The 72089-nt window shown below is 36.9% G+C and overlaps 2 protein-coding genes and 1 pseudogene across 3 annotated transcripts; all 3 read left to right on the forward strand.

Moving 5' to 3' along the window:
- The first annotated feature begins 21472 nt into the window (after positions 1–21472).
- On the forward strand, positions 21473–22742 carry LOC145134715 (pentatricopeptide repeat-containing protein At3g42630-like; annotated as a pseudogene).
- A 1121-nt stretch (positions 22743–23863) lies between these two features.
- LOC145129328 (alpha/beta-Hydrolases superfamily protein) lies at positions 23864–27453 on the forward strand. Of its 2 annotated transcripts, XM_079064026.1 has the most exons (12): positions 23864–23945; positions 24076–24331; positions 24903–24994; positions 25127–25245; positions 25378–25513; positions 25626–25677; positions 25800–25900; positions 25990–26172; positions 26262–26419; positions 26575–26629; positions 26735–26788; positions 26878–27453. In XM_079064026.1, the coding sequence occupies exons 2-12, from the start codon at positions 24091–24093 to the stop codon at positions 27280–27282; spliced, it is 1596 nt and encodes a 531-aa protein (XP_078920152.1). In that variant the 5' UTR covers positions 23864–23945; positions 24076–24090; the 3' UTR covers positions 27283–27453. The 2 variants fall into 2 exon arrangements, with proteins under 2 accessions (XP_078920152.1, XP_078920151.1); XM_079064025.1 differs by having other exon boundaries at positions 23898–24331.
- A 1630-nt stretch (positions 27454–29083) lies between these two features.
- Positions 29084–33868, forward strand: LOC145129330 (calcium and calcium/calmodulin-dependent serine/threonine-protein kinase DMI-3-like). The gene is made up of 7 exons (XM_079064028.1): positions 29084–29896; positions 30187–30241; positions 30350–30460; positions 31190–31422; positions 32105–32312; positions 33080–33139; positions 33473–33868. The coding sequence occupies exons 1-7, from the start codon at positions 29181–29183 to the stop codon at positions 33647–33649; spliced, it is 1560 nt and encodes a 519-aa protein (XP_078920154.1). The 5' UTR covers positions 29084–29180; the 3' UTR covers positions 33650–33868.
- The last annotated feature ends 38221 nt before the right edge of the window (positions 33869–72089 follow it).

Consider the following 72089-nt stretch of genomic DNA (forward strand, 5'->3'; position numbering starts at 1 on the left):
GGAAGCACTAGCACGCCCGTAACCTGTAGGTGTTAATGAACTTGGGTGTTTATTCGCTGTACTCCATCCCCCTCATGGTTGCCTTTAGGACATGTATAGCTGAGGAAACCCCTTAGCAGTAGTGTCCATCCCGATCATATTCTTTAGGCTAGGTCCCTTGTGAAAAGTGTTTAGGGACGTAAAGTGAGGATAACGGGAACGGGTAATCAGGGTTATTGTTGATTGGTGAACTTAATAAGTTTATTATTACTGTGGGTTGAAAACCCTATATGCTCACCAGGCTCCCAAGCCTGACCCACTCAGTTTTTTTATGATTACAGGTAGTGGACCCCGAGCATAGTCGGAGGATGACGTGAGATTTTTGGATTATAGGCCAGTAGTTGTAAATAACTATAGTAAGGCTTATAATGTCTTGTTTATGCTTTTGATCTGTAACGGAACATGACATCCCGAGCTTTTGATATATATGGAAAATATATATACCTTTTCAATGAAGGGTTTTGATAAACTTTTATCATATGTTGTTTGGGGACCAATTCCGCAACATCTTTTGAAAAGATTTCTCTGATTTTATTTTAAAAAACATAAATTAAATCGGTCTTTTCTGGCCGAGAAAGTATGGGATGTCACAGTTGGTATCAGAGCATTAGTTTAAGCGAACTAAGAAATATCCTACAATTTCTAGACTTAAACTTAGAATGCTAAGTGATGATTGTGAGATGAGTGTCTACCATATTTTAGACACGAGCACTAGTTTATTTTAGGAAAGATGCCTAAAATGCCCTTATGTGCTAAATGCTATGTGTTTGCCATGTGTGCCATTATTTGTTCGGATCTATGGTCTATTGCCGACCGGATCTGGAAACCTTATGTGTGTAGGATTCTAAGCGTATGATTACGAGATTAGAACTAACATGTAAACGTTCGGAGTGATAAGGGAATTGAAATGTCTAACAAGGATAAAGACCTAAATTCGCCTTATTCGGTATATAGATTGTAATGGCAAGAACTCGTAGTGGAGTTGCAAATGCAAACGGAAACAGGGATCAACAGCCTCAACCTCAATTAGTTGAGTAAGTACCTGTTGTAGGAGCTGCACCTGAGCCAATGACGATGGTTGGGGTACAAGCAATGATACAGACGATGCTGGATCGCCAAATAGAGGAGACGAGGCGATTACTACAACAGAATAGGGAAGAAACTACGATGCCTGTTGAACAGCCCGTACTGAATGAAGGGCAATCAATAGAAGGGAACTATAGTGGGACTCTTGGTCAAGCCAACCCACCGATAGTTAGACAAAACAACCAGGATGGAGGAGCTGATGGACGCGGGTGAAAATATAAAGATTTCATGGCATCTAAACCACCATGTCTATCTGGGTGTCCGACACCGGTAGAAGTCATGAACTGGATCTCCAAAATGGAGACGATGTTTGAAAGCTGTGAGTGCAGCAACAAACAAAGGACCGCACTTGCAATTCCTCTGTTAAAGTCTGGTGTGTTGAGCTGGTGGAAATTACTAGCTGATTCGATGCCTAAGGGAGAAGCTAGTAAGATGTCTTGGGAAGACTTTGTGCTACAACTGAAATTGCAGTACTGCTCTGAGCAGGACCTTCTGGAAATTAATAATGAGTTCCAGAATTTAAAGAAGGGAAATATGAGCGTTACTGAATACGCTGCTAGTTTTACTGAAAAGATGAAGCTTGTTCCTTACCTAGTTCCAACTGAACTCTCTAAGGTCAACAAGTTTGCCCTCGGATTACCAGCGGACTTTGGTCCGATGGTTAAGCAAGCAACCACTTTGAAAGCCGCCATCTGGGCTGCTAAGAATGTGGAGGTTCAGATCAAGGAGAAAGGTCTGGAGAGGGCAGAAGTTGGTGAAAAGAGAAAATTTGAAGGAACTTCAGGTTCCAACAAGAGAAGCAAATTTTCTAAGTCTAAGAAGTTTGGAGGAGGAGGAAGTGAAGTGAAATGGTGTGAGAAGTGCAAGAAAAAGCACTCTGGGAAATGTAGCGAGGAGGTGACTTGCTACAAATGTGGAAAGACTGGGCATTATGCCAACGTGTGTCCATCCGACAAGAGGGTATGTTTTGAGTGCCATGAAGAAGGGCATGTTTTTAAAGACTGTCCAAAGAGGAAGGATGCAGCAAAGCCCAATCTACCACCAAAGCCAAAGGCGAGAGCCTTTCAGATGACCCTTGAAGCTGCAAAAGAAGAAGTCGATGTCGCTTCAGGTACCTTTCTCGTAAATGAATTGCCTGCCCAAATTTTGTTTGATTCTAGAGCCAATTACTCCTTTATATCGCATGAATTTGGTAGAAAACTAGCTTTGCCTGTTGATAGACTAGTTAATGCCTTATTAGTCGAAATTGCTAGTGGCAAGTATGTACCTGTTAGCCATCGTATGAAAAACATCATCATTGACTTGGATGGGAATAAGTTCCACGAGGAATTATTGCCTATCGAGTTAAATGGTTTCGACATAGTTTTAGGAATGGATTGGCTTAGCGCCAATGATGCCGAGATACTGTGTAGGCAGAAAATAGTAAAAGTAAACCCGCCAGGGAAAGAGTCGTTTATGGTGTACGGAGACAAACGCAGAGTAAACTCAGGAATCATTTCCCTAATGAAAGCCAGAAAGTGTTTGGCCAAGGGGTGTACATCATATTTAGCGTTCGTGATCGATGCTAAGAAGGAAAAGAAGGAGGTGCAGGATATTGCGGTGGTGTGTGATTATCCGGAAGTCTTTCCCGAAGATCTTCCCGGATTGCCCCCTGATCGACAAGTTGAGTTTCGTATCGACTTGTTACCAGGAACGACGCCGATAGCAAAAGCACCGTATCGATTAGCGCCAACCGAAATGAAAGAACTTATGACACAACTTCAGGAGTTACTGGACAAAGGTTTCATTCGACCTAGTTCATCACCCTGGGGAACCCCTGTGTTGTTTGTAAAGAAGAAAGACGGGAGCATGAGAATGTGCATCGATTACAGAGAGCTGAATAAAGAGACAATAAAGAACAAGTATCCGTTGCCGAGGATCGATGACCTGTTCGACCAGTTGCAAGGTGAGGGAGCAGGATATCGAAAAGGCTGTGTTCAGAACAAGATATGGACACTATCAATTTTTGGTTATGTCGTTCGGATTAACCAATGCCCCAGCAGCTTTCATGGATTTGATGAACAGGGTTTGTAAACCATACCTTGATAAATTCGTGATAGTATTCATAGACGATATCTTGATCTATTCGAAAAGCAAGCAGGAGCACAAAAAGCATCTGCGTGAAGTGCTAGAAGTTCTGAAAAAGGAGAAGCTGTATGCAAAGTTCTCCAAATGTGAATTTTGGATTCAAAAAGTCCAATTTTTAGGTCATGTGGTTAACCAAAAAGGAATAATGGTTGACCCAGCAAAGATTGAAGCTGTGATGAAGTGGGAACAACCAAAAAGTCCTACTGAGATTAGAAGCTTTTTAGGATTAGCCGGATATTATCGCCGATTTATCCAAGGCTTTTCTTCGATCGCTACTCCATTAACAGCTTTGACCCACAAAGGAGCTACTTATGCTTGGAATGAAAAGCATAAGGAAGCCTTTGAAAAGTTAAAGAAGAGACTGTGTGAAGCACCGATTCTTTCGTTACCTGAAGGAGTTGATGACTTCGCAGTCTATAGTGATGCCTCTGGAGTTGGGTTAGGATGTGTTCTGACCCAAAGGGATAAAGTGATAGCATATGCATCGAGGCAGTTGAAAGAGCATGAAAAGAACTACCCCACTCATGATCTGGAGTTGGCAGCGGTAGTGTTCGCCTTAAAGATATGGAGGCATTATCTTTATGGTACTAAGTGTAAACTTTTCACTGATCATAAGAGTCTTCAATATCTCTTTAGTCAGAAGGAATTAAACATGAGACAGCGGCGCTGGCTGGAACTACTCAAGGACTACGATTGTGAGATACTTTACCACCCTGGTAAAGCAAATGTTGTTGCTGATGCTCTCAGTCGGAAGGTAAATCTTGAAAAGAGAAGGCCAAGAGCGTTGAGAATTGTAGTTGTCTCGACAATTGTGGAAAGTATAAAGAAAGCTCAGGAGGAAGCTTTAGAGAAAATTGACCGGAAGGAGGAACGTTTGGGCAAAACGTTGGTGTTTGATACAAACGGTCAAGGATTGAAGGTATTCAAAGATAGGATTTGGGTACCTAAGACGGGAGGAGTAAGAGGTCTTCTGATGGAAGAAGCTCACAAAACCATGTACTCGATTCATCCCGGCAGTACGAAAATGTATAGGGATCTAAAACCCTATTACTGGTGGCCGACGATGAAGCTCGATGTTGCTAAGTATGTGGCCGAGTGTGTAACATGTGCTAGGGTTAAGGCACAACATCAAAAACCGTATGGGAGTTTAGAACCTTTACCTGTACCCATGGGTAAATGGGAAGATATCACTATGGATTTTATGACTAAACTGCCAAGAACAAGGAACGGTCACGACATGATTTGGGTGGTCGTTGATCGCTTCACTAAGAGTGTGCATTTCATAGCCGCTAATGAGAAATGGTCTATGGATAAACTTGCGAATTCTTACGTGAAGGAAATTGTGAGGCTACACGGCGTTCCGTTAACGATTGTATCCGATCGTGACAGCCGTTTTACCTCAAGGTTTTGGAGAAGTCTACAAGAGGAATTGGGTACCAAGTTGTGTTTGAGTACAGCTTACCATCCGCAAACCGATGGTCAGAGCGAACGAACGATTCAAACATTGGAGGATATGCTGAGAGCATGTACCCTAGAATTCCAAGGTAACTGGGATGAACACTTACCTCTAGTAGAATTTTCCTATAATAATAGTTTCCACTCGAGCATCAAGATGGAACCTTATCACGCTTTGTATGGGGAGAAGTGTCGAACGCCATCATGCTGGTTGGAAGCTGGGGAAAAGCAGTTTATGGGACCTGAAATAGTCCATCAGACTGCTGAAAAGTTGAAAGTGATAAGAGAAAGGATGTTAGCTGCTCAAGATCGACAAAAGAGTTATGCTGACAAGAAAAGACAACCGATATCCTTCGATGTTGAAGATTCGGTTTTACTTAAAGTCTCGCTGTGGAAGGGACTTATAAGATTTGGTAAGAGGGGAAAGTTGAGTCCAAGGTTTATTGGACCATTTAAAGTTCTTCAGAGGATCGGGAATCAAGCTTACAAGCTAGAATTACCGGAAGAACTGGAGGGTATTCATAACACATTTCATGTGTGCTATTTGAGAAAGTTCACGGGAGATGTGCCCGACATAATTCCCATTTCTGAGTTAAGGGTGGATGAAAACAAGAGGTTGATCGAAGAACCTGAGGCAATCGTTGACCGTAAGACTAAGAAGCTGAGACGCAAGATGGTCGATTTAGTGCTTGTGCGTTGGAAACATACGAATGGGTCAAATCTCACTTGGGAAACTGAGAGTGACATGATGAGTCGCTACCCGCATTTGTTTGCTGATATGTGATTCCGAGGACGGAATCATCCTAAGGGGGAGAAAATTGTAATGCCCGTGTTTCTAGGCTAGGCATTTATATTGACATTATAGTCTAGGTTAACCTTTGTAACTCATTTTGAAGAAATGAAAAGGAATTATGTGAATATTATGTGAATTATGTGTTTTATGCTTAATTATTAGGGCTTAATTAATTAAGAATAAAAATGAGCGTCAAAATTTAAATTTTAGATAAAGCCGATATCTATTAAGAAACTTGTAGTGGGCGTGACAAGGATTACGGATATATAAAGAGTGCCGAAATCCGAGTTATAACGAAGAAGTTATGACCTGGCGAAGTTTCGCGACAAACCGGCACGGGGCCGAATGTCGTAAAAAGTGAGTTTTTGATAAACTACTTTTTGGCCTTAGTGATCTAAATGAAACTTGTAGTATTCGTTAAACCGAGAGTAGGTATAAAAAGAACGCCCAAATCTGACTTCGTATGAGGAAGTTATGATTTTTCGAAGTTTCAGCTTAGCAGTAGACAGCTAAAAACTCGAATTTTAGATCGAGTGATTTTTAGCCGACACGACCTAAACGAGAATCGAAGGTCTTGTCATTAGTAGCACAACGGTAAAAAGTCTGACGAAAACGGACGTCGGATGAAGAAGTTATGATTTTTTTAACGGATTTCCTATCCCGGTCTGTTAAAAATAATAATATAAAAATTAAAGTCAAAATTAGCCGACGAAGTCTAAACGGAAGTTGTAGAGCGTAATTCTCAATAAAACTCCCGGAATACGCCCCGGAATACGCCACGAAGAGCCCCTGAAGCCCGGAAAATTTATCTTTTCGGTTTCGAAGCCCGACCCTCGCAGAGCCCGGTTTTCAATAAAACTCCCGGTTTTATTAGAAACGAACGTTTTAGGAAACAAATTGCTGCCCGATTATCATCAAAACAAGTAAGTGTATAGTCACTTTCATTTTACACATAGATATGAAGTATTTACCTTATAATACGTGCTATGTGCGAATATATTAATTGTTTATTTGAGGTGACTATTGAGTTGATGTCTTATACGAGTTTTAAACTGTATAAGTATTTTTATCTACAAATATGTTGGGTAGAACATGGGTAGATAGTGATATGTGATAAAATAAAAGTGATGAGAGGCCTCGTTGTGATTTGTGATTCAGTCATCTAGCGGAGTTTGGATGACGACCACGGACTTTTTAGACAGTCCAGTGGGAAGCACTAGCAGGCCTGCAACATGTAGGTGTTAATGAACTTGGGTGTTTATTCGCTGTACTCCATCCCCCTCATGGTTGCCTTTAGGACATGTATGGCTGAGGAAACCCCTTAGCAGTAGTGTCCATCCCGATCATATTCTTTAGGCTAGGTCCCTTGTGAAAAGTGTTTAGGGACGTAAAGTGAGGATAACGGGAACGGGTAATCAGGGTTATTGTTGATTGGTGAACTTAATAAGTTTATTATTACTGTGGGTTGAAAACCCTATATGCTCACCAGGCTCCCAAGCCTGACCCACTCAGTTTTTTTATGACTACAGGTAGTGGACCCTGAGCATAGTCGGAGGATGACGTGAGATTTTTGGATTATAGGCCAGTAGTTGTAAATAACTGTAGTAAGGCTTATAATGTCTTGTTTAGGCTTTTGATCTGTATCGGAACATGACATCCCGAGGTTTTGATAAATATGGAAAATATATATACCTTCTCAATAAAGGGTTTTGATAAACTTTTATCATATGTTGTTTGGGGACCAATTCCACAACATCTTTTGAAAAGATTTCTCTGATTTTATTTTAAAAAGCATAAATTAAATCGGTCTTTTCTGGCCGAGAAAGTAGGGGATGTCACAGGTATCCTCTCTCCTGTTATCTCTTGAAGTACTAACTTTAAAACACTCAGACTGACTCCAAAATGCTTAACAGTTAGCAGAAACAGTTTTGACTTCCATTGAAGTGAATGGTTGTACAGAATAGAAATTTCGGGTTGTCACAAGGTATCCGAGTTTGTGACGGATAGCAGAGGGCTCATGACCTTTCGTGGTCGGATTTGGGTGCCGTATACGGGCGGGGAACGTAGCACTCTGATGGAGGAGGCACATAGATCTAGATTCTCGATCCATCCCGGGGCCACTAAGATGTATTTGGACCTGAAGAGAGACTACTGGTGGCCCTGTATGAAGAGGGATGTTGCATGGGTAGTAGAGAGGTGCTTGACCTGTCGCCGGGTTAAGGCCGAGCACCAGCGTCCGCATGGCAAGTTGCAGCCACTAGAGGTTCCCCAGTGGAAGTGGGAACAGATTTCTATGGATTTTATCACCAAATTGCCGAGGACCGCTAGGGGTGTTGATGCAATCTGGGTAATCGTGGACCGATTGACGAAGAGCACTCACTTCCTAGCTATCAGTGAGAGCTCTTCTGCAGAGAGGCTGGCAGAGATGTATGTGAGAGAGGTGGTGTCGCGGCATGGAGTGCCAATCTCGATTGTGTCAGACCGAGATGTACGTTTTACTTCCAGGTTTTGGAAGAAGTTTCATGAGGAGTTGGGTACGAGATTGCACTTCAGTACTGCTTATCACCCACAGACGGACGGGCAGAGTGAGCGGACGATATAGACACTCGAGGACATGCTTCGAGCATGTGTTATGGACTTCGGTGGAAGTTGGGATACATATCTACCCTTGGCTGAGTTTTCCTACAACAACAGCCACCATTTGAGCATTGGTATGCCTCCCTTCGAGCTTTTATACAGGAGGAGGTGTCGAACCCCCATCTGTTGGGGAGAGGTAGGGCAACGAGTAATGGGTAGCATTGAAATAGTGCTTAAGACGACTGAGCAGATACAGCAGGTCAGACAGAGGTTACTGACAGCCCAGAGCCGTCAGAAGAGTTATGCGGATAGGCGGCGATCCGAGCTTAAGTTCCAGGTTGGAGATTTCGTACTCCTGAAGGTATCTCCATGGAAAGGAGTGATCCGATTCAGGAAGAGGGGCAAGCTGGGGCCCCGATACATTGGTCCATTTAGGGTGATCGCGAGGGTGGGTAAAGTAGCATACCGTCTGGAGCTACCCGAGGAGCTGAGACAGATCCATGATACCTTCTACGTATCCCAGTTGAGGAAGTGTATAGCCGATGAGACGGCGGTTGTGCCCCTAGAGGATATTCAGGTGGACGCGAGTCTGAATAACATTGAGAGGCCGATCACGATCTTGGATCGGAAGATCAAGGTTCTGAGGAACAAAGAGGTGCCCCTGGTTCAGGTACAGTGGCAACATCGGAGAGGGTCCGAGTTGACTAGGGAGTCGGAGACGGAGATGTGGGAGCAGCATCTAGAGTTGTTTGTAGAGCAAGACTTTGAGGGCGAAGTCTGATTCTAGTGGGGGAGAATTGTAACATTCGGATTTCCAGGTATCATAAATTGAGTATTTATTTTGAATCAAGGAGAGGGACTCGACGAGTTGACACCTAGACTCGTCGAGTAGGATCGCGACTGCTGACTATGATTAATGAACGGACTCGACGAGTCGGTGAGTGGACTCGACGAGTCCGTGCTGTGGACAGAAACCCTAAATCTTTGGGCCTGAGCCCTATATAAGGGACCTTATGGCCTTCATTGCGGCCACTTACACCCCTTGAGAAACCCTAAGAGACCAGAGAGCATAGAGAGTGAGGGAAAGAGCTAATTGCACCACCTTTAGTGCATTTTTGCAAGAAGAAGAGAGGGGATTCAAGCTAGGCTAATTGAGGAGCTCAGAACTACCATCATTTCATCAAGGGCTTCTGGTTGAGGTATGGATCCATGACCATTTTCGTGCATAAAGTAGATTTATGGAATCTAGGGTTTCATTACCCTTCCTTTAGTTGAAATATGGAGCTTGTGAAGTCCCCTTTGAGAAATAGACTTTAGATCTGGACCTTGAGAGGTCCAGAGTGTCCCAATAACCAAGCTTTATGTTGTTACATGAGGATAATGAGCTTAGGACTCCATTTTTAGGGCTATTTCTTCAAATGGAGCTATATGTGTGATGCATGAACGTAAAGTTCATACCTTTACGTGACTTTTGGGTGTTAGAAGGTCAGATCTATAGGTTAGAGAAACAGATCTGACCTCAGAAGGTCGTTTGAGCATTCTCATGGAAGGAACTCGCCGAGTCCATGAGAGGACTCGACGAGTCGGATCGTGTTGCACCACGATTCGTGATCAGTGGTAACACGTTGAGAGAAAGGTTAACTCGGCAAGTCGAGTGAGGCCTTAGGAGGTTCAGAGGACACGCATGGACTCGCCGAGTGACCCGAGTGCACTCGACGAGTCTGGTCAAAGTTTGACCGTTGACTGGGGTTGACTTCTAGGGTTTGGTCAACATTTGGACATTGGACCATTGGAGGGGTAAAATGGTCTTTCCCCTTCTGAGAGAATATAGGAAGGGACTAGTCTAGCCTTTGAGAGCCGTATTAATTAGAGATAATTACTTTGTGTGATTAGGCGGAGGCTAGATCAGTGATTCGAGTTCGAGACTTTCCGAGATTACCCTAGGTGAGTCTTCTCACTATACATTACCTAGTGTGGTAACTATGTGCAGACCGGAGGGTCTTATGTGTTATGTGTATGCTTGAGTTTATGTGCATTGTGATATATGTATGCTATGTGTTATATAGACCGGACCGGAGGGTCCAACGATTTAGACCGAACCAGAGGGTCCAACGATTTAGACCAGACCGGAGGGTCCAACGAGCTACGGAACTGGAGGGTCCCGCTGAGACACATTGACCAGAGGGTCATACCGAGTTATAGCCTCGAGTGGCTTATGTGTTGTATGTGGTATTTTGGGGAACTCACTAAGCATTTATGCTTACCGTGTTATGTGTTATGTGTTTCAGGTACCAGCGAGGATTGCGGGAAGGCGTCGGCATGATTTGTACACACTGGCAGAGGATTATGTTTTGAGATTCTGGGATATGTTATTGTGATGACATTGATACATGGGATTTTTGAGAATATTATATGAGCTTTATTATGTTTGAAAAATGAAAAATTGTTTTGAAAATTTATGTTGTTACATCAGACCCTTTTGAAATACCCACACACATCCATAATCCAATCTTCAAAGTCAGACTTACATTAACCAAATTACCTTCTCAACCCAATCGTATTTGCCACGATCTCCTCTCAACCGAAATATCCACATCAATCCATAATCCAACTTTTGATATCAGCACATATCAACATAATTACAAATATTGTTTAATAATATGCAAAATAAATCAAATTCTATTAGATCTAAAAGGGTGAACTCCATGATTTTAGATCATCTCTTCTAATCCCAAAATTCTCTAGATCTAGATCCAATAACCCATAAACAGTTGCAAAAGAGTTCCATACTATATGTTTTGACGAACGATTGAAGAGACAAATTTGAAAAACTGAAAGTATGATTTTCTGCATAGTTTAAACACTTTTCAAGTTCAAAAATGATGTTTTTTTGCAAAAACAAAACAAATTAAGAATTATTATATAAGAAACTATGTAGAAGCCTCATCAATTTTTGTCATCTATGGTGGATGAATTTGTCATATAAGCATTGAAAAAAGCATTTTTTTTTCTTTGTCAAACATTTCATCGAACAATTGGGGGTGTGTAGCTCATCTTCTTCCCCTGTTAGCCTGTTTTGAAGTACCAAATATGCACAATCAAATAAACTTGAAATTGGGTGCATGTTTAGGACCATTTGAAACCGAATAATATCCAGTCAAATAAACTTTAACGACTTTAGGTATGTAGCAGGGGCAATAAGAACAAGATGAGCATGTATAGGGCCATGGAATTAGAGAGGTGATGAACCTGTTATTTTTTCTTGCCTTACCGTGCTTGCCATTTTTGTGTTTTGGAGGTGCTATTGGTATTTCGAACCTGTTGAAGTCCTTGATTAATTGAATTATGAGCGAACTCATTATAAGGACCGACAATACCAACAAAAGACAAAAAAAAACATCCTATTCGGTGAATCAATCAAGAAGTGGTGAAGGAATCAGATATCTCATGAGGATTTCACCATGTGTAACTCTAAGCAAGGCTTTCATGGTCGGATTCTCACTTTCAATTTTTTTTGTTTTTGTATTTGTTCCTCGATAATCTTGCTTGGAAGCCATCTAGAATCGTTTTTCAGATAGGTGGACGATTATGGTGTCAGATGATCGGTGGAATGGTGGCGGTGTTGGAAAGAGGGTAAAGGGAATGGTAGAGGCAGTCATAGGCGACCCCTTCTCAAAAGGGACATGTCATCGTAGTTGATAAGATTGATGAATTGGCATCTTATTAAGTGATATGGCAAAATTAAACCTACCGATTAAGAAGGGGTTCACCGAGCGACCCCTTCACTTTTCTCAAAATGAGTTTTTAAGCCCTAAAAACATGAATTCGTACCCTTAGAATGCAAAAAAATAACATAAGTGACCTTTTAAACCAAAACATGCTAGTTTGTTGGGCCACATTGACATTTTCCCATTTATATAAAGTGATTCATATATTCAAACAACTAGTTATATATATATATATATATATATATATATATATATATATATATATATATATATTCTTTTATTTAAAACTACCTTTTTATATAGGGAGAATTTCATATATATCCTTACAAACTTTAAATATTACGTCAATATCCTTATAAAATTTAATATTACATATACGTCCCCTTAAAACTATAGAATTCACGTCTATATCCAAATTCATTTATTAATTAGGATTAAACCAATTTAATATTTAAAAACTTATTTAAAACTCAATATCTCATATAATACTGCTAAAATATCCCTCCAAATTAAATATTAGAATGAAACCAATTTATTAACGATTAAACGAATTAAATTAGGATTGTCTTTTGTGTCGTTTCTTCTTCTTTTAGGTGTCACAACTAGCCTTTTTGGCTAGGAAATTCCGTCCTCAAGTAAGAAAGTACTATTGTGAGACTTTTGCTAACACTCCTGAGTGTTCAATATGAGTTTCCTAAGGAGTCATATAGTGTTAGAATGCAAATCTCTCCAAGTATAGTGAATCTCTCTCTAATCTCTCCAAGAATAGTGAATCTCTCCCAAATATCTCCAAGAATAGTGAACTTCTTCCAAATCTCTCCAAGAATAGTGAATATCTCCCAAATCTCTCTCATATGCGAAATCTCTCCAAGTATGTGAAATATCTCCCAAATCTCTCCAAGAATATGGAATCCTCTTGGACCTGAAGCTCTCGTCCGAAATCCTCTTGGACCTGAACCTCTCGTCCGGAACCCTCTTGGACCTGAACCTCTCGTCCGGAATCCTCTTGGACCTGAACCTCTCGTCCGGAACCCTCTTGGACCTGAAGCTCTCGTCCAGAATCCTCTTGGACCTGAAGCTCTCGTCCGAAATCCTCTTGGACCTGAACCTCTCGTCTGGAATCCTCTTGGACCTGAACCTCTCGTCCGGAACCCTCTTGGACATGAACCTCTCGTCTGGAATCCTCTTGGACCTGAACCTCTCGTCCGGAATCCTCTTGGACCTGAAACTCTCGTCCGGAACCCTCTTGGACCTAAACCTCTCGTCTGGAATCCTCTTGGACCTGAACCTCTCGTCCTGAATCCTCTTGGACCTGAACCTCTCGTCCGGAACCCTCTTGGACCTGAACCTCTCGTCCGGAACCCTCTTGGACCTGAACCTCTCGTCCGGAACCCTCCTGGTCGTAAACCTCTTGTCCGAAATGCCTTCTAAGGAGCCAAGAGGAGTCACCACCTCGGAACCCTCCCTCTTGCTTCGGACCTCGCATGCTCCGGAGGGTCTTGATTAAGGTGTGCTTCGGAAGACTGCTGGCCGGACCGGACTTCGCCTGCTGACTCCAGAATTGAAGAGAGCATTTCGGAATTCCGAAATTAGCTCCGGAACTTCACTTTATGACCTTGGAAATTCACTCTTGCTCCGGAAATTAGAATGGGACTTCGGAATTCGCTTCTTGACTCCGGATTTTTGTCATTTTCAGACTTTTTCATCATTTTAAGGCATTTTGACGTCGGGAATACCTCTAAACTCATATTTTTCATATCTTAGACCCTTTAAACCCCTATTTTATGCAAAAATTAATTATTTTTAAACATATTTATATAAAATAATATCCAAGATTTTTAAAGGGTTTTCTAAGAAGATAAGGAGTATGACTTTGTGATGTGATGCAAATCCTCCATTTTCCCGTGCAAATCCCAGTTAAACACACATTATCCTTAGAAAATAAGCTTTACCCACCAGCCCTCCAAGCAAATGTCAAGTCATTCCTTATCCCTCCATCTAGAATACGTGAACTCTTTCTTCCCCCTTATTCCACTTCTCACTTTCACCTCCAGCAAGCTCCTGAGAAGTGCTCTCAACTCCTTCAAGCTCCAAGTTCTTACCTTCAAGGAAATTTTCCAGAATTCTTTGGTAAGTGTTCATCTTCTTTGAATAGTGATTTTCCACATCATTCCTAAGATTTCACTATATTTACATATAAAATTATTCATAGGATTTCCTAAAGTTCAAAGAACCTTTCAAGTGTTGGAACTTGAAAGCTCCTTACACCTCTTCAAATCTCCAGCAAACTAAACCAAGATGAGTTCATACCCCACCTTTTTCAATATTTTAATGTTTTTGGGGGGAGAGTACAAGTCAAATCTTTCCTAAATACTTGAATAACTTCATATATAAGTATGTTTGGATATGTGTGTGAAATATTATTAAACTATTATTTTAGTAATATTCCCAGGAACGTAAGATTTCTCAATTTCATAAAGAACAGAGGATACTTTGTGCAAAAGAGCCTCCCAACTATTGGGTGTGTCCAACTTAACCCCTTTATCTATGCTCTCATGTCTAGAGATATAAGTTATAAAAATGGATCTTGATAAGTGGACACCATTTCTAGTAATTTTCGAAAAAGGAAACTTTGTGACTATTTTGCAAACTGTCAGGGAGTATTTTGTAAATATTCAATATAAAAGTTTGCGTCAAGAAAATATCAAATAGAGCCTTTATGACAGAAATATTTGTATGTCATAAGCTGCTGTTATAGAACCTCCAAGAACATAAGTAATGTTCTATGTGTCATAAAACAGAAAATGCGTGTCATAACCCTAGGGAGAGGCCGACCTACCATTAGGTTGGAAAAACTCATAAGCACCACTGACTACGAGTAAGCCAAACAAACTCATCCTCAAGGATCGATACTCCCTATCTCGAATCGGAAGTTCGCTCGACTACCAGCAAAGAACTGGCAGAGGCCGACCTACCATTAGGTTGGAAAAACCCTAGGGAGAAAACTTCCAAGATAATCTAGGACTCATAAGGTCAACTACATCACCCAAACTCAACCTTGGTGACCATGATACCAACTCCTAAGGCCCAGAAAACTCTACTCTTAGGACACCAGGATCCCGAATCCCTAGAAGACCATTCAAAAGGTCTCGCCAAGAAAGGGTCGATAACTCATAGTCTCCGATTAACCAAAGGACCCAGGTAAGGACATTTCCCCTTTCATGTGCTCAGCACTCATAAGTGTCAGACCACCGAAACTCTAGAAATTCCACCTGTCAAAGTCAAGGTAAACACAAACCCACATCCCGAAGAGAAGCATGTGCAGTGGACATTGACAAAGTTTGGAATGCCCACTTGCTTCTAATCGAGTATTCATATAACAACAACTACCACTCGATCATAGGAGTTGCACCCCTCGAAGCCCTGTGTAGCCAGAGGTGCAGATCATATTCTATTAGGCTGAGATGGGAGATACCCAGCCAACAAGATGACAAACGCCCAATAGTACACTCACTAGACCCGAGATTATTCGAGAAACCACGGAAAGGATAGTCCAAACCCAAACACCACCCCAAACATCGTATAAGTCAACAAGAGAGCTATGCAGATAGCATATTAAAGCCTTGGAATCTCAAGTAAGGGATCAAGGTATTCTTAAAGATCTTTCTTCAGGGAAGGATGACTCGATTTGAAAGGTAAGGTAAACTAACTCCCCGATGCACCAGACCATTCGAGATCCTCGCACGAATCGGCCCGGTAACCTACAAACTCCAACTACCCTCCAAGTTTAGTAACGCACACCCTGTATTCCATGTATCGAACCTAGAAAGTGTCTATCGGACAACCCTCCCAGTCCCACTAGACAAGGCTAAGGTGAACTAGAACCTCCTAATCATTGATCAGCCTATCAAGACAAATGAACGGGAAGGTTAAGTTCACAAAACAAAGTCGCATCCCGATTGTGAAGGTTCGAGAGAACCCTAGGCGTGAACCGGTATTCACTTGGGAACGTAAGGACCAAATAACTCAAAAGCACCCTTACCTATTTTCGCATTCATAACCCTACCCTTCGAAAGAATTTCGGGACGAAATTCCCTCTAACGGGGGGATGATGTCACAACTAGCCTTTTTGGCTAGGAAATTCCGTCCTCGAGTAAGCAAGTACTATTATGAGACTTTTGCTAACACTCCTGAGTGTTCAATATGAGTTTCCTAAGGAGCCATATAGTGTTAGAATGCAAATCTCTCCAAGTATAGTGGACCTCTCTCTAATCTCTCCAAGAATAGTGAATCTCTCCCAAATCTCTCCAAGAATAGTGAATCTCTTCCAAATCTCTCCAAGAATAGTGAATCTCTCCCAAATCTCTCCCATATGCGAAATCTCTCCAAGTATGTGAAATCTCTCCCAAATCTCTCCAGGAATATGGAATCCTCTTGGACCTGAAGCTCTCGTCCGGAACCCTCTTGGACCTGAACCTCTCGTCCGGAATCCTCTTGGACCTGAAACTCTCGTCCGGAAGCCTCTTGGACCTGAACCTCTCGTCCGGAAGCCTCTTGGACCTGAAACTCTCGTCCGGAATCCTCTTGGACCTGAACCTCTCGTCCGGAATCCTCTTGGACCTGAACCTCTCGTCCCGAATCCTCTTGGACCTGAACCTCTCATACGGAACCCTCTTGGACCTGAACCTCTCGTCCGAAATCCTCTTGGACCTGAACCTCTCGTCCCGAATCCTCTTGGACCTGAACCTCTCGTCCGAAATCCTCTTGGACCTGAACCTCTCGTCCGGAACCCTCTTGGACCTGAACCTCTCGTCCTGAATCCTCTTGGACCTGAACCTCTCGTCCGGAACCCTCTTGGACCTGAACCTCTCGTCCGGAACCCTCCTGGTCCTAAACCTCTTGTCCGAAATGCCTTCTAAGGAGCCAATAGGAGTCACCACTTTGGAACCCTCCCTTCTTGCTTCGGACCACGCATGCTCCGGAGGGTCTTGCTTAAGGCGTGCTTCGGAAGACTGCTGGTCGGAACGGACTTCCCTTGCTGACTCCGGAATTGAAGTGAGCACTTCGGAATTCCGAAATTAGCTCCGGAACATCACTTTATGACCTCAGAAATTCACTCTTGCTCCCAAAATTAGAATGGGACTTCAGAATTCGCTTCTTGACTCCGGATTTTTGTCATTTTCAGACTTTTTCATCATTTTAAGGCATTTTGACGTCGGGAATACCTCTAAACTCATATTTTCATATCTTAGACCCTTTAAACCCCTATTTTATGCCAAAATCAATTATTTTTAAACATATTTATATAAAATAATATCCAAGATTTTTAAAGGGTTTTCTAAGAAGATAAGGAGTTTGACTTTGTGATGTGATGCAAATCCTCCATTTTCCCATGCAAATCCCAGTTAAACACACATTATCCTTAGAAAATAAGCTTTACCCACCAGCCCTCCAAGCAAATGTCAAGTCACTCCTTATCCCTCCATCTAGAATATGTAAACTCTTTCTTCCCCCTTATTCCACTTCTCACTTTCACCTCCAACAAGCTCCTGAGAAGTGCTCTCAACTCCTTCAAGCTCCAAGTTCTTACCTTCAAGGAAATTTTCCAGAATTCTTTGGTAAGTGTTCATCTTCTTTGAATAGTGATTTTCCACATCATTCCTAAGATTTCACTATATTTACATATAAAATTATTGATAGGATTTCCTAAAGTTCAAAGAACCTTTCAAGTGTTGGAACTTGAAAGCTCCTTACACCTCTTCAAATCTCCAGCAAACTAAACCAAGATGAGTTCATACCCCACCTTTTTTAATATTTTAATGTTTTTGGGGGAGAGTACAAGTCAAATCTTTCCTAAATACTTGAATAACTTCATATATAAGTATGTTTGGATATGTGTGTGAAATATTATTAAACTATTATTTTAGTAATATTCCCAGGAACGTAAGATTTCTCAATTTCATAAAGAACAGAGGATACTTTGTGCAAAAGAGCCTCCCAACTATTGGGTGTGTCCAACTTAACCCCTTTATCTATGCTCTCATGTCTAGAGATATAAGTTATAAAAAGGGATCTTGATAAGTGGACACCATTTCTAGTAATTTTCGAAAAAGGAAACTTTGTGACTATTTTGCAAACTGTCAGGGAGTATTTTGTAAATATTCAATATAAAAGTTTGCGTCAAGAAAATATCAAATAGAGCCTTTATGACAGAAATATTTGTATGTCATAAGCTGCTGTCATAGAACCTCCAAGAACATAAGTAATGTTCTATGTGTCATAAAATAGAAAATGCGTGTCATAACCGGCAGTTATAAATTTATATAAATTATAACTTGACACTTTTTCTCTTGACTAAAATGACTTATTTTTCAATAAACGAAAAGGAACGAACACGAGCACCTAGTTAACGAGCACAATCAACGATATGGAACGAGAACGATATTCTTATTCAACAAGTACGAATTTCATTATTTATCTAACAAATAATGGATCTCTAACGATTGCTCAAAAGGTTGTTAATATTCTAGTCAGACAAATCTCAAAAGTACCTAAATATAAAAATATTAGTGTACGTCTAAGTCCTGTAAGGAGTTATAGCCAGAGTCTCTTGGAGGGAGAGCGGGAATTTGTGTATAGATCTATACGGGGTTGACACCCCGCACCTTCGCTGTTCGCTACAACTATACAGGCCAGTCTAGGGTGACAAATGTCTTTTCCAAACCGAGGGCGCCTGAGAAACGCCAAAACAGGAACTTCGTCAGATTAGTATGGTTATAACGGCTCACTAGAATATGTTATGTCATCTAGAAATTTATGTAAGGAAAAACCTCATAAATAAATCTTTGGCACGTTGTGTTGACCGTCCTATACATGATAAGTGATGGTCCGCATTTGTTGCGTTGACTGTCCTTTTTCATCACGTAGAATGTCTACAATTGCCATGCTGATTCTTTCTCCTAACAAGTATAGAGTCGTAATACTGCTATTTTTTTACAAATTAAAAAGCGTAGGACTCTATGGAAAACGTTTGTAAACGATTTTGAAAACGATAAATTAACCCACACAGATACATAGTTGGAACTAGAACTTACGAATATTTTATAGTAGAATATATAGGATTTTTTGGAGAAAACGATTTTCTACAATTTCGATAACGATAAACTAGACCTTACGAATATTTTATAGCAGAAAATATAGGATTTTCTGGAGAAAACGATTTTCTACGATTTCGATAACGATAAACTAGAACGCACACTCAATTTTACTCGATAAGAGGAACAAGATTTTCAACCATATTCTCTTTTTGGAAATAAGGGATTTTTCTGGAAACGGTTGACTATTAGTATTCAAAAGAACTATTCTCGTACACAACTCGCTTTTACAAATCACACTACTTTTCAAAATCACTCCTTATAAGGATGTATAAAAGTAATGACATGCACACATATATCCACAATTTTCAAGGCAAGACTTCAAACGATTTCATAGAAATTATCGGATTTTCTGAAAGTACATTGAGAACGATTCTAAACAAGTGTGAACGATTTTATACAAAAATGCTTATGAACTCACCAACTTTTTAGTTGACGCTTTTCAAAACGACTTGTATTCTCAGGGATCTAGTAAGCAGGTAACAAGGGACGCGGATGCAAGACTTTTAGCTGTAGCTTGGATTTTTCTGCTTATGTCTCTTTTGTGTAATTCGAAGAACAAATACAATATGTAAACAATGTAAGTTTGTTATCTCAATGTATGATGTTTGGATTGCTCTGTTTCATTTATATTCAATTGTTATGATACTGCACAATGAAGTCATCCGCCTCCGGACGTTTCCGCCGTCTGATCCGGGGGTGTGACATTAGGTTCCTAAATTCAAAGTATAATAATACAAGACAAGCTTGTATGGACACAGATAGAACATATGGGGTTCGAATGATTGTGAAAATATGAAGTATATTACTATATTATGTACCAGTTTTACCTTTAACGCATCCATTTCCTTTCCAGTTTTTGGAAAACTCATTTTGGAATTTGAGTCAATTGTTGAAGAAGAACACATGGTTATCGATTTGAAGCACAAGACTTTAGATGTATGGAAAAAATTATAGAATCCATACAACAAAATTAATCAATCCATACAACCTTTATTGGAAAACCCATTTCTAATCAAGTGATTTATCATATTCTCTATTGTTTCCTATTCTATTTATCTCAACTCAAGCTTTTCATTTATTATCATATTTAGAATTCCAAAACCTAAACCTAAAAGGAGAAAAACAACCGATGAGATTCTAATTAAATTGGTTCAGCGTTAATTTTTTATTTAGGAAGGACAGTTTAGTAATATCATATAATATTTTCTATTTTAGATCAGTTTTTAAGTATTAAATTTGTTTAATCCTAATTAAAATATAAATTTGGATATAGACGTGAATTCTATAGTTTTAAGAGGACGTATATGTAATATCAAAATTTATAAGGATATTCACATAATATTTAAAGTTTGTAAGGACATATATGAAATTCTCCCTTGTATAGGAAATAAACTCTAACTAGTTTATTAAGATATAAATATAACTTATAAATAATCACACTTTATGATATGTTTCATAAGTTGTTATTTCTGCAATAAATATTATTTCTACAAATAATAAATTCCCAATTAGTAAAATATTATTTCCATGAAATAATAATTTTTCAATTAAATACAAGTATTGATATATTTATTAATAATCAAATTATACTAATAAATAATCAATTGACGGTAACTTTCTATATGGTGTGACCCTATAAGATCATATATTATTAACTATATCATTCTATAATGACTCTTAGGCATACAAGATCTTTCATGTATGAGGCTTCGAAATCGTATCTCATATTTCGGTGTATTGATTGGTAACCTAATCTTTTGGCGAATTCAAGTGTTATGATTCGACAGATTTTCACAGTACTCAATGGCTAAAAATGGCCTCAAAGATTGATTCAATCCATTTGGAAAACAGTTTGAGAAACCAAAAGTGCTTGTTTGAAAGTAGGTATTTTCAGGACCCCTTGTGATGAACAACACATTAATGCATTGCCTCCTGAGAGTCACATTGCAAGAGTTGTTTTTTTGCCCCAAAAATTGTCCAACCTCACAAAATGGCTTTTGTTGTTCATCTTGCAAGTATAAACCAATAAAACATAAAATTTATTGTTTTGAATATTATGATTGGATTTGAAATTCTTTAATTATGATTTTTAGGTACTGATGATCATAGTTTTGAGCAAAGGTTGCGACTTGGTGGGCCAATTTTGAAGGAAAACATAACAACAATGGTTCTTGAGAGGTATAACCTCTTATAGCAATCAATGTAGATATTATTTGAGATTTCTATTTGCTTATGATCGATGGTGTATGTTAAGAGGATTTGGGCAACCATGTGGTGGTGGTAATGGTGGTTGAATTACGTGTGTGTGTGTGTGTGAGAGAGAGAGAGAGAGAATGACTTGAGAGGGTGAGATTTTTTTGTTCTTTAATTATAAAAATAAAAGAAATAAAAAAAGAATTGCTTAAGGGGTATATTAGTCATTTTAGGTAGGGTGTGGACCAAAACCACAAAAAATGCTAACTTAAAAGTCGAAATGAAATTTTGTTTCAGGTTTTATCCTTTTTTCAGGTATGGAAGCTATCTCGGTTCTTTCTGTAACTCATCCTATTGAAGCCAAATTAACTCGTTTGAGGACATTCTGCAGCCACAAGAACTCACATGGTAGAAGTTCAACTCAAAAGGTAAACCATTTTCTCGTTACAACTGATGTAGTACACTAGTATGCGTGGTTGATTGGTGTAACACTTCTTACTTTTCCTTATATTTTTATGCAGGATAATCATAAAAACTATGCTTCTATTATTCCATGTTTAAACAGAAAGGGAACACATGTCGATAAATTGCAATCTGAAGGTTTTGCTCCCGACAATTCTACCATGACAACTTTGATGTTATACAATGCAAATAACGGATTTTTCACCCAGGCAGATTCCATATGGAATGAAATTATAAACAGTTCTTATAATCTTGATATTCAAACAATTTTTGGCCTAATTGATACCTACATTGAAGGGGGGCTTTTTGATGAAGTAATCCAAATTATACATCAAATTAGTCTCAGGCATCCTCAATTACAACACTAAGTTTATGAACACACTATATCTTGTTTTGGTAAGATAGGAGAGCTTGAACTAATGGAGAATACATTAAAAGATATGGTCTCAAAGGGATTTCTTGTTGATTCTGCTATGGGCACACTATATCATGTATTATAGTTGTTTTGGTTCAATACCCATGATGGAAAATGCTTACAAACGTCTGGGATTAGGGCAATTTCTCTTTGCTTATATAAGGGACAAAAAGTTTCATAGTTTGGGAAACTTTTTAAGGGATGTGGGTCTTGGTAGGAGAAATGCAGGAAATCTTATTTGGAACTTATTGTTATTGTCATATGCTGCAAATTTTAAAATGAAGAGTTTGCAAAGAGAGTTTTTAAATATGTTGGAAGCTGGATTTGAACCTGATTTGACCACTTTTAATATTCGAGTTGTGGCTTTCTCAAAGATGTCTTTGTTTTGGGATTTGCATTTGAGCCTTGAACATATGAAACATAATGGAATTTTCTCGGATCTTGTGACTTATGGTTGTGTTGTTGATGCATATTTGGATAGGAGATTAGGGAAAAATTTGGACTTTGCTTTGAGGAAAATGAATGTGAATGATTCGGGTGTTGTGTTAACTGATAATATTGTGTTTGAGGTGTTGGGGAAATGTGATTTTTACTCTAGTTTGGAGCCACTTTTGGAGTTTAATAGAGGGAAGAAGAGGTGGAGTTATAAGGAATTGATTACACCTTATGTTAAGAAAAAATATCAGAGTAATCAAATCTTTTGGAATTAATAATTCCGATGCATGATGATGATTGAAAAAGGATCTCGTAGGGGTTAAATGACGATAATACCCCTTGTATATTCTGGTATATTTGCTCTAGGTCCCATAATAGCAATGTACTTACATTTTGTGACACATAATAGCAACTTACTTACATAGGTATTATGAGTAAGAAATAAAGTACATTGCCCATATTGGTAATGAGAGTAAAGTATGTTGATGTTCTTTGCAACATTATTTTTATGTGGAAGATGATATAATAGTTACATATTTCAGAGGACCCATGAATATGATTCCAATCATTGCCTTTACGATGGAGAAAAAGAGGATTTCTTGGATCCAGATGAAGTCTTCACAAGGTACTTAGAGTGGCATATTGCAGCTTACTCCCAATTATAGACTAACCATCAAGAAATCAACATTTAGTGTACTTTTATTTAACTATTATGAATGACATGAATAAATGCCCAAGCAATACAACAAAGTTGTTCACACTTACCTCTTCACTTGTCCTTCTTAGGCATATCAGGTGCACTAGCAACCTAATCAATACGTGAAATGGTCAAAGAGTCCGAAACTTGCTATTTGAACTATGGATGACTTGATATTTTTCATAGGGGTAAAAGTTACACTAACTATTCTCATGAGTTATATCGATGAAATGTATGATATATGTGTAACTAGGGATGTTTCAAAATATTCAAATCCGAAAACCCGATCCTAATGTTTATTCGTTAGAGACATCCGATTAAGACTTAATAACCGGAGATTGGAATGGAGTATCGCTTTGGTTGTTTAAAAATAAAAATTTCAATTGTAAATCTAGATTGTTATAATGTTGTTTATGTTAATATTTTAGTTGAGTTTGCATATACTCGGTTTTAACATATAACTTGTAAATAATAGATATAATATATTTTTTCGGATATCCGATCCGAATCTGAGTTTTTTATATTAATTCAGATTTCGAAATCCACTATCCAGTTTTGAACATGGATTTGTATGATAGTCGAAGAAATAAAAAAAATAAAAAAATAAAAAACCTTATAAAATGGTTTATGGAAACACGTGGAAACGAGTGTTAAGGTTGCGTTATCGGTTGAAGGGTAGTTTCGTCTTTTTGTCTAAATAACAATAATAAAAAAAACGCTCGTTATTATCCGCAGTCTGCTCTACAATCCACACAGCTTTCACGGCATCTTCCTTCAACACGTAAAATACTAACCCTAATTTCACTCAAGTCAAACTCGATCAATCCCCCCTTACGATTAGTAATAATAAAATTTACAATCTTTTTATTTCATTCAACAACCGATTTGATTCTGGTAGTTGTGTTATTCAGAAATTGGAATTTAGGATGGCGGTGTTGTTGGAGGATATAGTTAAAGCAGTGGAGGCATGGTTAAAGATTCTCAAGGAACCAGAACCCTACGTTGATCCGAATCTTGACCCGGTTCTTTTAGTGCCTGGGATTGCTGGTTCTATTCTCAATGCTAAAGACGCTGAAACTGGGAAAGAAGAGAGGGTTTGGGTTCGGATTTGGGAAGCTGATCGTGAATTCCGTGCCAAACTTTGGTGCAAATTCGATCCTGATTCTGGTAAGTGGTTGGAGTTAGATTTACTTCTTTGTTTTTATTACCCGAGAGAAATTTGGGAACACTGATTACCTTCTTCATTCAATTCCATTTTAAGGGTCGTTTGCAGCTTCAAAAATTAGATAATATCCACTCCAATATCAGTTTTGAAATCGATTATGAGTTATCACGAGCAGCTATAGCAATAATTAATAATCAATAGTCAGATAATCAGCGTTGTGTTTGTCTAATTGCCAAATTACTTTATTTGACATACCGAAAGGGACTTTTTTATGCATTACTCAGTTATTTAGATTTGACATATACCGGTTTCTATTTAGTTTTTTTGTCATTCATAAGTCCAAAAATTGTATTTTGCTTAATCAAGTTGTATATAAGTTATCTTTCTAAAGCTAAAAGTGCAACCTCAAGATTTCAAGTACTATAAAACCGTTTTCAGCCTAAAAAGATATCAAAACCCGTCAAATTTTAAGAGTTTAATCTTGCTTTCTAAAGAGTTTTATCTTATGCACTTATGATATTTTATTTGTAAGCTGTTGGGTTGAATGTACTCATTGGCTTTGCTGTGAACCAGGTAAAACCGTTTCTTTGGATCCCAACATCAGCATTGTTGTTCCTGAGGAGAGAGATGGTCTTTATGCAATTGATTGCTTGGATCCTGATATGGTGAGTATAATAGTCAGCATTTTATAGTTCATAGATTATTTAATTTCAAGCTGTGAGATTAGCATTTCAAACCAGTGTACTATGGTGCAGATTTTAGAACTGTATTTCTCATGTAAATTTGTGTTTTGACAGGTCATTGGGCGTGATAATGTATGCTATTTCCATGAAATGATAAATGAAATGACAAGCTGGGGATACCAAGAAGGAAAAACTCTTTTTGGATTTGGATATGATTTCCGACAAACCAACAGGTAAAAAATAATAAAATATTGATTTCACTCAGTGAATATATTTCATCTTGTTTGTCAGAATATTCATCAGTGGATGTTAATTTATATAGTATTTCATGGTAACTTAACTCATCCCCAATGTGCAAATTTCAGACTTAAAGAAACAATGGATCGACTTGCTGCAAAGTTGGAAGCAATTCATACTGCTTCAGGGGGAAAAAAGATAACTGTAATTACTCATTCAATGGGTGGACTTCTTGTCAAATGTTTTATGAACCTCCACAGTGATGTAAGTTAGTTTAGTTTTTCCTCTTTTGTTCTTTTTCAGGTGGCATTTCATTTTATGTTATATAAATGAATAAATGTGAAGTACATTTATATATGATACTTCTTTTTTACAGGTTTGTGAGAAATACATTAAGAGTTGGATAGCAATTGCTGCACCTTTTCAGGGTAAGCAATTCAGACATTTTTTAAATTTGAAAGTTATATTGAAACATATATATCAACATCTTGATTTAATTATCATACATATGTATATGTAATTAACTAATTATGTATATAAATGGTAATAGGTGCACCTGGATATGTGACATCTACCTTATTGAATGGGATGTCATTTGTGGATGGTTGGGAGGCCTACTTTTTTGTATCCAAGTGGAGTTTTCATCAGCTGGTATGTAGTCCATGTCTTTTCATATATACCCCATGGATTCTGTAACAGATTAGATAAAAGTATGCATTTTTGTAATGATATTTTAACAGGTGATTGAATGTCCATCCATATATGAATTAATGGCATGTTTGGATTATGAATGGGAACATGCTCCACTTTTACAAATTTGGAAAGAGATTCAAGATAGTAATGGAAACTCTACTGCTATATTGGAGTCATTCACTCCAGTTGAAGCAGTTTCCATCTTCACTCAGGCTCTTTCCTTCAATGAGGTGAACTTCTATTTAGCCCGATGATTTATTTAATTATTTATATTTTTTTTAAAAAACAAATACAATTATTGTTTATTATTACATTACAGCTGAGCATTGGTGGAATAGATATTCCTCTTCCATTCAACAAAGAAATATTGCAATGGGCTAATAAGACACGAGAGATCTTGTCTTCAACTAAACTTCCACCAAATGTTAAATTCTATAATGTTTATGGCACTGGTAGAGACACTCCTCAATCCGTATGGTATAAGTCAACTCTCTTTCTTCATAATCATATTGTTGTCATTAAGACATAATTTTTATATATATATATATATATATATATATATATATTTTTAAATCATGTATAATATAATATACTATTGAGTTCAAGCTAATAAAGTTTGTTGCTGTGTGCAGCTATGGAAGCGTAGACTCACCCATCTCCGACCTACAGGAATTACCACTATGCAGTGTAATGATCATTTACTGATTCCTTTGGGTTTTTCCATGTATAATTACTATTTTACCCTTGTACATTACATTTTAATAATTTGTAAGTTTTACTGTTTGTGTACAGGCCACTTATGTGAATGTGGAGGGTGATGGGACAGTGCCTCTAGAATCTGCAAAGGTAACTCAAAAAGTCTTTTTTGCCCCTTTTTTGGTGGCATACTCAGGGAAATGGATGATAAGGGCAAATTTGTAATTTTGTTAAAACAGGCTGATGGGCTGGATGCGGAAGCTAGGGTTGGTATCCCGGGTGAACACCGAGGAATCCTATGTGACAAACACCTGTTCCGGATAGTCAAACACTGGTTGAGAGCTGACCATGATCCTTTCTACAATCCTGTAAATGACTATGTGATCCTGCCAACTTTGTTTGAGGTTGAAAGGCACCATGACAATGGCAAGGGTGTAGATGTAATTTCACTCAAAGAAGAATGGGAGCTTGTGTCGAAAGAAGACCAAGAAGAAAACAAGAATGATATTCAACCGATGATTGGGTCGATTTCCGCTTCCTGTGAAGGAGATGAGGCGCGTGCAACTTTGATTGTTCATCCTCAAAGCAATGGGAAACAACATATTGAACTTAATGCCATGAGTGTTACTGCTGGTGGTGCATAAGTTTGGGCCAGGCCCAGTCCGGTCCATCATGGACCGGACTTTCTGGGCCCGGTCCAATCGTTGTGGACTTGTTGTTTCTGGTGGTTGATGAATCTATGATTCTGTTATGTATATATTTAAGTGCTTGTAATGAGTTTAAATGTGAATAAAGATGAAAGTGAAGTTGGTTTATATTATGTGTATTTATAATTCTTGTTAACTAATGTTTCTTTTATGTAAATAGTCTTGGCCCAAGTGTAATGTATTCTATGTATATTATAATTACGTATATTGTAGTATATGTGATATTTGTGATATCTATGAAGTCTCAATCAGTGTATTATTATGAGATGAAATGAAGGCAATATATATATATATATATATATATATATATATATATATATATATATATATTTTCAGGTCGACAAAAATAAAAATTAGCTTATAAACCAACTTTTTAGAAAGCTATATTAATGAATTTTTTAATTTTTTTAGAAGTCTTCCAAATATACTCTTTATTAAATATATATAATAAAACTTGACTTTCACATTTTATATGTTTTTAAGGCATTTTACATATTTCAGCTTTTTGCTAGTTAGTTTTACCAAACATTATCATTTATGAACTAATAGCTAGCTTTCAATTAATCTGTCAAACATAACAGTATTGGATAGTATATTGGCATTTAACAATTTGAAGATGTCAAGTTTTTATAAGGAGAAAATATGATTAATTTGACATCATATTAAGTCACCAACTACATACCAGTAATCTAGATGAAAATATTATAAGTGTTGAAATGAACATATCTTAGAAGTTAGAATAGTTTTCTACATTTTCAACACAACTTGCAATATTACTTTTTCATGTTATCAACAATATCAATCCATTTATCAAAATGTAAGACCTGTAAAATTTGTTATAAACCTGGGTAAGTTATTTAATATCGACCATGATGTTGACTTTTTAATTTGAGGGAATGCATTCCAATTTACAAACCTTCGGCCTATGCTTAATTCGATATAACGGACATTTTGAAAAAAGGTTTTACTGTTAGTTAAATATACGATAAATGTTTGATCTTTTTAAATCAAATTTATGAAGTCGTTTGAAATTAATATAGCTTTAAAAAAAAAAAATACCGTACTTATGATTAAAAAAATCAAACATCAATAAAATATAAAATTGGTCGGCTCAACGGAAATCAAATATGACAAAAGAATTGGCAGGCATTATTTTTTTTATTCGTAAACCTTTTCAAAAGAAATATTTATCTATTCATAATAACTTTTTGTATACGTAGGTCGTGTTATAATAATTTTTATTTACACATGTCGAGATAAGGTTATTTGTAATTTTGTATTTGTATTCATTATATCATTTTTATTTAGGTAACATATTTAATTTAAATACTTATCTAAATTCTAAAGCACAAAGATGATGGGAAAATAATTAGTGTTTAAATTTTCCCTTGTTTATATTACCTTTTTGTAAATTGTAATATAAAAGATATGAGTGAAGTTTTAAAATTACTGTAAAATATACCATAATGTTTTAAAACGAACAGTAAAATTATTTTTCATGATTAATAAGGGAACACAAACAATCATATGTAGAACTATTATAATGTATAAAAAAATATTCAGTTTTATTTATTATAAACCAAAAAGTCTTGATGTTTCATTTGTTTGACTTGGTCTTTGAATTTGTCTCTTGCTGGTGAGACCTCATCCCACACGTCTATTCAATCCATATAAATGCTACTTGCTCTAATCATTCTCTAACTCTATCATTAAACAAACAGCAATTTTTTAATAGAAAACAATTAAAAAATCTCAATATCATTTGTTAATCCTAACTTTCTTTGACTTCTATTTCATTTTCTGAACACCCATTTGAAATCAATCCCAAAAATCCAATGGAAAGTGGAGCAAGAAAACTTAGTGATGAATATGAAGTCACAACAATCTTGGGAAGAGGCGGGTTTTCTATTGTACGAAAAGGAATAAAGAAGTCAAAGGGCGAGTCTGAAGATGGTCAACAAGAAGTGGCAATCAAGACACTGAAAAGAGTTGGTGGTGGTGGTGGCGGCGGCGGCGGCAGCAGAGGTGGTGGGGTGGTCGGATTTCCAAGCCGTAAGCAGGTTTTGATCTCGGACGCTTTGCTAGCGAACGAGATCATGGTAATGAAAAGAGTGGTGGAGGAGGTATCTCCTCACTGTAACGTCATACAACTGCATGACGTTTGTGAGGACCCCACTGGGGTCCACCTGGTTTTGGAACTGTGTTCTGGTGGAGAGTTGTTTGACCGCATAGTGAGTCAAGAACGGTATTCCGAGGCGGAAGCCGCCAAGGTGGTGCAACAAATTGCTGGCGGTCTAGCAGCTCTCCACCATGCCAATGTGATTCATAGGGATTTGAAGCCGGAAAATTGTCTCTTTCTTGATAAAAGCAAAAATTCGCCATTAAAAATAATGGATTTTGGGCTTAGTTCGGTTGAAGAGTTTACAGATCCAGTTGTGGGCTTGTTTGGGTCTATTGACTATGTATCACCTGAAGCATTGGCCCAACAAAAGATAACATCCAAATCTGATATGTGGGCTTTGGGTGTCATTTTGTATATTCTCCTCTCAGGGTAAGTAAATTCTATCATTCATATTTCTTACACTATGATTTATTATGGCCAAAATAGATAAAAATTTCGTACATGCCAAATGGATTGGATAAATATTTTTTGTTCATTTTTGTTTTAAATTAATAGTTTGTCGGTGCATCCAATAATTTAGAACACATTTCAAGTGTATGATTTAAAATACAGTGCTCTAATAGGAAAAAATGAAAGTAATAAACAAATCAATGAAACTACGATGCTATTTCTTGTAATTAACCCAAAAATTATTATGGATTGGTTCTTGATGATTTCAGGTATCCACCTTTTAGTGCCCAATCACATCTTCAGAAGCAACAAATGATTATGAATGTATGATCATTTAATCCGATTTTCTTGTTTTGGTTAAATGGACGATTTTATTACTTTTATAACCACAAATGAGTTTATATTGTTATCGCCATTATGTCATGTGTGTAGGGGAATTTTAGCTTTTATGACAAAACATGGAATAAGATTTCTTCATCTGCCAAGGACTTGATTTCTAGCTTACTAAATGTTGATCCTCAAAAACGACCAACTGCTGCTCAGGTATCAACACTTTTGACTTTTTTTTTCCCATAATAGTAACATGCTTATATATATTTTATTGATAATAACAATAATAACAATATGTAACTTGAAACTTGAAAGTGTAATATATTTTTTTTTCCCATAATAGTAACGTCTCCTTACACATAACAGAAGCATATTTACAATTTCTTACCCATAATAACAAACATAAGTTTCTTTACCAATACATTGCCTATATTGGTAGCGAAATATAAGTACATTGCTGTTATGGGTATTCAGGGAGTGTCCCTATTTTTTCCTATATTTTGTTTCCGTTTCTGCTTCATAGAAGTTGCAAACTTGCAATCACATAAGCTATTAATCATATGTTACAATTTTTTATGCAGAAAAAAGACACTAGGCTTTATTTATGTTCTTATTTTAGGCAGTTATACACACATTATTATCATGTTTTCAAAAACCACATATAAGGCGTTACACTTTTTTCCGTTTCTACTTTAGGACAATATTAGAAAACAAAAAGAGAAATAAGATACTTAATTACTTGTGTTGTAATTTTTGAAAGTAGGATACCTAAAAGAGAAACATAAAGTACAATGAACCCTATATATGTGTTTACACACTTATTTCTTGATCGTTCTAAAGTTATATTCAACTTTGAAAGTGAAACATGTTTTTTTTTTTTTTTTTTTTTTTGGATATTTTAAGAGTAAAAGGCACTAATAGATGGATGTTTAACATATATAGATTCTTAAACATCCTTGGGTGATTGGAGATTCAGCAACCGCACGCCAAATTGATCCAGAGATTGTTTCGCGGTTACAGAGCTTCAATGCAAGGCGCAAGTTCCGTGCAGCAGCGATCGCAAGCATGTATACAAGCACCATTTTCTTGAGAACAAAGAAGCTCAAGAACTTGGTTGGATCATATGATCTTAACAAAGAGGAGCTTCAAAATCTTCGAAATCACTTCAAAACATTGTAAGTGAATTCCGAACATTTTTTTTCTTTCGGTTTTATTCATGTTAAAAGTACTTTAATTTCGTATGGAGGATTCCGGTGAAATTGGAATTTGGGATTCCATTCTATGAAGTGTTTGGTTGTCAATGAACCGTATGTTTTGGAATCCTCTAAATACCATGTTTGATTTATTCATGATTTCTAAGGAAGAGTGGAAGGAAGATATTTTCGTACTTCTTTTTCTATTATAAGGCCAAAACACCAACAATCGGACATCATATACAAGGTTAAATTCAAGAAATAACAACTCACTTCTAATTTATTCGTTTATTATACTCGGGTAGATTTTTCAAAGTTAGTGTAACAGAAAAAATGAAAGTAGGAAGGTATAATAATCAAATAAATGGAAGTCCAATGCCATTTCTTGCATTTAGCCCTTATATATAATAAGATAAATGGAAATAAAAATTCAATTACATGTACTTACCATAAACAAAAAAAAATACCAAAATATAAATATAATTTAATAATTATTTGAATTTTATTATCGAATTCCATTTCATTTCATACCTCCAAACATGTAACAAGTTATCATTTAGGGTTTCCTTCAAATTCCAATTCTTTCATAATCCAATTCCTTTGAACATATTTCATTCATTCCAAAAACATTTTAAGATTGAAATTGGTATGTTTGACTTTGTAGATGTGCAGATGGAGAAAACGCGACACTTAGTGAGTTCCAAGAGGTACTAAAAGCAATGAAAATGACGTCACTTATACCCTTAGCCGGACGAATCTTTGACCTTTTTGATAACAATCGCGATGGTACTGTTGATATGAGGGAGATACTTTGTGGCTTCTCTAGCCTCAAAAATCTCAAAGGAGACGATGCGCTTCGCCTTTGTTTTCAGGTTTCCTCCCTTTCCTCTCATTCCTTACGTCACTAAAAAAAAGTCAAAAAATTCCAGATTTAATTGCATGGAATAGCCAACATACTTTACTTTTGCTACTAATACAAGCAACATGCTTTATTTTTTTAGTTACAGTAACATACTTATAACCTTTTACTAGATTTTAGAAATATGTGACATGAAACTTGTAATATTACTTTTTTTTATAAAGACATGTAAATGTCATTGTCAAGATCCCAATCTTGATTATAGAATCTTAAGATCCTACCATCCTACCTCTGAAAAACGGATCAAATAGTATTAGGATCGAGTCTGGCATAAGAACTCCATTAAGCCAATCAAGACAATTATCACACCCTCCATAATCGTATGAATAATCATGAAGAAAATCAAGAAAAGAATCAGGAATATGAACCTTTTGATAACTTCTGAATGGGCAGCTGAAACATATCACCATTGTGATGTTATAATAGATTAATAAATAGTATTTGTTATCATTAATTTTTGAACTCTTTACAACTTCTTAATGGGCAACTGATATATAAATGCATTTTTCATGTTTTAAAATTATAACTATGTCATTTTTGGTAGGATCTTAGGATCCTGATGCGATCTTATGATCAATATCTTGCAAACCTAAAAATGATCCTACGTAGGATCTTGATCTTGACTTAATAATTTTCCCTAGTGTTACTTATAGTGATAATACACAACACATCACAACACAAATATTTAACAAAATATTAACACACATTTTTTTGTGACAGATGTATGACATGGATGGGTCGGGCTGTATCAGTAAAGAGGAAGTTGCATCAATGCTTCGGGTAAGTTTTGGCTTATAGTAATTTAGTTAATCAAAATTTTCTTGATGATGGGAAGGTTTAAAACTTGTCCAAACAACGATGAATTAGCATGTTTATGCAAGAAGTATCATTATACTTTCATTTATTTGTGTATTAAAGCATCATACTTTCATTTCTTCCTAGAATAGCAGTATACTTTTAGTTTTTAGTTATTAGAACATTGTAGTTTAAAAAATCTACCTGGTGAAAACTATATTAGATTTGGATGACATTGCTACAATTGAGTACAATTTTACAGAAATGCTTTGGTTGCAAATATGTCTGACTTTTAAAAAGATTTTGTTATTTGTGTAGGCATTACCGGATGACTGCCTAACTATTGACATCACAGAGCCTGGAAAACTAGATGAAATATTCGACCACATGGATGCCAATAGCGATGGAAAAGTAACATTTGATGAATTTAAAGCGGCCATGCAAAAAGATAGCTCGTTGCAAGATGTTGTCCTCTCTTCACTTCGCGCTAATTAACCATTTTCATGTCATTTCTTTTGTTATATAAAAGCACACATGATGTTGAAACGAATGGTGAGAATTAGCAAGTAAGATAGGACGTAGAAGTTTGTGATGAATCCCTCAGATACATTATTCATATGCATACACTTTGTACTCATATCATTCTTATCATTTTGGTTCGATTTTAATCAAAGGGTTAATGTCGTAAAATGAAAACCAATACTTATCTTATAATTGTATTCGTCACTAATATTTTTTTGAGTTCTCATACATCATTATGATAGATTTCAACCGAGTAAATTGGTATTGAATCCCATGTGGTAGGGATGAGAATTGGCCCGAAAAACCGAACCGAACCGAACCAAATTAGGCCCGAATAAGCAATTCGATTCGGGTATCTATATAATGCTTATTCGGCTGGGGTTACCCAAATAAGAGCTTATTCGGTTCTAAATACCCGACCCGAATAAGCATTCCTTCTCCCCTTTTTCTGATCGACAGAAATCAAAATCATGATTCACACTTCTGTCATTGTCATCGTCGTTCATAACATAAAAAAAACCCAACGCTCATTCTCTTCGTTTCAAAATTGACCAATCTTCTCATCTATTTCCAAACTCGAAATCACTTCTGTCGATCCTTCCTCTTGTTTCAAACTTTCAAAAATCAACTCTTCCTATTGTCTCTAAAGATTCACGAATTCCTACTTTGTCTAGTTATGGAAAATTGGGCTCCAACTCAAGAAACCCAAATAAGAAATTAATTCTCATTATTTCAATCTACTATATAAATGTTATTCTTTCAATGTGTTATTATGTTATGTTAGTCTTTGAATGTTTTATGTTGATGTATAAAAGCACATTGTTATTCTATTATCCGGGTTATAAAATCCTAATACGGTTATTCGTTTTTTTTCGGTTATATTAGGTCCTTAATCATATTGTACATGTTATTCGGGTAATAACCGAACCGAACTGATTAATACCCGAACCGAACCGAACCCGTATTGGTTAATCGGTTCGGTTTTCGGTTCATGCAATTACCCTTATTCGGTTTTCGGGTTATTCGGGTTCGGGTCGGTTCGGTCCGGTTCCGACCCGAATAACATCCGTACTATGTGGTGTCTATTGTAGGTTTGTGTGGCACTGACATTCATAGAATTGTCCGATTGAAATGCACACTAACGGTGTAATGAGAAACTAGAAAAAAGTTTAGCGACCTATTGAATATAATTTTAGGATAAGTGATCCAATTAAAGAGTAAATTGTGTGTTTAAGCTATTGTTCCTCTTATTGAAATAATGAACACCTTGTTCTTGTCCCTCGTATTATTTCTTTTATCATCTTTTCGCCATTAAATTACAATCATTTTAGTTAATTTAAATCTAACAATCAGATATGCACCCATTTTTCATCACCTTTCCAAAAAAACATTAAAGGAGAATTTATTCATTAGAAGCTATTTGATAAACAATGGCTTTCTAATGTAGTTCTTTTGTTGGTTGAACGCATTCAACCAATTTTATCTCGACATTTTATGAGTAAGGATGTTGATGTGGAAAACAATGGGATTAAAATGATTCCAGTGAAATATATTTGTGTTTCTTTGTTCTTGTTTTCTTCTTATGTGCTGTAATTTTTAGGCACACCTTTGAAACTTTATACATTTAAGAGACCATGTTGCATTTTAGTTGACATAGTCTTAGTTAACTAGTGTCTATGATTAAACAAAATATGGCCATTTCAAGTGAATATATCAATAAATATGAAATGAGTACTACATAGATATTGTTCGTTAAAAGCATATGAAGTAGAAAACCTAACACAAAAAGCATCAACAATAGGAGGAAAACATGTGTATGATGGTGTTGTTATTTTGCACAGTTTAATGATTATTTTTTTGTCAAAAAGTTTTTTTAACGAAACAATCTAGAATTTTTAAAATAGTATCTTATATGGTGATTGTATACATGGTCAAGGTAACATGTATTGCCATTGCCTTTTGTAGTAGTCACGTTTCTCTTTTATTTACTGTGTTGATGTTCTCGTTGGTTGGCGGTTGTTTCTTTTGATATCTTATTTCTATTTTACTTGAACTAATATTATTTGAAGTTATTCGGATTCTTGGCATGTTTTACAAACATGATTACTGCAATTAGTATTAGAGCATACGGGTTTTAGCATTACTTTATTGGGATCATTTTATCAAGTGATGAGCATGTCTATGATGAGGTAAAATATTATGTTGTTGGATCAAAACACTAGTTATCCTCTATAGAAGTTAAAAATGAGAGATATACCAACAAATGGATTTACATAAGACAATTTTTAGTTTTGAGAAGATGCCCGATGAATGGGTTGATGAAGAAAAAGAGATGAAAGTTCTAAAGGCTTTATCTAAATTATTTTGCACTTGTCAAACGATGTCTTGCAGGATGTTTTGAAGGAAACTTCAGCGACTTCTTTATGGATAAAGTTGGAGCAATTGTTGATGACCATGAGCTTACCAAATAAGTTGCTTTTAAAGCAACAATTGTTCAATCTTAAAATGACTGAAGGGGGTTCTTTAGAACCAAAGGTTGTCGGTTAAGAGTTTTATGAATTCTGTGTATATGGCAAGAGAAAACGAGTGAGATTTAAAGTAGTATTGATACAAAGAAATGACCACTTGACTATGTATACTTAGATTTATGGGGGCCATCTCGAGTTGCTTCGAAAGGTGGAGCTAATTATATGCTTACTATCATTGATGATTTCTCAAAAAAAATAAATATGGTCTTTCTTTTTAGAACATAAGAGAAATGTTTTTTTTTAATTATTTTTACTTTTAGAAATCAGAAAGTATAGGTTGAAAAACAATCAAGATTGGTGGTAAAGTACATGCATAATGGACTTGAGTTTTGCTCAGAAGGGTCTAATGCCTAATACCCCGAGGAAGGCATCACTTGACATCACATGGTGGTCCATACATCTCGACAAAATGGTGTAGCCGATGAATCACAACATAATGGAGAAGGCCCGATGTATGCTTTCTAATTCCAAATTTCAAAGTCCTTTTGGGCAGAGTTTACCTCAACTGCTTGCTATCTTATTAACCAATAATCACCATTGGCAATTGAGAAGAAAAGTCCTTTTGAGTCATGGTTTTGGGAAACCTCCCGATTATCTTTTTAAACCTTTTGGATGTCTATATTATGCACATATTAACAATTAGAAGTTAAACCAAGAGCAATTAAATATGTTTTTCTTGGGTATAATCTAGGGGTAAAAGGGTACAAGTTGTTAATTTTTCACTTGACGAAGGTTATTATCTGAAGGGATGTTACCTTTGATGAGACTTTTATGATTTAACAAGTCATTAACTCCTTTATTAGTATAGAGGAATCATTCAAAGCAACTAAAAAGGATGCTCAAATTGAGATGAAGCTTCGTACCTCATCTACTACCATTCAAAGTACAATTGAGGATCAAGATTCTTCTTTGCTAAATGATCATATTGTTGAAAATTCAACATATTCACAACCACAAGCTACTAGTCCATGCATTGCTAGAAATAGGCTGAGAAAACATATTGCACCTCCGAAGAGGTATGTCGAAGTTGAATTTTTTTCTTATTCTATTACAATTGCTAATTATATCGTTTCAGTAATAGAGTCGGTGAATTATGATGAAGCTATTAAGTCTGAAGAATTTGGTGATTGGTGATTGATATACACAACAAGATGGAATCTTTACAAAAAATGGTACTTGGAATATGGATCTTACTTTGAAAGGGAAAAAGCTCGTTAAGTGCAAGTACGTTTACAAGCTTAAATAACATGTTAACCTGGATAAAAAAATCAAGGTATAAAGCTCGGTTAGTAGCAACAGGTTACAATTAGATTCCAGGTATTGATTATACTGACATATACTCTTTGGTTGTTAAAATGTAACATATATTTCTTGTAATTGATAATATTATGAGAGATGCAACATGTTTAGTAAAATAAGGGTAAAAATATGTATTTTGTTGGACTTATATGAACGAATGAATGTTAAACGAGCGTTGACAGGTGAATAGAAGATGTGACATCCCTAATTTTATGTTGGGTTTTTATTCAAAACTAGTTTCAAAAACATAAGATTTAGCAACGAAAGACTTGATGATTTTGAATAACATAAACATGTTAAAACCCACCAAGGATATTCTTGCAAAGTTTGGAAAGAAAACAAACACAACCAAATAAGAAGAAGAACAAATAACAACCTTTGTAGTTCTTTGGATCCTCTTGGGAGGATTGGAAGTTGATGAAGAATGATGAACTTTAGAGACACCAACAAGAATCCAACTTGATGTAGATGCTAGTCTAAAACTCTTAACTCTTAAGCTTGAAGTTCATAACTAAAGTATGAAATTCAAGAGAGTATAAAAGCAAGTAATATCCTCATAAGATGACCAAAAGTGAGAGAGAAAACCCATGCATATGCATGTTATAGTTTTGGACATATAGAAAAGCTATCTAAATGCAAGCCTCATAAAGAGTATATATTACACAAAGGGTCTTAAGCCTTTAAGACAACCCATGCACCTAAGACATGGTGTCCCCCATGCTTGAAAGAAAGCCTTTACTTTTGATTAAACTAATCAAAAGACCATATCTCTTCACCTCTCTCTCATTTTTGGCCATACTTCACCAAAAGAAGACAAAAACTTTATATTTTATAAACCAAGTTTATAAAATATAAACCTTAACCTTTTGGTAAAAGACAAAAAATCCTTATGGTCCAAAATGTTGTACATGACTTATTAATTCATACCATATGAAATAATATGCTACTTGCTAATGAAAATTAATATTTCCATGAAATAAATAATTTCCAATTTAATTATAAGAGTTTATTGAATATTGATTAAAATCAATTTCTAATAAATAATCAATTATATCAAGTTGTTGTTAGTGTGACCCTTTAGTATCACATGTTAATTAGCAATATCACTTTAATATAATTCTTGAGCATACTAGATCTTTCAATTTCCCTCTTGCACAAGATTCATATTAGACTGATATAGACAGTGGTGAACGTCTATCAACATTTCACTGCCCCCAATAACATACGAATTTGTGACATTATATAAACGCCCAATTCCCAAAAAGCTCCAAGCTACAATTGGTGTATATAAGGTAAGTTTATCAGTTATCCATTTGTCACAGACATCATGTTAAACATGAGATACAAATCGCGATTAATCTCATATGGTGTTCAACTTTTGGTAAGACGCCTTAGATGTCTAACTCTCAACACATAAGAGGAACAAATCTCATCTTGACCACATAAGCCTCTTGCATAGTTCATACCATACCTGAAAATGGATTTTATAACTTCCTGGTTAAGGACTAAAGTTTGACCATATCAAAGCACAACATTCCCCACACTTAAGTCTCACTATGTATCTCAAGTGTTAAGGATACAAAGATAGTATCTTTTAATCAAGTATCATTCATGATAGCGAACCATGAGATGATCTTGATGCGGGTCAGTTTAATACTAGTTCTCTGACAAGTACCTATAAAACTTTGTTACAACCCATTGCCTACCTTCATCCGGTGAAAGTCAACCAATACAATTCATATTAGTCTTACTTTATAATTGCTCCCACAATTATAATCGACTATGAACCTTTAGAACAATAATATTATTCATGGATTAAACATGTTAATATAGAACACAACAAGTATTGATGTTATGATCATATCCCAATATATCACAACATTATATAATAGTTGTTGTCATAATGTTCCAACATCCAAATACTAAATCCAAATCAAAATCCAATTTCTAGAATAATAAAGTCTTATAGCTGAAGTGTGACCATTCATACTTAGTTCAGAAGAAGGACTTTATTAATGGGTTTGACTAAACTTAATTTGTGTGAATTTTGCGAATACTATCATCTCCATATTTTACTTTACTCTAGGTATCGTTAAATATATCGGAGTATATGATTGGTGTTCTTTCGTGATAAAGAGTCTCTTAGCTCGATTAAGTATCATCTCGAAGTCACAAAGATTTCTATGTGATCCTTGAATGGCAGAGATCAACAAAGCTTTTCAATGAACTCATTCACCCACTCATATTAGATTTCAACTTCTAAAGTAGTGTATTCTTATTTTGTAGTATATTGTGTCATTTTGTTTTGCTTGGACCTCATTCCAACTAAACTTACTATTCATCCCTCAATGAAGTCATAATCCAATTATAATTCATAATTATCTATATTTGTTTAGAAATCAGAATCTTATGTAGCTCTTTACATAAAGATTTTTATTCTAAACTAATTGTATCATATACATTCTCTTAGTTCTTCCAAAGTACTCTTAGAATGTTCTTATAGTCATCAGGTGATTTAACCATGTATTCAATTAGTATATTATGATATGCTCATAGCATGATCATATACCAGGTCTTATGCATAATATGGCATAAATGATGGATTCATTTGCCAAACAAATAGAATATAAATCATTTCAGATAGTTCAAACCTATGAGCTAGGTTCTTTTGAGGCTAGCTCAAACTTAGTGCCATGTGACAATACCAAGATTCCTCCAAAGAAATTTTGTATCTTGATCCCTTTCAAGATATTGTCCATATATGCATAAAGATATAAAACTTTTAAAATTCATTTTATCTATCTTTATAGATTTTACATTCCAAGAATGTATCTTGTCCTTCCTAAGTCTTTCATTTTAGAAACACATTATGAGTCAAGGCGAAAAGACATGGAATGGTCAAAATGTAATTTCTTATGATTAAGTATGTCTCATTCATACAAGACTAGGAATGTCACTACACTCCCACTAGTTCTTAGTAAACACACATGTTCTATTCATTTTGATATAAAAGCATACCTTATGGTTTCATATTAAAATGATGATTACAACATTAAGATGTTTGCTTAATATCCACAAGTGGATCTCAAGCTTTACACATTTTGTTAGGATAACATGGATTAAGAAAACCTCTAGGCTAATCCATATATATATATATATATATATATATATATATATATATATATATATATATATATATATATATATATATCCTCTAGTAGATGTCTATTAAGAAAAACAGTCTTTCTTGAAATCTATTTGCTATATTTTATATTGAGAATATGAATTTATAATAAACAATATCCTTGTTAGCTACTTGTGAAAAAGGTTTGATCATAGTCAATGTCATGAGTATGATAAGGACCACAGTCAATGGCATGAGTATGAGGAAATCCTTTTATAACAAGTCTTTCTTTAAATGTGTATGGTTATCCATGTAGTGCATTTTTTCTAGAAGAATCACTTACTCCTTCCTGACTAGCTATAGGGAGGAAGTTCAATCAAGACCATACATGAATATCATACATGGATTACATCTCATGTTCATGACTCTAAGTCATAAATCAGATCCAAGATCTGATATAACATCTTCGTATTTAATGGATTTTCTAGAAACCATCAATAAAAGCTCATCAATGAGAGATTAAACATTTATCAAGTCATAGATGATTTCTACCACTAATGCGAACAATTTGTGTCTGTGAATAACTATTATTCAAGTTTAACAATCCTTGTTAAAACTAGTACCAACTATAACTACATCGAGTTATGGTTCTTGAGCTGCTTCAAGTTCCATGTACCTCCCACTTGCTTTGTCATTAGAAGCTTGCTTTCTACTAACTAATCTATCAAAGAAATAAGAAAACTTATTCTTGGTGGGTTTGCATATAATTATCTAAGCCAAATTTAGAATATTATATACAAATATGTATTTAGTAGATTTTGGGTTTAGAAGCTTTAGTCCAACATAGACTTTAAATCCATAAAACATTTATGTAAGATAGGGAGGAGCATTTCCATACAAAATCTTATGAAGAAATGTTATATCTACTAGTTAGTCGGTGTTTGTACTCAAGGTACAAATGATAATGTTCTAGGTTTTATCCCAAAAAAATAAAATGAGGACATTTCTACCAATTAGAAAGGAAATCATGCCAAGTAGGATTTAATTCAGCATTTATTATCACTAAGGCCTTAGATAGTTCTTACCAGTTTGCATTTCAACATTATATTTGAAAACTTAAACAAAAGTTTCATAATTATGCTTTACCATGTAAAATATAATTGAAACTACTATAGTTATTAATAAAGTTGATTTGGTATCTTGTGCAAAATCTTAAACATTCATTAGAAAGGAAGTCATACACCATAGTGTATAGTTCCTTCATAATTATTTTCTCTACTACTTAATGAACATATCATTAGGAATCTTTTATATATAAATAAGATTTGCATATGTCAAATAAACTACATTATTTGCCTTCAAGGTTCTCTTTCTTGAAGTTGGAATATGTGAATGTCATTTATATAATATAGATAACAATGTCAAAGATGAATTTGATTTAAAACAAGTTTAAGTCATTTTTTTTGCATATAGAACTTGTTATTTATAAAACATTGATATTTCATTTATAATTCTTATTAACAGATCTAGTATCATAAATAGAATTTTAATCATTTCTGAATATGAAGGTGATCGTTATGTAAAACGATTTAAGTATATAATCAATCATTCATAAATTAAACTGAGAGATATATTTAAGCAAGCTAAATTAAAACATACACTGTTCCAAAACAAACATTGTTTTATATTACAAGTACATTATGTTACTAGCATAATTAATAAACTAAACTCTGAGAGTGTAGTTCCAAATTGATTATGCTCAACTGGTTACTCTTTGTAAATACCTACAAGCCATTTACAAATATTAGATTAACATTTAAGTACCAAGTACCTAAGTGTTATATGAAAATTATGAGTTTATCTAGTAGATACCTGAAGTACTAGTCTCTTCCATACTTTCTTTCCAGATAAGAGGAGCAGATCCTCTTCCAGTGTCCAGTTTCTCCATAAAAGAAACAAGATCTATCTATGTGGGCCTTATTGGATTTGTTGGGCTTAAATGTGTTCAGTCCATAAAACATGGGCCTCCTAGATCATACAAGGTGACTCTTTTGTGCATTTTACTATTCCTAGTTTGATGTTAGAAACATCTTTGGCATCACAGTGATGCCTTTACTAGGCATCATGTTTAGGCTTATTGCTCAAAGCAAATAGTTTAGGACTTGGACCTTTAAGTGTATATAATTTCATATGTCTTACGAGATTGTCTCTTAAGACATGAACCCATTCGTTGAAGTTGCATCTAGTGAATGTTATTGTTTCATTAAGTCATTAAAGAAAATGACAATTCTTGGTAATGAGAATGAATTATTTAACTACAAAACTTTAACAAAGTTCATTTAGTATTTTCTATATTTGAATTCTTTAATAATTAATACCCTTTTAGTTTCCAAAAACATTAATTATCAAAGTCTAGGATCCAAGTTGCAAAACAAATAAATGGTTAGGTATCCTTTATCCCATCCACTTGAATTCAACCTGGTAGATATCGATTATTAATTGTATCTTACTATATAATTCCTAAATTTATGGGATCGCTAATAACAAATTTAGTTATACATGTTTGATCCCATCTATGCCTCAGAACTCTCTTGCTTAGGTATCCTTTATCACAAAAGATTTCCGATCAAATCATCCAATTTGAAAAACTGATGTAATCGGCATATAACTTGGTTATATAAATCGTGAAGACACCCCGACTATCAAAATATAACACTAAGCGGGTAGGTATCCTTTATCCCACTAGTGCATACAAGAGATGTGCGAGTGCTTTTCAAAAAGGATTGTATAGATTTGAGGTTTGTAAAAGGGTCTTTTATATGTTTTATAATTCTAGTTTTAAAAACATATGATATCCTGGTTATTACATGAATATAATAAACCATGGTACCAATTTTCAAAAGAAAATCACTTTTAAAGGTTCTATATAAAAAACTAGTTTTTATTATAATTTAACGCGATTCAATTTTAATAATTGGTATTAAGTTTGAGTGAATTAAACCTTTTATATCTTTAATAAAACTTTCTTTTATTACTTATATATTTGGAGTTTGTATAAGTTATAAAAATCACCATTTTAAAATATATATTTGAGTATTTCAAAATTTGACATTATTAACGTTTTTATAAAACCGGATTTTATTTTAAAACTATAACTTGTTACATCTTATGTCCACATTATAAATTTTGAAAACCAAACTCCATGTGAAGTTTATTTTGTCCAAAAATTATTTTAGCATGTGAAAAACTAATTTATCAACCACACATAATAATTGCATAAAATAAACAACACAAACATGCATAAACTTATATGTGCATAAACATAACCAACTAATGATATTTTTTTGTGAGCCAACACAAAAATGTCAAGTCCATTCCTAAAGCTACATTTTAAGGGAACAAGAATCTTCTTGTAATGTTATTGTAGAAGCTCCCACTTGAAAAAACACCGTTTGCTTTCAAAAGATTTGAAGAACTTCTTGAAAGCTAAAATTCAGCAACTGTCGCTAAAAGTTCAACAACCATTTGTAAACAACATAGTGACACTTTTCAGAAACTGTCACTAACATTTCATAGTGAAAATTAAACTCGAAAATTGCTATTTGGTCTTCAAAAAAATGGCTCCAACTTCATTTCTTATTATATATTTGTACAAATAAATTATTTCTAACAACTAATCTATTACTTACAAAAATAAACCAAGAAAACTATTCTATTTAATTTATTAAATATCATATGAATAAATAAATTATTACAACCATTTTTATAAAACAACCAACACAACAACACAACAAACACACTGTTCCTTGGCTAGTTTATGCACATCATACATATTAACATACACATTAAACAACCTTTGTTTTTTTTAAGTCAACTTTAAAATGACAAAAGATGCATGGAAACTTTTGTCACATATAATAACAATTATAAAGTTGTCATAGAAAATATGTATGAACTTGTTTTTATACAAAACCTAGTTATCCATATTCTCCAAAAACTAAGATTTCCAAAAATCAAAATCTAAACAAACTTACAAGGTGTCTCTTGATACCAATTGTTGGGTTTTTATTCAAAATTAGTTTAAAAAACATAAGATTTAGCAACGGAAGACTTGATGATTTTGAATAACGTAAACAAGTTAAAACCCACCAAGGATCTTCTTGCAAAGTTTGGAAAGAAAACAAACACAACCAAAGAAGAAGAAGAACAAATAACAACCTTTGTAGTTCTTTGGATCCTCTTAGGAGGATTGGAAGTTGACTAAGAATGATGAACTTTAGAGACACCAACAAGAAGCCAACTTGATGTAGATGCTAGTCTATAACTCTTAACTCTTAAGCTTGAAGTTCATAACCAAAGTATGAACTTCAAGAGAGTATAAAAGCAAGTAATATCTTCATAAGATGATAAAAAATGAGAGAGAAAACGCATGCATAAGCATGTTACGATTTTGGAAATATAGAAAAGCTAGCCAAATGCAAGCCTCATAAAGTGTATATATTACACAAAGGGTCTTAAGCCTTTAAGACAACCCATGCCCCTAAGACATGGTGTCCCCCATGCTTGAAAGAAAGTCTTTACTTTTGATTAAAGTAATCAAAATACCATCTCTCTTCACCTCTCTCTCATTTTCGGCCATACTTCACCAAAAGAAGACAAAAACTTTATATTTTATAAACCAAGTTTATAAAATATAAACCTTAAACTTTTGGTAAAAGTCAAGAAGTCCTTATGGTCCAAAATGTTGTACATGACTTATTAATTCATACCATATGAAATAATATGCTACTTGCTAATGAAAATTAATATTTCCACGAAATAAATAATTTCCAATTTAATTATAAGAGTTTATTGAATATTTATTAAAATCAATTTCTAATAAATAATGAATTATATCAAGTTGCTGTTAGTGTGACCATTTAGTCTCATATGTTAATTAACAATATCACTTTAATATGATTCTTGAGCATACTAGATCTTTCATTTTATGGTCCGAAAAACACCTTTTCCTTTATACTTATTTAAAATAGAGTGTTCTTTTATTTGTTCCGAATTTGTCCCAAAAATTATTAATGTGAGATAATATAAATATCAAAGCATTTCCGAAGAAATAGTTTTCATTAATATTTTAAAACTTGGAATGTCATAATCGATACAGAAACATAAGCCTAAACTAGTCTTTACAAGCCTTACATCAATTGATTTAATGGCCTAAAACTCCTTAAATCTCTCGGTAGATTCAAATGTCACTATCCCTATACATTTGTACAGTTACGTGTGATACAAAGAAAATGAGTAGGGCATGCTTGGGACCCTGGTGAGCACATAGGGTTTTCAACCCACAATATTATAATCTTTTAAATATATATTTCACAACAATTAAATAACCCGATTACCCATTCCCGTTATCTTCACTTTTTGATCCTAAAAAGATGATCTTGAGGGACCTATCATAAAGTGTTAGGAAGTAAAGCGGATAACAAGAAAAAACTATAAGCACACAAGACACAATATCTTATGTGGTTCGGTCAAGGTGACCTACGTCCACGAGAAGGAGGGGAGTATTCTTTATTTCAAAGCTCTCAGAAGTGGTTACAAGTACAATTACACAAAGATTCTCCTATCACTCTAGAATTCAATATATTAAACGACCTAGCATGAATCCCTATTTATACTTGAGGGATCAGACCTAAAACCCTAATGGGCCAAGCCCATTGGCCCATAGGCCCATGAAATGTGTCAACCAATCACAATCCGCCATGCAGCATCTTGTGGAACATTCTTCCATGTCATACAACCCATGAGCATTAGAAACATACATGATGGAGCACCTTGTGCCATAGTGGAGCATCATAATGTACAAGTGGCGCATCATGAACACTAATGGCCCAACATCCATCATCATGGAACATCTGTTGGATAAGATGTCTAAGTCCATAACTTATTTGGTATATACTTGACCCGACCCGGCATGGTCCATTTGGGTTGCACTTCACCCAAACTAGTTATGGATAATTTTATGAGAGTTGTATACTTACGATTTATTAATATATTATAAGTTATAATATATTAATATAAAGTCATGTTACTTAATTAGTTTTAATCTTGAATTAATTATGAATTAATTTAGTGATTAAAAGGAAGACTAATTAAATCATGGGCTATTATATTTATATGGTGTGGGCTAACACTCATTTGGGAATGGGCTAAGCTTATATGGAAGTCCATGGATGATCCATGGAGCTTTTACCCATGGATCCTTGGAAGAGGAAAAGCCATGGGTTATTAGGGTTTCACCCTAACCATGTACACTATATAAACAAGCTTATGTTGCATGAAAAACACTCTAATGTGTGTGTAAGTGTGGTGGCCAAAATCAAGAGTTAGTATACTCTCTCATACATTTTCCAAGTTTGTGGTGATTTGTGATTTCCATTTGAGGCATTCACATTATTGGTGCTTGGCTCTCAAACTCCAAGGAATCAACAATCAACAAAAGGTATGTAATTCATCTAGTTCTTTTATGGTTAAAAGTACCACATGCCATGCTAGATAGGTTATAAACCTTGGAAAATAATATTTTGCATGTATCTTAGACAAACATAGATCCAAGGTTTAATAGGGTTGCATGTACACTTAGGAAGTGTTAGAATGCTCAAAACCCAACAGTGGTGTCAGAGCCTAGGTTTGTTTGTTTGATACTTGATGCAAAATAGTGATAAAAAGTCGATTTTTTGCTGTCTGACTGATGAACTCGCCGAGTCCATGGGGGGACTCGCCGAGTTCATGTGTAAACTCATCCTACTCGCCGAGTAGGTTCGTGCACTCGGCGAGTAGGAGCCTCAGAATGCAGATTTTCGACTTTTGCTGCTGGAAATGGACTAGAAACATTACCCTAAACTGTTTTGGTGTTTTAAAACTTGTTTTAGTTGGTGAATGGTTGTTCTAATCCATTTACAATAGCTTATATCAAAATTTCATGCTTTGTATGTGTTCATATAATTCTTGAAACTTTGATGATCATGTTCATGTTCTTATGAATTTAGAAGATGATAGGAATTATTTGCTGAATTGTTTAGGATTAATTCTTGATCATTTATGTGTTTTAATGGAGTCCATAATTTGTCCTCAAGTTATGGATATCCAAAGGTCACTTCTTTTAAACACACACTTAAAACACATAAGTTACATGGAAATGAAGAGTCTTCATTTTTATGAACCTTTAATTCATAAGTTATGAAATGAAAAGTTTTGAATAGTTTCAAAACTTGTCCTTAAGTTTTGGAATTTGTAAAGTTACACACACTTTAATATACTTTAATTCCAAACCCTTAGAGTTTTAAAAGTTAAAATTCAACCCTTATACTATTTATAACATTAATGGTTAATTATTATATATATGTATAAGATCAAAGTCGTCTTACCGCTAGTACGCCTCATTCACGAAGCCAGTCTATAAGGTGGGTATAAGGTTGTTGCCTATAAAATGGAAACTTAATGGGTGTCCACTCTCACCCACAACTTGCTTGACTGGTGGAGGGTCGTCAGCCGAACGGGTAGGACAAGGACTTATAAATTCTCATTAAAAGTATGATGAATATTATAAAGTAACTAAACCTTTTATAAATTCCCAATCTTAGTTACTTTAGGAAAATGTGAATATGGTGCTAACCCATGAAATTCACACTTTGTACCTTACCAAGTCGTTGGTGGAGCGTGTGTGGTTAACCGGCACACTAACTTGGACTAGTAAGGATCACGAAGGGTGACTTAATGTTTATCATAGATCGGTGGAGCGTGTGTGGTTAACCGGCACATTGATTAGGTGATAATATTAAGGGTACCAAGTGAATTTGCATGGTTATTCACACCTTGTTTTGTGATCCTCGGCATCCCAGTCACAAAACTTGAAGGGCACAATCGAGATTGAAACATGCCATTGAAAAGTTCAATGAATCTCAAAGGAATCTAGGAATTTCAAAAACCAATTAAACCTAATAATTCATTTTGTTTTCATTGTGGAAATTGGTGAATCGTCATTCACCTACCTTCAAATATATTATAGCTTAGATTACGGCATCCCTCTTCTAAGTTATAATATATTGTGTTGGATCCTAGCCTTAATATTACATTTGGGTGTATTATTAAGGATTCGATATATCTAATCTAAACTTGTTTTCTTCTTTTCAGATGTCTTCCAACAACAAAGCTTCGGGCTCTAACCCTACTGGCTCCTTTTCTCTCATGAACCTTTGTGGGAGGGTCATCTTTGATGGTTCCAACTTCATGGATTGGATCCGGAACATCAGGATGGTTACTCGTTACGAGGACAAGGAATATGTCCTCGATAAGGAGCTAAAGGAGCTTGATGAGTCCACTGCTACTCCTGAGGAGGTCGTTGAGTATCAGGCACATGAAAGAGATGCCACCAAGGTGGCATGCATCATGATGGCCACCATGACAGCTGAACTCCAAAAGTCCTATGAGGACTATTACCCTTTTGAGATGCATCAGGATCTGATGGAAAGGTACCATCAGAGTGCTCGTCAAGAGCGGTATGAAATAATCTCCTCCATGATCACTACCCGTATGAAGGATAGCGAACCAATCACGAGCCACATGCAGAAAATGCAAAGGTATGTGGACCGTCTAATGAAACTGAATGTGAACTTCCCTGAGGAGTTGGCAATTGATATCATTTTGCACTCCTTGCCATCGTGTTATGATCAATTTCGTATGACATACCACATGAACAAGGAGGAAGTCACACTCAGTAAGCTTCAAGGACTTCTGAAGACTGCCGAAAGTGGTCTTAAGAGTAAGTCGGTTGCTACTCCTACTCCTACTACTACCCCTGTTTTGGCTATCGGGCAAGGCAAAGGGAAGAAGAGGAAGCACCCTTCGAAGGGTACCAAGGGAAAGTCCCTTGAAGGCTCCTCATCTGGAACCAAAGGTGGTTCTATCACTCCTTCTGCCATCCCTAAGGATGCTGAATGCTTCTACTGTCAAAATAAGGGGCACTGGAAGCGAAACTGCCCAAAGTACTTGCAGGATGTCAAGGATGGGAAAGTGAAACCATCCCATGCAGGTATTTACACTATATTGTCTAATAACTCACCATATTCTAATTCTTAGGTTCTTGATACAGGTTATGGTATTCACATCTGTTGTGACTTGCAGGGCCTAAGAAGAAGTGAGGATGTGGAGCACGGAAAGATAAACTTAATCATGGGGAACAAGAAGGTTGCACCTGTTACCAAGATTGGAGTTTATACTTTGTTGCTAGATAGTGGGTTAAAGTTAGATTTGAATAAATGTGTGTACTCGTCTGAAATGGCGAGGAATATTATTTCCTTTCATGCTTTGTACAAACAAGGTTTTACCTTTTCTTTTGATAATGAAGTTGGTAGTATTAATGCTTTCTTTAATAATGTTCTTTATTTTAAAGCATTACCTTGTGATGGTGTGTATGAAGCTGTATCGGTTGTAGATAATTTAGGAAATAATGTATTATATATTGATTCTTCTACTAGCTTGGATAAAGCATCTTTGTGGCATTGTCGTCTTGGACATGTAAGCAAGAAACGCATAGGCCAGCTCCAAAAGGATGGAGTCTTGGAGTCGTTCGACCTCAAGTCGGATGATAGTTGTGAGTCTTGTCTACTTGGAAAAATGACAAAATCACCCTTCACTGGTACTTGTGCAAGGGGTGAGGGTTTGTTAGACCTTATACATACTGATGTATGTGGACCATTCAAAACCGCCACAAGGGATTCTAATCGCTATTATGTGACTTTTATTGATGATTTTAGTAGATACGGTTATGTCTACTTAATCAAACATAAGTCAGAAACTTTTGAAAGGTTTAAAGAGTTTAAACAGGAAGTAGAAAATCAATTGGGCAGGAACATTAAGATGCTTCGATCCGATCGAGGTGGTGAGTATCTTAGTACTGAGTTCCTCGACTATCTTAAGGAGTGTGGGATTGTCTCACAATTGACACCTCCCAGGACACCACAGCTGAATGGTGTAGCTGAGAGGCGCAATCGAACTTTGTTGGACATGGTTCGCTCTATGATGAGTCGAGCTTCGCTACCAATCTCTTTTTGGGGGTATGCCTTAGAGACTGCCGCCCACATCCTTAATCTAGTCCCTACAAAGAAGGTTGCCAAAACACCTCATGAGATGTGGACTGGGAAAGTTCCCAATTTGGACCACATCAAGATTTGGGGTTGCGAGGCTTTCGTGAGGCGCGAGACTCATGACAAGCTCGAACCTCGAAGTGAAAGGTGTATTTTCATCGGCTACCCACAAAAATACTTTGGTTACCTCTTCTACAGACTCAGTGAGAATGTGGTCTTTGTGGCTAGGAGAGGGGTCTTTCGAGAGAGAGAATTTATAAGCCAAGGAGACAGTGGGAGGCAAATTAACCTTGAAGAAATTCAAGACTCAATTGGTGAAGGAACCTCAGACACTAGCAATCAACTTGAGGAGGAAATTCCTGTTGATCCAGCTGACGAGTCTATACTTCCGAGGCGTTCCACAAGGGTTAGGAACACACCTGAGTTTTATTATGGATTTCATATTACTACGGAAGGTGATACATTTATCAGTGACAGTACACTGGTAAATCTGGATGAACCTAACAGTGTTAAGGAAGCCATGGCAGGCCCAGAGTCTGCTAAATGGAAGGAGGCTATGGACAGCGAGATACAGTCCATGTATGACAATCAAGTTTGGAACTTGGTTGACAATGTACCAGGCCGTAAGACAGTCGGGTGCAAATGGATCTTCAAGAAGAAGACCGACATGGATGGGAAGGTGCACACTTATAAGGCTCGACTGGTTGCGAAGGGGTTTACTCAGACTCAGGGAATTGATTATGATGAAACCTTTTCACAAGTAGCAAAGATTAAGTCTATTAGGGTTATGCTAGCCATTGCTGCATTTCATGATTATGAAATATGGCAAATGGATGTCAAAACCGCTTTCCTTAACGGAAAGTTGGCTGAGGATGTTTACATGAATCAGCCAGAAGGTTTTGTCAGTGCAGAGTACCCCAATAGAGTATGCAAGCTTGAGAAATCCATTTATGGATTGAAACAAGCATCTCGAAGTTGGAATCTTTGTTTCGATGAGAAGGTCAAAGAGTTTGGTTTCTCAAGAAGTGAAGATGAGTCCTGCGTGTATGTCAGAGCTAGTGGGAGTATAGTTAGTTTTTTGGTACTGTATGTGGATGACATACTACTCATAGGAAATGACATCCCAACCTTGCAGGAGGTTAAGTCCTGGCTTGGGAAGTGCTTTGCTATGAAGGACCTTGGAGAAGCTACCTATATCCTAGGGATAAGGATATTAAGAGAAAGGAGTAAAAGACTAATTGGACTTAGTCAGAGTATCTACTTGGATAAGGTGTTGAAAAGGTTCAACATGCAGAATTCCAAGAAAGGAGAATTACCGATCCAAAGCAATGCCAAACTGAGCAAGGCTCAGAGCCCGAGTACAGAAGATGAGATAGCTGAGATTAGTCGATTACCTTATGCTTCCGCTGTTGGTTCGATCATGTATGCTATGACTTGTACTCGTCCTGATGTGGCCTTCGCTTTGAGCATGGTCAGCAAATATCAGGGGAACCCTGGCAAGGCTCATTGGACTGCGGTAAAGAATATTCTCAAGTACCTGCGGAGGACTAAGGATTGGATCCTTACCCTTGGTGGGAGTGATGACTTGAGAGTAGTAGGGTATAGTGATGCTAGCTTTCAGACTGATAGGGATAACTTCCGCTCTCAGTCGGGCTGGGTCTTTACCTTAAATGGAGGGGCAATCACTTGGAAGAGTTCCAAACAGGAGACTGTAGCTGATTCGACTTGTGAATCAGAGTACATAGCAGCGAGTGAAGCGGCAAAGGAGGCGATATGGCTGAGGAACTTCATCGGAGACCTTGGAGTTGTACCAGCTATTAAGGAGCCTATGGAGATTTTTTGTGACAGCAATAGTGCGGTTGCCTTAGCCAAGGAACCAAGAGATCATGGCAGATCCCGACACATTGACAGAAAATATCACTTCATAAGACACAAGATAGAAGAGGGACTCCTCGTGGCGAAGAGGGTATCGTCAGATGAGAACCCTGCGGATCCCCTTACGAAGGGACTGACGAGGGTGAAGCATTTGCAGCATGCGAGGCGCATCGGGCTGAGGGACGATATTAGTTTTACAGATTAGATAACCTTTTTCTGAAACTTGTAAAATGTAATCGACGTTTGATGATGAATAAAATTTGTGATTTATTTATGAGTAAAGTGTTGCTATCATTGTCAATTATTTACTATTGTTTCAGTTTTGCATGTTTTGACTTCCAGAATAATTAATTTATTCAAACTCTCCACAGTCGGTCATATGTCGGAAGTAGGTATGAATCAAGACTGTCATGAATTGGGATTGTAGATGACTAAAGGTGTTTAGCCATAGCAATGGTTGCTACAACATTCATGAGTACTCATAAGTTATGAGTATTGGAATAAACCCACGCTCACTTGTATCACTTCATGGAATTTATCTCGAGTGATCGTGAGACGGTAATATCATATAAGTCTTCAAACCTAGAGATATGAGTTGTTACCTATGAGTTGGTTGTGCATTGATTACACGTAAACGCATCAGTAACTTGATGTTATAAAACGTGCCTTTGTGTGAAATTCAATAAGTAGTAGAACAAGCATATGAGTCGAAGTTTATCTGTTCCTTCTAGAAATAGAAGCGATATCTGGGCCCCTCAATGATTTTGTGTTGACCCATGTACCGGGCCCGGTCAGAACTAAATTGATGTGTTCAGTTAAGTTCTTTGTCAAACAAATCGGAAATCGAGAAACAACTGCTAGAAAATAAGTAAGACATTGTTCCATGTATTTGTCCGGCTGATATCATGAGAGCAGAGGATTATATGATCACTTATCTAAAATGGTGCTTCATAGTTCACAAGAGTTTTCGAGAGCTACGATTGCCGGTTGGTTCCTGAAGTAATATAGGCAAATACAGTTATTAGACTTATCCAAGTGGGAGTCTATTGGATAAGATGTCTAAGTCCATAACTTATTTGGTATATACTTGACCCGACCCGACATGGTCCATTTGGGTTGCACTTCACCCAAACTAGTTATGGATAATTTTATGAGAGTTGTATACTTACGATTTATTAATATATTATAAGTTATAATATATTAATATAAAGTCATGTTACTTAATTAGTTTTAATCTTGAATTAATTATGAATTAATTTAGTGATTAAAAGGAAGACTAATTAAATCATGGGCTATTATATTTATATGGTGTGGGCTAACACTCATTTGGGAATGGGCTAAGCTTATATGGAAGTCCATGGATGATCCATGGAGCTTTTACCCATGGATCCTTGGAAGAGGAAAAGACATGGGTTATTAGGGTTTCACCCTAACCATGTACACTATATAAACAAGCTTATGTTGCATGAAAAACACTCTAATGTGTGTGTAAGTGTGGTGGCCAAAATCAAGAGTTAGTATACTCTCTCATACATTTTCCAAGTTTGTGGTGATTTGTGATTTCCATTTGAGGCATTCACATTATTGGTGCTTGGCTCTCAAACTCCAAGGAATCAACAATCAACAAAAGGTATGTAATTCATCTAGTTCTTTTATGGTTAAAAGTACCCCATGCCATGCTAGATAGGTTATAAACCTTGGAAAATAATATTTTGCATGTATCTTAGACAAACATAGATCCAAGGTTTAATAGGGTTGCATGTACACTTAGGAAGTGTTAGAATGCTCAAAACCCAACAACATCATGGTGTAATCCTTGAACAATACCAGCTTCTGAGCATCATTGAACGATCTTGAGCATCATAGAGGAATTTATAGAATACTTGGCTCATCAGGGACCAAGATGGTCCATCTTGCGCCATGATGGCACAACAAGTGTGTGGATGGCACAACAGGCTTCAACTGTGGCACAAGAACTTCTAGGTTGGAGCAACATCACCATCTTGGCACAACAAGAACATGCATGGCGCAACAAGGCCATGCTTGGCGCAACAACATACTCCATGGTGCAACAAGGATACCCCATGGCGCAAGAGGGATTCCCCATGGCACAAGAGGGAGTAGCTTGGCGCAAGAAGGAATGCCCTTGGAACAACAACATTCTTCTTAGCCCAAACCTTTATCAGATGGCGCAACAAGTTCCTTTGTTGCTCCATATTTCTCCTAAGTGCTCCAAATCCCCTTTTATATGATTTGTTCTTTTGGCACTTGATCTGTTCCTTTTTCAGACGATCCATTCCATTCTCAAATGATCTGTTCCTTTGTCACATGCTCCATTGAGTTTGAAGTGCTCCAAATGCTCCATGAGAATGATCCAAATGCTCAAGTCACATTTTACAATCTCCACATTGACTTGAGTATCCTTTGAGCTCCACCTCGAACAAGAACTTCCTCTCCCATCCTGCCATTCGTCCTCGGAGGGACCTGTCTCCTGCGAACATGAACTAAGTCCAAAAAAAGCTTGAACTTCTTCGTGGGAAACGAATTTGTCAACATATCTGATGGATTGACCTTGTTATCAATCTTTAGTATTGAAAACTTGTCTCCTTCCAGAATATCCTGAATGAAATTCAGCCTGACATCAATGTGCTTTGTCTTTTCGTGATACATAGGTTTCTTAGCAAGACTCAAAGCACTTTGACTATCACAATACAAGACAATCTTCTCCACCTTTAGACCAATACTTTGAATAAGCCCTTGCAACCATATATCCTCATTTATTCCTTCCGTCATGGACATGTATTCAGATTTAGTTGTAGACAAAGCAACGGTATCTTGTAACGTTGACTTCAGCTGATGGCACATCTAAATAATGTGAATTTGTAGCATGTTTGTGAACCGTGTTTCAACAAATCACCACCATAATCAGAGTCAATATATCTCACCAAGTCACTCTTCGTATTAGATCCATACACCAAGCAAACATCTGTCGTTCCCTTCAAGAATCGTAAGATCCACTTTACAACTTCCCAATGAGTCTTCCCTAGATTGCTCATAAACCTGCTAACCACACTAACTATATGAGCCAAATTAGGCCTGGTATAGACCATAGCATACATAAGACTTTCAACAACACTTGAGGGTGGAACCATGCTAATGTACTTCTGTTCTTCATTAGTAGTGGGTATAGTGTTTGGACCAAGTTTAAAGTGAGCCGCCAAAGGAGTTCCAACTGGATTGGACTGATCACAATTGAAGGATTGCAAAACTTTATCAATGTACTTCTGTTAAGAAATATACAACCACACTGCTTTTTTATCCCTTTGTATCTCTATTCCAAGTATCTTCTTTGCTGCTCCGAAATCCTTCATTTCGAACTCATTCTTCAGGGTCGCCTTCAATTCATTTATTCCAGCCATGTCCTTGGATGTAATGAGCATGTAATCAACATATAGCAACATATATATGTAGGAATCTGATGACAATTCCTTTGAGTAAACACAATTGTCAAACTGGTTCCGAGTGTAGCCATTCGAGATCATGAATGAATCAAATCTCTCGTACCATTGTCTTGGAGATTGCTTCAAACCATACAGAGATTACTTCAGCAAACATACATGATCCTTCTTAGAATCAAGGAACCCTTCTGGCTGGGACATATAAATCTTCTCTTCTAAGTTTCCATGAAGAAATGCACTTTTCACATCAAGCTGTTCAGGCTCCAAATCAATTGCACTCACTATGACCAAAAGAACCCGAATTGTGTTGTGCCTCACGACCGGTGAGAACACCTCGTGATAATAAATTCCTTATTTCTGAGAAAACCCTTTCGCCACCGGCCTTGTCTTGAACCGAGCTAGTTCAACTCGTGGTATCCCTTCATTCTTCTTAAAGATCCATTTGCATCCCACTGGCTTTGCTCCCTTTGGTAATGGAACAAGTGTTGGATTAGGTGTCTAAGTTCATAACTATTTCTAGAATGTACTTGACCCGATTGGCATGGTCCATTTGGGTTGCATGTCATTGCAACACTTGGATAGACTAAATGAGAGAAAGGACACTTAAGGTTTATTAATATATTATAAGTTCTAATATATTAATAATATTATTTAATTAGTATTTATCAAGAATTAATTTAGAATTAATTTGGTGATCAAAATTGAGACTAATTAAATATATGGGGTTGATTGTGTAAATCATCCATTCTTATATAGTGGGCTAATGATCCATGGTTTATTAAGTTGGGATAAAACCCATAAGGTGCTCCATGGATAGTCCATGGAGGTTATAAACCCATGGATCATGGAATATGAAAAGCCATGTCAATTAGGGTTTACATGGTGTAACCCTACTTGTGACACAACTATAAAAGGACCCCATGGGCTACCAAAATCGGCACTATGTGTAGAACAAGAGGGCTAGCCGATTTTGAGTGAGTGTGGACTTCTCTCAAAGTTATTCCAAAGTGTTGTGGTGTTGTGTGAAACATTTAAGGCATCACACTTGAGGTTCTAGGCTCACAAGGTTCTCAAGGAATCCAAGCAACAAGAAAGGTATGCTCTCCTACTAGCTTTTATGTATTAAAGTTCCCCATTCCATGCTAGTTACGTTAAGAACCTTGGAAAATCAAATTTGCATGTATCTTAGTAAAACATAGATCCAAGGTTTCTAGGGTTGCATGTACACCTTAGGAGTGTTAGAATGCTCAAAACCCTTCAGTGGTATCAGAGCCTAGGCTTGTTTTCTTGATACTTGATGCAAATTGTTGAAAAAACTCAAGATTTCTGCATCCTGCTGAGTGAACTCGCCGAGTCCATGGGGGGACTCGACGAGTCCATGTGTTATTTCATCCTACTCGTTGAGTAGGTTCTTGCACTCGACGAATAGGAGGCCCTGAATGCTGATTTTCGAGTTTTGCTGCTGGAAATGGACTAGAAACATTACCCTAAACTGTTTTGGTCTTATAAAACTTGTTTTAGATGGTGTAATGGTTATGCTAATCCATTTACAATGTCTATTATCAAAATTTCAAGTTTTGTATGTGTTATTTATGATTCTTGAAATTGTTGATATGAATGTTCATACACTTATGAGTTTAGAAGATCATATGAATTATTTGCAAATAGTTTGTTAGTTTAATTCTTGATCTTGATGTGTTTTAATGGAATCCATAATTTGTCCTCAAGTTATGGATTACCAAAAGTCATTCTTTTAAAAGTCCATTAATTAAACACATAAGTTACATAAAATGAAGAGTCTTCATTTTAATAAATCATTAACTCATAAGTTATGAAAGTTGAAAAGTTTTTAATAGTTACAAAACTTGCCCTCAAGTTTTGGAACATGTAAAGTCACTTTAGAAAACTTTAGTTCCAACCCTTAGAATTTTAAAAATTAAAATTCAACCCTTATACTTTATAATATTATAAGTTAATAATATATATATATATATATATATATATATATATATATATATATATATATATTTATATATATATATATGTGTGTGTGTGTGTGTGTGTATAAGAACAAGTCGTTTTACCGTTAGTAGGCCTCATTCACGAAGCCGGTCTATAAGGGGGGGTTTAAGGTTGTTGCCTATAAAATGGCAGCTTAATGGGTGTCCACTCTCACCCACTGCTTCCTTGACTGGTGGAGGGTCGTTAGCCGAACGGGTAGGACAATGACTCTAAATCCTCATTAAAAGTATGATGGTTATAAAGTAACTAAATGTTTTTATAAATTCTCAATCTTAGTTACTTTAGGAAAAATGTGAATTTGGTGCTAACCCATGAAATTACACTTTGCACTTTGCTTAAGTCGTTAGTGGAGCGTGTGTGGTTAACCGGCATACTAACCTGGACTTAACAAGGTAGGAAAAGGGTGACTTAAGGTTTATCATAGATTGGTGGAGTGCGTGTGGTGAACCAACACATCGGTTAGGTGATAAACATTAAGAGTACCAAGTAATTTGCATGGTTAATTCACACCTTGTTTTGTGATCCTCGGCATCCCAGTCACAAAACCTGAAGGGCACATTCGAGATTGAAACATGCCATTGAAAAGTTCAATGAATCTCAAAAGAATCTAGGAGTTTCAAAAACCAATTAAAAACCTAATAATTTATTTCGTTTTTCATGGTGGAATTGGTGAATCGTCATTCACCTACCTTCAAATAATTTATAGCTTGGATTATGACATCCCTCTTCTAAGTTATAAAATATTGTGTTGGGTCCTAGCCTTAATATTACATTTGGGTGTCTTATTAAGGACTATCTTTATATCTAATCTAAACTTGTTCTTCTTTCTTTTCAGATGTCTTCCAACAATGCTGCTTCTGGCTCAAACCCTACCGGTTCCTTCTCTTTCATGAACCTTTGTGGGAGAGTCATCTTCGATGGTTCCAACTTTATGGATTGGATCCGGAACATCAGGATGGTCACTCGTTACGAGGACAAGGAATATGTCCTCTACAAGGAGCTTAAGGAACTTGATGAGTCGTCTGCTACTCCTGAGGAGATCGCTGAATACCGGACTCATGAGAGAGATGCCACCAAAGTGGCATGTATCATGTTGGCCACGCTGACAGCCGAGCTCCAAAAGTCCTATGAGGACTATTACCCTTTTGAGATGCACCAGGACTTGATGGACCGCTACCATCAAAATGCTCGTCAAGAGAGGTATGACATCATCTCTTCCATGATAACAACCCGGATGAAGGATGGTGAACCCATCACGGGCCACATGCAGAAAATGCAAAGGTATGTGGACTGTTTGCTGAAATTGAATGTGAACTTTCCCGAGGAGTTGGCAATTGACATCATTTTGCACTCCTTACCTTCGTGCTATGATCAATTTCGGATGACATATCACATGAACAAGGAGGAAGTTACACTCAGAAAACTTCAAGGACTTTTGAAGACCGCAGAAAGTGGTCTAAAAGGTAAGTCGGTTGTTACCACTCCTACTCCTACCGCGGCCCCTGTCTTGGCAATCGGGCAAGGTAAAGGGAAGAAGAGGAAGAGCCCTTTGAAGTGTACCAAGGGAAAGTCCCTTGATGGCTCCTCTTCGAGTGGAACCAAAAGAGGTTCTGTCGCTCGTTCTGCCAACCCTAAAGAGGATGAATGCTTATATTGCCATGAAAAGTCGCACTGGAAGCAAAACTGCCCAAAGTATCTGCAAGATGTTAAGGATGGGAAAGTGAAAACCAACCATGCAGGTATTTACACTATATTGTCTAATAACTCACCCTATTCTAATTCTTGGGTCCTTGATACAGGTTGTGGTATTCACATATGTTCTGATTTGCAGGGACTAAGAAGAAGTGAGAATGTGGAGCATGGGAAGATAAACTTGATCATGGGGAATAGGAAAGTTACACCTATCACCAAGATTGGAGTTTATTCTTTGTTGCTAAGTAGTGGGTTAACTTTAGATTTGAATAAATGTTGTTACTCGTCTGAAATGGCGAAAAATATTATTTCCTTTCATGGTTTGTACAAACAAGGTTTTACCTTTTCGTTTGATAATGAATGTGGTGGTATTAATGCTTTATTTAATAATGTTCTTTATTTTAAAGCATTACCTTGTGATGGTGTATATGAAACTGTGTCGGTTGTAGATAACCTAGGAAATAATGTGTTGTGTATTGATTCTTCCACTAGCTTGGATAAAGCATCATTATGGCAATGTCGTCTTGGACTGTTAAGCAAGAAACGCATAGGCCAACTCCAAAAGGATGGAGTCTTGGAGTCATTTGACCTAAATTCGGATGATAGTTGTGAATCTTGTTTGCTTGGGAAAATGACAAAATCACCCTTCACTGGTACTTGTGCTAGGGGTGAGGGTTTGTTGGATCTCATACACACAGATGTGTGTGGACCCTTCAGAACTGCCACAAGGGATGCTAGCCGCTTCTATGTGACTTTTACTGATGATTATAGTAGATATGGATATGTCTACTTAATCAAGCATAAGTCGGAAACCTTTGAAAAGTTCAAGGAGTTTAAACAGGAAGTGGAGAATCAGTTGGGCAGGAACATTAAGATGCTCCGATCTGATCGAGGTGGTGAGTATCTTAGTACAAAGTTCCTTGACTATCTTAAGGAATGTGGGATTGTCTCACAATTGACACCTCCCAGGACACCACAATTGAATGGTGTGGCTGAGAGGCGTAATCGGACCTTGTTGGACATGGTTCGTTCCATGATGAGTCGAGCTTCGCTACCAATCTCATTCTGGAGGTATGCCTTAGAGACTGCCGCCCATATCCTTAATCTAGTCCCTACAAAGAAGGTTGCCAAAACACCTCATGAGATGTGGACTGGGAAAGTTCCTAATCTAGATCACATCAAGATTTGGGGTTGCGAGGCTTTCGTGAGGAATGAGACTCACGATAAGCTCGAACCTCGAAGTGAGAGGTGTATTTTCATCGGCCACCCACAGAAATCCTTTGGTTACCTCTTCTACAGACCCAGTGATAATGTGGTGTTTGTAGCAAGGAGAGGAGTCTTTCGCGAGAGAGAGTTCATAAGCCAAGGAAACAGTGGGAGGCAAATTGACCTTGAAGAAATTCAAGAGTCAAATGGTGAAGGAACCTCAAACCCTAGCAATCAACCTGAGGATGAAACTCCTGTTGATCCAACTAATGAGTCTGTACCTCTGAGGCATTCCACGAGAGTTAGGAATGCACCTGAGCATTACTATGGTTTTCATATTACTGCGGAAGGTGATACACTTATCAGTGATAGTACCCTGGTAAGTTTGGATGAACCTAACAGCTACACGGAAGCCATGACAGGCCCCAAGTCTACTAAATGGAATGAGGCTATGGACAGCAAGGTACAGTCCATGTATGGCAATCAAGTTTGGAACTTGGTTGACAATGTACCAGGTCGTAAGACAGTCGGGTGCAAATGGATCTTCAAGAAGAAGACCGACATGGATGGTAATGTACACACTTATAAGGCACGACTGGTTGCAAAGGGATTTTCTCAAACTCCGGGAGTTGATTATGATGAGACATTTTCACTAGTAGCAAAGATTAAGTCTATTAGGGTTATGTTAGCCATTGCTGCATTTCATGATTATGAAATATGGCAAATGGATATCAAAACCGCTTTCCTTAATGGAAAGTTGGCTGAGGATGTTTACATGAGTCAGCCAGAGGGTTTGTCAGTACAGAGTACCCTAATAGAGTGTGTAAGCTTGAGAAATCCATTTATGGATTGAAACAAGCACCTCGCAGATGGAATCTTTGTTTCAATGAGAAAGTCAAAGAGTTTGGGTTTTCGAGGAGCGAAGATGAGTCCTGTGTATAAGTCAATGCTAGTGGGAGTATAGTTAGCTTTTTGGTATTGTATGTGGATGACATACTACTCATAGGAAATGACATCCCAACTCTGTAGGAGGTGAAGTCCTGGCTTGGGAAGTGTTTCGCTATGAAGGACCTTGGAGAAGCTGGCTATATCCTAGGGATAAGGATTTTGAGAGACAGGAGTAAGAGACTAATTTGACTTAGTCAGAGTACCTACTTAGATAAGGTGCTGAATAGGTTCAGCATGCAGAATTCCAAGAAAGGAGAGTTACCGATCCAGAGTAATGCCAGATTGAGTAAGACTCAGAGCCCGAGTACAGAGGCTGAGATAGCTGAGATGAGTCGAGTACCGTATGCTTCCGCTGTAGGCTCGATCATGTATGGTATGACTTGTACTCGTCGTGATGTGGCCTTTGCTTTGAGAATGGTCAGCAGATATCAGGGGAACCCTGGCAAGACTCACTGGACTGTGGTAAAGAACATTCTCAAGTACCTGCGGAGGACTAAGGATTAGGTCCTTACCCTCGGTGGGAGTCATAACTTGAGAGTAGTAGGGTATAGTGATGCTAGCTTCCAGAATGATAGGGATAATTTCCGCTCTCAGTCAGGCTGGGTCTTTACCTTAAACGGAGGAGAAATTACTTGGAAAAGTTCCAAGCAGGAGACAGTGGCTGATTCAACTTGCGAATCAGAGTATATAGCAGCAAGTGAGGCAGCAAAGGAGGCTATATGGCTAAAGAACTTTATTGGAGACCTTGGAGTTGTACCAACTATAAAGGAGCCTATGGAGATTTTCTGTGATAGTGAAAGTGCAGTTGCCTTAGCCAAGGAACCAAGGGATCACAGAAGATCCAGACACATCGACAGAAAAATACCATTTCAGCAGACATCGAATAGAAGAAGGACTCCTCGTGGCAAAGAGGGTATCATCAGATGAGAACCCAGCAGATCCCCTCACGAAGGGACTGGGTAGGGTTAAGCATCTTCAGCATGCGAGGCGCATAGGGCTAAAGGATGATATTAGTTTTTGAAATTAGATAGCTTTGAAATTTGTAAAGTGTAATTGACATTTGATGATAAATAAAAGTTGTTGTGTATTTATAAGTAAAGTGTTGCTATCTTCTGTCAATCGTTTACTATCATTTTGCATGTTTTGACTTCCAGAATAATTATGTTATGATATATCATATTATTCAAATTCTCCACAGTCGGTCATATGTTGGAAGTAGATATGAATCAAGACTGTCATGAAGCCGGATTGTAGATGTCTAAATTGTTGGACATAGCAAGGGTTGCTACAACATTCATGAGTGCTCATAAGTTTTGAGTATTGGATTCAACCCACACTCACTTGTATCACTTCATGGAATTTATCTTGAGTGATCGTGAGACGGTAATATCATATAAGTCTTCAAACCTAGAGATATGAGTTGTTGACTATGAGTTGGTTATACATTGATTGTACAAAAACGCATTGGTAACTCGATGTTATCAAAAACATGCCTTTGTCTATAATTCAACAAGTAGTAGAACAAGCATATGAGTCGAAGTTTATCTGTTCCTTCTTGGATTAGAAGCGATATTTGGGCCCCTCGATGATTTTGTTGTGACCTATGTACCGGGCCCGGTCAGAATTAAATTGATGTGTTCGATTAAGTTCTATGTCAAACAAATCGGAAATCGGGAAACAAACTGCTGGACAATAAGAACTACATTGTTCCTTATATTTGTCCGGCTGATATCTAGAACAGAGGATTATATGATTACTTATCTTAAATGGCGTATCATCATCATCTCAGTTCCGCGAGACTTTGAAAGAGCTACGATTGCTGGTCGGTTCCTGAAGTCATTCTTGCAGTTATAGTTATTAGACTTATCCAAGTGGGAGACTGTTGGATTAGGTGTCTAAGTTCATAACTATTTCTGGAATGTACTTGACCCGATTGGCATGGTCCATTTGGGTTGCATGTCATTGAAACACTTGGATAGACTAAATGAGAGAAAGGACACTTAAGGTTTATTAATATATTATAAGTTCTAATATTTTATAATAGTATTTAATTAGTATTGATCAAGAATTAATTTGGTGATCAAAATTGAGACTAATTAAATATATGGGGTTGATTGTGTAAATCATCCATTCTTATATAGTGGGCTAATGATCCATGGTTTATTAAGTTGGGATAAAACCCATAAGGTGCTCCATGGATAGTCCATGGAGGTTATAAACCCATGGATCATGGAATATGAAAAGCCATGTCAATTAGGGTTTACATGGTGTAACCCTACTTGTGACACAACTATAAAATGACCCCATGGGCTACCAAAATCGGCACTATGTGTAGAACAAGAGGGCTAGCCGATTTTGAGTGACTGTGGACTTCTCTCAAAGTTATTCCAAGTGTTGTGGTGTTGTGTGAAACATTTGAGGCATCACACTTGAGGTACTAGGCTCACAAGGTTCTCAAGGAATCCAAGCAACAAGAAAGGTATGTTCTCCTACTAGCTTTTATGTATCAAAGTTCCCCATGCTATGCTAGTTAGGTTAAGAACCTTGGAAAATCAAATTTGCATGTATCTTAGTAAAACATAGATCCAAGGTTTATAGGGTTGCATGTACACCTTAGGAGTGTTAGAATGCTCAAAAGCCTTCAACAAGATCCCATGTTTCATTCTTCTCTAAATATTGCATTTCTTCATTCATGGCCATCAACTAGTCTTTTTCTTCTTTACTCGCGACAACCTCTTTATACGATTGAGGCTCCTCGGTGTCAATGTATTCTCCAGTTTCTAAAGTAAAAACAATGAAGTCAAGTTCACCTGAATTCACACATCCCACATATCTATCAGGTTATCGAATGACCCTCCTTGATCTTCTCTTTGCTATAGATTCAGACCCATCATCCTTCCCGGTATCAGCACCACTGGACGAAGATCCGATGGGTTGCTCTTGGGTTTCATCTTGTCCAGACTATTCACTATCGCCTTGCTCTTTGTCATTTATCACAACTCTGTCTGGAGTTTGAGTTGCAAACTCCACCTTCTGGATAGCACCCTGATCTCTGTTCCCTGCTTGACTTGTATCATCTCCTCCCTGGTTACCCATGGAAGATTCATCAAAGGTTACATCTCTGCTCATGATAAATTTAGGAGTTTTTCCTTCATTTGTATACCGCATTCGATAACCTTTTACCACTGTTGCATATCCTAGAAATATGCACTTCATTGGCCTTGGCTCAATTTTACCATCATTCACATGATCATATGCGGGGCATCCAAATATACGTAAGCCAAAATGGTTAGAGGGTTTCCCAGACCATACCTTTTGAGGAGTCTTCAAGTCTATTGCAGTTGATGGTGATCTGTTCACCAAATAGCAAGCAGTGTTAACTGCTTCTGCCCAGAATTGCTTGGATAAGTTGGCAAATATTCGCTTGCACCTTGCACGTTGTATGAGTGTTTGGTTCATCCGTTCTGCCACTCCAATTTGATGTGGTGTGTGCCGTACAGTGCGGTGCCTCACTATACCTTCTGCCTTGCAAAAGTTATCAAATGGAGAATTGCAGAACTCTAACCCATTGTCAGTCTTCAGAGTCTTGACCTGTTTTCCAGTCCTTTTCTCAACCATGGTCTTCTACTCCTTGAACTTCCCAAACAACTCATATTTGGTCTTCAGAAAGTACAACTAAACCTTCCATGAATAATGATCAATGAACGTCACAAAGTATGAGCATACTCCTTGAGACTTCACTGGTGCAGGACCCCACATATCTGAGTGAACATACTCCATCATTTCCTTGCTTATGTGATGACCGGTATCGAACTTCACTTTGTGATGATTTCCATTAACGCAAGCTTCACAAAAATTTATCTTTCTAGTAGCCTCTCCACCAATCAGTCCTTGTTTACTTAGAACTGACATGCATTTCTCACTCATGTGCCCCATCCTATGATGCCACAACTCCGTCTTGTCATCACCTTCATTAAAGGATTAGGAGATAGCCACTGTTCCCATAACCGTACTGTCTTATAGGATATAGATCCCTCCACGATTTATCTTCACTTTCATTATAACCAGAGAACATTTGGTCACTTTAACCCATTCACCTTTACCAACGTACCTCATACCATTCTTAGCCAATGTGCCAAGATAAATTAAATTCTTTCGAAGTTCTGGAACGTACCAACAATCTAACTTCTTGACCATGCCATCATGCATCTTGATCTGAACCATGCCATTACCTTTGATACTTCTCACCCAATCATCACCCATCTTGACTGTGCCATCCCACACTTTGAAGGAGTCGAACCAGTCTCGATTATACGTCATGTGATAGGATGCTCCAGAATCCAAGATCCAAGCACCAGCAGAACTTGATGTACTAACAGTCAGTACATCACCATCGTTCCCTTCATCAGAACTTTCCTGAACCACAACAACAATGTTATTGCTGCTTGATTCACTCTTGAACTTCCCATTCTTCAGTTGTGGACAATTTCACTTGAAGTGGCCCTTCTCCTTACAGTTATAACATTTTATGTTCGATGAACCTTTAGACTTTTATTTTGAACATGATCTCCCTCTGTTTCCCCCTTTCCTCTCTTCTGTCCTTCCTCTCCCTGCAAACAAACCAGAACTGGACACATCCTCTCCAACCGAAACTTTTCTTTTCAGTTTCTTGGACATCAGAGAGTCCTTCACATCATTCACAGTGATTATTGTCCTACCATAGAGCATGGTATCAAAAAAATTCTCATATGAGTTAGGAAGATAACAAAAGAGAATGAGCGCCTGATCTTCATATTCAATCTTCACATCAACCCTTGTAGATCCAAGATGATGCAATTGAAGTTATCCAGATGATCTTTCACTTGGATACTTTCAGACATTCTGAGAGTGTACAACCTTTGCTTCTAATACAACATGCTCGTCAGTGAGTTGTTCTGGTACTTGTCACAAATTTTATCCCAGATCCTAGAAGCAGTTGTTTGATCCACGACCTCCCTCAATACTTCATCTGTCAAGCTCAATAGAATGGAACTATGTGCCTTCGTCAGAATGTCCACCTTCTTTTCAGCTGCCATGTCCTTAGGCAATGTTGTCTCTCCTTCCAATGCCGCTACATATCCTTGTTGAACCAGAAGAGCCTTCATCTTCACCTTTCACAATGTGAAGTCATTTTAACCATTGAATTTCTCCAAATCAAACTTGTGAGCATACATGTTTAATCATAGGAAGTAAAGCGGATAACTAGCAAAAACTCTAAGCACATAAGACATAATATTTACATAGCTCAGTCAAGGTGACCTATGTCCACGGGCAGGAGGGGAAAATTCTTTTTTTCCAGAGCTCTCAAACAGAGGTTATAAGTACAATTACACATAGATTTTCCTATCACTCTAGAATTCAAGATACTAAACGAGGTTGCATGCATGCCTATTTATACTTGATGGATCAGACATAAAACGCATGAAAGGTGTCAACCAATCACAATCCGTCATGCAGCATCATGTAGAGCATTCTTCCATGTCATACAATCCATGAGTATCAACAAATCACATGATGGAGCACCTTTTTCCACAGTGGAGCATCATGATGTACACGTGGTGCATCATAAACACTAATGACCCAACATCCATCATGGTGGAACAACATGGTGTAATCTTTGAACAATACCAACTTCTGAGCATCATTGAACGATATTGAGAATCATAGAGGACTTCATAACATACTTGGCTCATCAGGGACCAAGATGGTCCATATTGCGCCATGATGGCACAACAAGTGTATGGATGTCATAACAGGCTTCAAGTGTGGCGCAAGAACTTATAGGTTGGAGCAACATCACCATCTTGGTGAAACAAGAACATGCATGGCACAACAAAACCATGCTTGGAGCAACAACATACTCCATGGCAGAAGAGGGATACCCCATGGAACAAGAGGGATACCCCATGATGCAATAGGGAGTAGCTTGGCATAAGAAAGAATGACCTTGGCATAAGTATATGATCCGTTCTTTTGTCAGACGATCCATTCCCTTCTCAGATGATCCGTTCCTTTGGCACATGTTCCATGAACCCTAAGTGCTCCAAATGCTTCATGAGAATGATCCAAAAGCTCAAGTCACATTTAACATAAAGGATCTTTGTAAGCAACAAGTAGACAATACTGCTTCGGGGATTCCGGTAACATCCTGTTTCGAGAAGTTTCTTATTTTGGGATTGTGGACATTAAATGGGTCAAGTAAAGGCCTTGGGCCTCAAGGGAATAGGGTTTAGACCCTATTGGATTTTGATAATATTGGTTATGTGATCTAAGCCCTTGGTTTGTGTTTTGGAGCCAAATGGTAAAATGGGAAAAGTGATATGTTAGGCTTCTTGCATGGATTATGGTTATTAGTTCAACATGTGTTAAGCCAAAATTAACTAGATAAAAGCGTGGAGCTCGTCAATACCTTTACGTGGATATAAAGATTGCCAAAAACGGAGTTGAAATGAAGAAGTTATGGTTGTTTGAAGTTGAGGTGGATTTGGATGAAAACTATCGCCACAGAGTGGGGATTAAGCCCAAGGCATGGCAGTCGCCAAGTCACAGCGAAGCATGGACATGAAACGGCGCTCAGTCAGGCCCAAGCCCATGATTTTTAGGGGTTTCAACGTATTTAAGAATAAAGTTCTGAATTTTTGGCCATTTTATCAGCCTCCATAACCTCTAGAACCCCTTGGAAGAAACCCTAGCCTCCACCTTCAAGATTTGAGCTCCTCCCCTCTCATCTCTCCTCTTTTAGATGCTTTTATGGTATTTTGATGAAGTTTAAAGATCAAGAAGGTTCTTTTGGTTGCAAGGAATGATGCTCCAAGTTTAGATCCAAGAAAGACACTATATTTATGGACTATTGTAAGTATAAAGTTCCAATCTTGGTATCTAGTTCTTTAGATATTTTCATTTGGCGTTTTCGACACTTTTGGTCCATTTTATGGGTGATCTTGGAGTTGAGTGGACTCCAACATATTTTGACCAGTTTGGAATATTTATTGGATCTCATGGACTAGGAAAGTTATGACCTTTTTCCTTCCCTTTTAGGCATGCAAGTTATCTTGGTCCTTTAGGTCATTTTGGTGCATTAAAGTTTAGAACTTGAATGATTGTGGCATTATTATGGATAAAGTTGGAAACTTTATACCTCTAGACATCTTCTTGATTCAGATCTAAAAGTGGGAGACTTGGACTTAATGGATTAAGTTGAGAAAGATTCATTTTTGGGTCCCTTTGAGTCTTAAAGTCTAGATATTAGTGGTTTGGACCTTCCTAATGGATAAAGTTAGAAACTTTATCCGTTAAGACCTTGGAAAGAATCAGATATGAGATTTGAAGGTCTTGAAATCTGAAGAAAATGAATTAAGCTCGTTTGAGCTGTTCAGACCAGTCCCCACAATGCGGCCTTTGGCTTCCACGACGTGACGACCAAGAAATCAACAAATGTATTAGCATTTTATACCCACAACGTGGCCAAGGAAGGCCACGACGTGGAGGGCTGTTGTTGGCAATTTTGACCTTAGCTTTGACCGTTGACTTTTTGACCAGTATCACTTTTGGTCAAACTTGGGTAGAATTGAGTATTGGAATAAATATTTGTCTCAGTTTGGCTTTAGGAAGCTTGGATTGGCTGTTCTATTACTGAGATAGCTGTTGGGCTTCTATTAAATAGTTCAGGCGAGTCTTCTCACTGTACTTGTGGGTCGAAGGTACTAATTCCAACCCACTGGATTGTGATATGTTGGATGTTAGATGTCTTTGTGACTCTTGCATGTATGATTGGGTTGAAACATACCCTAGGGCTGGGCCCATGATTGTATGTTTGGGTTGAAAGAGACCCCAAGGATGGACATATATGTTTGGGTTGAAAGAAACCCTAAGGCTGGGTCTATTATTGCATGTTCGAGTTGAAACATACCTTAGGGTTGGGCCCATGATTGTATGTTGGGTTGGAATATACCCCAAGGCTGTGGCTAACTGTATGTATGGTATATGGTATTTTGGGGAACTCACTAAGCTTTGTGCTTATGGTTTTGTGGTTTAATCATTTTCAGGTACTTCCAGTTTCAAAAGGAAGAGCCCGGCTTGATCGCACTGCATCCCCTGGAGATTTATTCTGCAATGATTGTTTATGATTTTACTTTGATGTTTTGAGAATGCTTTTACTCTGATCATCTTTTGAGATAATGAATGAATGTTTTTGACATATTTAAAATGAAAATTTTACTCTGTATTTTTGGGATGTTACAATTCCGTCTGCAACATGTTTCAATAAGGCAACCTTGTGGGGGAATGGAGTACAACGAATAAATGTATAATTCGTTAACATCTACAGGTAAGATCCTGTCAGTATTCCACATGACTTTCTAGGATAGTCAGTGGTCATCACCTATACTCTCCTAAATGACTGGGCACAACAGTACGATAGTACTATGGTCACAACCTCTCATTATTATTTCACACAATCCTTCACTACCCAATACAATTTAAATATCTAGCACATATATCAAGAACACAGATAATAGGAACATATAGAATTTAATTATCTAAATACTTTGTATCCATGTGTAAGATGAAAGTAACTACACACTCACTTGTTAAAATTGGATGACATTTGATTAGGACAGCGCTTCGCCTAACACCTTATCTTTTCCTTTCAAAAGACCTAGATATGAATATTACTAAGTCTTAGTTTTATATCTCTCATGACTATAATAACGATAGTATAGATTCCTCAATAATCCCAATGAATACTGATCTATAGCTGATAAGGAATAACCAAGTAAGATCATATCGGAGGTATGGTCCATTTGGTATACAAAGTATACGGTTTGAAAATCTCACTTTAAACACTTCTCTAAATCTTAGACCTGTCAATGGGGCGGGTTTGGAGCGAATCACCCTTGATCCAAACCCTTTAAGTTTTTTAAAAACATGACCCGCCGAGCTCCAATAACCCTCAGGGTTTTGAATAATCAAATCCATACACGTATCCTCCGAATCAACGTATACGTGACCCATCAACCCGACCCTTTTACAATGTTAAAATTTCACAATTTGATGTGTTCCAAGATGTGTGACAACCCAAAATTTCTATCTTGTACAACTATTCAACTCAATCAAAGTCAGACTTGTTTTCTGCTAACTTTTAGCACTGTTTAGAGTCTGTTTGAGCATTCTGAGCCTAGTACACCAAAGGAATGAGTGAAAGGAAGTGTCAATTGAAGTTGTAGCCTAACAAGCAAGCCCTAAACTTTATCATGTGGAGTTTACGGCCACACCATGTGAGTTTACGGTCGTAAACACATGGTGGCCGTAAACTCATGTTATATACATGATATTCTTTCATTATTTCATCATTTTTCACCTTTTCAAGCATAGAAAACGATTTCTCTCTGAACTATCATCAAGAACTTTCATCTTAATCTTCAATCTAGTAAGTATCTTTCCATTTTCAAGTTGATATCCTTCAATATCTAGTGAATATACATGATTTCATCCATGAAATCTCTTCTTTTGGTTAGATCTTCAAGTGTTCTTCATTTCTTCAAGAACACTCTTGTTCTTTGGGCCGAAAATTACTCTTTCAAGCTTCTACATTGTAAGTATCCTCTTATATACTTACTACCTTGTAAAGACCCTTGATTAGCACCTTGAAAACGTCAAAATCTCAAGAACAATAGGAGTTTACGGCCAAGACCATCTCCCTTGGCCGTAAACCCTTGTTAAGGGTGCATTTGTCGGCCTTAGACCCCCATAAAGGCTTCTAAACTCTTGAGTACCTTCCTATGTGTAGTACTTACTAGTTATGCTACTTGAAATCATCCAATATCCAATATCAAAGAGAGTTTATGGCCAAGAGCATCTCCCTTGGCCGTAAACCCTAATTAGTGGTGCATATGGACCATAACTTCTTCCTAAGGCTTGGATTTAGGGCTAGAACACTTCCTTGTGGATTGTAAGACCTTGAAACACCTTTTGACTCAAATCATCATGAGTTTACGACCGTAAACTAATGAGGCCGTGAACACATGGCCGTGAACTCTTGTGGCCGTGAACACATGGCCGTAAACACCATAGAATGGCCAT

This window comes from Lactuca virosa, chromosome 8 (genome assembly GCF_052849685.1).
Source record: "Lactuca virosa cultivar CGN04683 chromosome 8, Lactuca_virosa_CGN04683_v6, whole genome shotgun sequence".
NCBI lineage: Eukaryota > Viridiplantae > Streptophyta > Magnoliopsida > Asterales > Asteraceae > Lactuca > Lactuca virosa.

What these genes read in the sequence shown, in the direction of transcription:
- LOC145129328 (XM_079064026.1), top strand. Translation starts at nt 24,091, where the DNA reads ATGGCGGTGTTGTTGGAGGATATAGTTAAAGCAGTGGAGGCATGGTTA. An exon ending in GACACTCCTCAATCCGTATG is followed by an intron (nt 26,420 to 26,574) that starts GTATAAGTCAAC and finishes TGCTGTGTGCAG; the next exon opens with CTATGGAAGCGTAGACTCAC. An exon ending in TGCCTCTAGAATCTGCAAAG is followed by an intron (nt 26,789 to 26,877) that starts GTAACTCAAAAA and finishes TTGTTAAAACAG; the next exon opens with GCTGATGGGCTGGATGCGGA.
- LOC145129330 (XM_079064028.1), top strand. Translation starts at nt 29,181, where the DNA reads ATGGAAAGTGGAGCAAGAAAACTTAGTGATGAATATGAAGTCACAACA. An exon ending in AGCAACAAATGATTATGAAT is followed by an intron (nt 30,242 to 30,349) that starts GTATGATCATTT and finishes TCATGTGTGTAG; the next exon opens with GGGAATTTTAGCTTTTATGA. An exon ending in CGAAATCACTTCAAAACATT is followed by an intron (nt 31,423 to 32,104) that starts GTAAGTGAATTC and finishes TTGACTTTGTAG; the next exon opens with ATGTGCAGATGGAGAAAACG.